The sequence below is a fragment of the Pholis gunnellus genome, assembly GCF_910591455.1.
Source record: "Pholis gunnellus genome assembly, chromosome: 4".
NCBI lineage: Eukaryota > Metazoa > Chordata > Actinopteri > Perciformes > Pholidae > Pholis > Pholis gunnellus.
In genome coordinates this window covers 2,614,401-2,673,349 of record NC_136530.1, presented here as the reverse complement: position 1 = coordinate 2,673,349, position 58,949 = coordinate 2,614,401, and the positions used below count along the sequence as shown (strand labels likewise).

Below are 58,949 nucleotides of genomic sequence, written 5' to 3'. Positions count from 1 at the left end.
GACCCTCTCAGTCCTGGTTGTGGTTCTCCCGTGCCTCCCTTCCCTCCAGCGGGTCCAGCAATACGTCCTCGGTCTCCAGCAGCGTGGTGTCGGTGTGTTGGCTCCCAGAGAGGAGAAGCTCTGCTCCTGGATGAGGAGGAGGAGGAGGGGGAGACGACGCTGCTGCTGACGGGAGCTGAGCTCTCCTCCTCCCTCCGGAGCAAAGCCGGATCTGGGTCTGTCCACGGTGGACTGGTCTCTGCTGGAGTCTGGGCTGAAGGAGGTTCTGGTGAACCTGCATGAGTTCATCTGGTTTCACCAGAATCCGACCCGGTGGCTCCGATGACGAGCATCAAGAATAACTCTATAGAAACAGACCATCTTCTCTCTGATGGTCTTGTTTACTGATGGAGGTCTGATAGAGGATCAGGACTAAAATGAGACTGGTTCAGAGCCAGTTAAAAGTTCCTCACAGTAACTTTAAGTAAAATCAGTACTTAAGCTAAGTATTAATAATAATAAGTATTGATTGATCAGTAAAATGTCCATGTTTTATTATTATATCTGATGTTTCTGGATTTACATCACTGCTGCATTAATGTGCATGTTGCACTTTAACTAATGTATATACTGTTGGATAGTTTAATCTAAAGCATCATATGATCGTCATGTTTGTAGCGTTGCTGTCTTGTGAGAACCACGTGTCACTAAAAAACAAAGCTTTGTGACGATGCATATTCCAGTTGATCCAAGAGGCTTTTTAAAGAGTTTATTTAGTTTGAGGGTAAATTTGTTCATCTGAAGCATTAAAGATATGCAACAATTCTGTATCAGTATTTTGTAAAAGTGTGTGATTGTGTGAAACTTTAAGATGTGTATCATAAGAGAGAACTTTACAAACCAAGGACAGGACATTGACATGAATTAAAACGGGCCAAGAGTGGTTCCTTGCGGCACTCCTCGAAGAAGCTTGACCCTTTTTGACATGTGACCATCGATAACTACAAATTGTTCTCACGTCGTGTTAGAAACAGCACTGGCTGAACTGCCTCATAGGTTTCACTCCATTCAGTGTTTTCTGTACGCTTCAGATAACAGTGGTCCTTTAAGTTCCAGGATACAACTGTTTATCCAACAGATCGGACATCTCCATCCAGGACAGGTCCCACTGCACCTCGGTCACGTCCTGCTTGGTCGCAGGAAGCTCAGCTGCTGGAAGGTTCTCTTTGGCAAATGGCCAACACCTACGGGTGCAAAACGTCTGGTACTTTCACACAAATACAATAATCAGTCATGCATTTCCTCAACCGTCTGTATTGACGTGAGTCATGCCAGGAAGTAGAGAGTGACAGGGTGAAGTGGGCTGGAGGTTTCATTGATACTGACCTGTGGTGATGAAGCAGCCAAACAGTTAGAGGAATGAGGACCAGAGGAACAATTCCACATGAAACAATGATCCATTTCCAGGAGCCTGACGAAGAGAATAATATATGTTTGTTTTATTGTCACTTGAACCAGGAACTACATCACTACTTCACTCTTTCTTAGGATGAGGTGCTTATCTTATCGCCATCTTGTTTTTTTTTGCAACCAGTGAACGGATATGACCATATTTGGAGTGAGGAGGAGTGACGTAGTGACGCCGTATACGTCTCTGGTAGAGACCTGTCAATCACAGTAAGCCCCGCCCTAAAGCATCCCCTGCTTTATGGTCTGTTTGACTCTAAATGGACCATCATTTACTAAATGAACATCATGCTGTATTGAAGAAGACTTGAAACTAGAGATTGAGACCATAAACTCACGTTTACAATGTTTACTGAGGTAATAAATCAAGAGAGAAGTAGAGTCATCTTCTCATAGACTTCTATACAACCAAAGGAGTCGCCCCCTGGTGGACACTAGAGAGAATGCAGCTTTAAGACATGAAGCATTGACTTCACTTTTCAGAACCGGAGGTTGCCGCCTGGTTTTACCCTATAATCATTATCATCAAGTATTCTCTCTAAAACTAGTAAATTAATGTATAAACAAAACCAAATCATTTTACCACTGGTGGAGGCTGCTGTCCCATCTGTTGATGTGAAGTTTAAGCCTAAAAGACAAGAATTGACATCTTTCACTGATCCGCCTATTCTACAGAAAGCACAATGGTGAATATTAATAAAGCCAGACAGCTGACCTGGATCAGGCCTCACTGACAACCAGCTCTCTGGACTCTCCATCTTTCCGTCCCAGGACGCACACCTGTAGAAGCCTTCATCTTCTCGTGTCACATTCTCAAGAGTCATCTTTATTACTCTCTCTGAACTGGAGGAGCTGTAAGTGACGACTTCTGCTCCGTTTTTAAAGAAGGTTGTTCTACTGTGATTGCCTGTCCGACACTGACAATACAAGATCACTTTATCACCCTCAAATACGGGGAAGGCAGGAGTCTTCAAAATGATGCTCCCATCTGTGGGACAAAGACAGCAGACATTGTTAGCAGACAAACAACTTCACTACAACTCAATACTCCTTATTATTACAGTTGCTTGAAATGCAGTCACTCTCACAACACATTTAAACCCTCAGAGGCAAATTGTGCAGCTTTTGCAGCTGTTAAACTTGCACAAATATTAAAAAAAGATAAATATGCTGCCAAGCAAATAGCGTCTCGGTGCTTCTGTGTTTTTGTATTTAAATGTGGTAATATTCAGACATTTGGTGCAGAATTGGCCACCTTTTATTGCAAATGGTCGTTATTCAGTTGTGTCATGAAAAATGAATGAATAAATCTCCCCTACATGTAATTTTGGAAGATACACAAGAAAAAAAAGGGAGAAAGAAATGAATAAACAAATGATTTCTTTCCTCTCCCTCCACAAAAAAAGAACAAAATTGCTCTTAGCTGCAAAACTTTATGGCTGTATGTTTAAATTGTAGAATAATTGGCACATTATCTTCTCGAGGAACAAGGACCTTGAGACGGGGAAGACAGCAGTTGCAAGTGATCCGTCGCAGCTTCATTGTATTCGCTTTCTAAAAGCCACTTTAGGCGCCTTGCAGAATTGTAGTCTTATAATATTCTATGGCTTACAGAGGTCACCACCAGGTGGCAATATAAACTTCAATCTTCACGGGAAACAACTTAGTTCGGTTTAGGCAACAAAACTACTTTATTAGGTTTCGGAGAAGATCGTAGTTTGGGTTGAAATAACTACGGAAGTGGCGTTACTTAAGTACAGATGTGTGACAAATAAATCAATATTTACTTTCACACAAACCGTGTCTTTGGTAGTCTTTGTGGTTTTGTTGGTTTTAGATGTAGAATTACAGCACATTGATTTTCGTAGGTATAGCTCTATTTGTTGAAAAATATAATTTATATTTAAAATGTATAACCGTTTATAACTTTATATTGAAGTAAGAAGTGAAAATCATAAGATTAAACATTTGTGCACTATAATTATTTTTTTTATTGAATATGGACTGTGATGCACTGAGACCAAGACGTTGAAGGGAAAGTGAAAAGTGTGATACGATGCCCCGCTCTCCCGTATTGTTGTGACTATTTACACAAACCAAAAAACAAAACTGTCTCCAACAGCGTTCTTTGAGAATCTTCCCCTTTAGACTCACTGCTCACTGTGAGGTTGACGGCGTTGCTGCGGCCCTCGGGGCCCTCGCACCAGTACAGTCCACTGCTCCCGCCGATGGCGGTGAACGTGCACGCGTCTGACTTGTCTGCAGCGACAGCACCCCCTAATGGTGAACAGCGGTCAGTGACGATGACTCCTCCTGACTTCCTCACTGCACGCTGCTCATCACTCCACTGCCTCAGCATCCAGCCCGGGGGGCACCGCACAGTGAAACGCTCCCCTCTGAAAAGCTGCCTGCTGCTGGGAGTCAGAGTCAGGAGAGAGGGAGGAGGCAGCTCTGAAGGAGACACGTGGACAGACGGAGAAGAAGCAGACAGTCAGTTGTTTCAAACAGTACGAGCTGACGCATGGTTCCAACTTGAAGTTTTACCCATTTGTTTGCTAAAGTAATAAACGTAGCAGCAGTTTGTCCCGCTGCAGACTAACAGGTCACATAGGACCACAAATCTCTGTAAAATATATTACAATTATCACACAACAACAGCAGTAAATGTTTTTATTATTGCAACACCTGTCTTGACTGCAGCAACGAGCAATAACGAGAGATGAAAAGCACCCAGAGCTCCGTCACTAACTCAGCAGCAGCAACACTGGAGAAGCAGAGATTGTCCACTGCAGGTATGTAAAATTCTGCTCAACATATTTCATTGCAAATGATGAAGTTTCACCTGAAACTCAATTTAATTTTCTTAATTTTTGGGGATGGCAGTTTAAATCTGTCGGTCGGTTGTCAACTTTGGTCCAGACTGAAATGTCTTGACAACGAATGGATGCATTGCCCTTATAGTTTCTACAGTCATTCATATTTAAAACCATACATGTGGTATGGTTTTAAAGGGGACACATGCTCACTTTCAGGTTCACACTATAATTTCAGTGTTTCTACCAGAACGTGTTTTCATGCTTTAATGTTAAAAAAACACATTATCTTTCTCATACTGTCTGAATACACAGTACCTGTATTCACCCCACCGTCTGAAACGCCTTGTTTTAGCGCCTGTCTCTTTAAGACCCGCTCCAGAAAAAGGTAAGCTTATGTTATGACAACGTGAACAAGCAACTTTGGTGAACTTTCAGGCAAATATCTCTTCGGGCGCATGTGTGACCCGTGCACTCTAAAGTTTTATATTTTGCGCCCTCATTTGAAATTGAAATAATGAATTCAAAACGCAACGCGGTAGACTCACGGACTGTGTGTGCGTCTTCATGCGCACTTTCTATTTTGGTTCATGCATGTGCAGCAGTGCAACGTGCAAACATCTGCGTGAAGGTGAATGTTGATCAGCCGGTGTGGCGATTAATACTCGAAGATATGAAGGTAAACACAGCGAACGGCCGTTACGACTGTGCACTTCTCAGGCTGCGGATTCATCAACATGTTGTGCCCTGCTGCCTTCAAATGCTGCAGGGATTTGAAGAACTGAAGGAGAAGCTTTTCATACAATATAAAGCAGCTGCAAGAATCAACCAACATTCATTCATAGATCAATGCAGGCTGATTAACCCACGTTACTGCTTTAATTACTTTTGATTCCAAGTAATACATAAAGTACTATTAATACTATTTAAAGAAGCAATAAGTAAAACGTTACTACACTTCCTGAGTAACTCAACAACTACTGGATGGTTTGCCATGAAAATGTGGCACATTCGTGTTCATGATGAATCTTAATAACTTTACAGATCACCTCAGTTTTGCAGCCAGCGCTATCAATTGAAAGTCGATCCTGGCCGACACAGACCTGTGTGTTGTTGTGTGCATGAGGAGGTCGTAGCTGCTGCTCACCAGACACGCTGAGCACGGCCGGCTGGCTGAGGAGCTCCACAGAGCTGGTGTTGCTCTCCCACCGCTTGGCTTGGCACCGGTACCCGCCCGCATCCTCCCCCGTCACCGCGGTGATGGAGTAGCTGTCACCCGAGACCCGGTGCCTGGGGTTCGGGGTCGGAGCGGGTTGGTGCTTAGACCAGCGGTAGCTCCATGCCGACCCGAGGCTCGACTCCACCGAGCACCGCAGCAACACGCACTCGCCGAGGTAGATGTTTGACCCCGGAGGCCACACGCTGATCTTCAGAGTCTCTGCGGGAAGACGGAGACTCCTTCATGGGCTTTTCTTTTTTAATGCTTGTGTGACAAATATACTGCAAGTGTGTGTGTGTGTGTGTGTGTGTGTGTGTGTGTGTGTGTGTGTGTGTGTGTGTGTGTGTGTGAGACAGGCTCTCTCTCTTTTTCAGTACCTTTAGTTGTAACGACTTGGAGAACAAATGCACCTGAAATACAGAGAAATGATTTCACACAAACACGTTCAAAACACACACACATCTACTTAAGTCCTCAAGTTTCCATCGGTCCAACAGCTGACTACAGCTTGTTCCTGACTACAGCTTGTTCTTGACCACAGCTTGTTCTTGACCACAGCTTGTTCCCGACCACAGCTTGTTCCTGACTACAGCTTGTTCCTGACTACAGCTTGTTCCCGACCACAGTTTGTTCCTGACTACAGCTTGTTCCCGACCACAGTTTGTTCCTGACTACAGCTTGTTCCTGACCACAGCTTGTTCCTGACTACAGCTTGTTCCTGACTACAGCTTGTTCCTGACTACAGCTTGTTCTTGACCACAGCTTGTTCCTGACCACAGCTTGTTCCTGACTACAGCTTGTTCTTGACCACAGCTTGTTCCTGACTACAGCTTGTTCCTGACCACAGTTTGTTCCTGACTACAGCTTGTTCCTGACTACAGCTTGTTCCTGACTACAGCTTGTTCTTGACCACAGCTTGTTCCTGACTACAGCTTGTTCCTGACTACAGCTTGTTCTTGACTACAGCTTGTTCTTGACTACAGCTTGTTCCTGACTACAGCTTGTTCCTGACCACAGTTTGTTCCTGACTACAGCTTGTTCCTGACTACAGCTTGTTCTTGACCACAGCTTGTTCCTGACTACAGCTTGTTCCTGACTACAGCTTGTTCCTGACCACAGTTTGTTCCTGACTACAGCTTGTTCCTGACCACAGTTTGTTCTTGACCACAGTTTGTTCCTGACCACAGCTTGTTCCTGACTACAGCTTGTTCTTGACCACAGCTTGTTCCTGACTACAGCTTGTTCCTGACTACAGCTTGTTCTTGACTACAGCTTGTTCTTGACTACAGCTTGTTCCTGACTACAGCTTGTTCCTGACCACAGCTTGTTCCTGACTACAGCTTGTTCCTGACTACAGCTTGTTCTTGACTACAGCTTGTTCCTGACTACAGCTAGTTCCTGACTACAGCTTGTTCCTGACCACAGTTTGTTCTTGACCACAGTTTGTTCCTGACTACAGCTTGTTGCTGACTACAGCTTGTTCCTGACTACAGCTAGTTCCTGACTACAGCTTGTTCCTGACCACAGCTTGTTCCTGACTACAGCTTGTTCCTGACCACAGCTTGTTGCTGACTACAGCTTGTTCCTGACTACAGCTTGTTCTTGACTACAGCTTGTTCCTGACTACAGCTAGTTCCTGACTACAGCTTGTTCCTGACCACAGCTTGTTCCTGACTACAGCTTGTTCCTGACTACAGCTAGTTCCTGACTACAGCTTGTTCCTGACCACAGTTTGTTCTTGACCACAGCTTGTTCCTGACCACAGCTTGTTCCTGACCACAGCTTGTTCCTGACTACAGCTTGTTCCTGACCACAGCTTGTTCCTGACTACAGCTTGTTCCTGACCACAGCTTGTTCCTGACCACAGCTTGTTCCTGACTACAGTTTGTTCCCGACCACAGTTAGTCACGCTCCACTGCTGAGAACTCTTTACTCGCAGTTGAATCCCTCAAAAGCTGTGTCCTTCAGAGAATCCCTCTCAATGTGTGGTTGAGGCCTAAAGTGTCTTATTTTGTTCATGGACTGTGTAATACGGGGGGGGGGGAGATCTCTAATTCTGCTGAGACGTTTGCTGCGAAGACACATTCCACACCGTCGCAGCGCTGCCACGCAGTGTGACAGAGAGGAGAGCTTCCTGTTCCTTAATGAGACTGTTTGTACTGTTAGTCATCCCCATGGGAACGGTAGGAATGTACACACACTTGCTGTATTTCCCTGTGAGACACACACACACACACACACACACACACACACACACACACACACGCACAGTAGTGGAACATAGTCGCTACTCGCACATTGACTCATGTATTCCTATTTGATGCTGCTGTTTCTACTCCACTACATTTATTTGACAGCTTTAGTTCCTTTTCAGATGAAAATATGAATCAACTTATAAATGATAATGTTGAACCTGTACTAGCTGCAGCATTAGTGATGCGTCCACATTAATGCATCATTAATTACAATCCAGTAATATAATATATATTATTTAAAAATTCTGCCAAATGAATGCTTTTACTTTTGGCGCTTTATTACATTTTGATTCTACTTCCACTTGAGTAAGATTGTGATTGTAGACTTTTACTTGGAACAGAGTATTTCTATATGGAATAGCCGACACAATGGTTTTGCAGCTCTGTCCATCTTTTTCGGATGCTGGCGTGTGTACATCATTATAATTTAGCTCTGTCTCAAACTCCCAGCTGCAGCCCAGTCAAATTTATAACCCTGCATAACTTCTGACATACTGATATCTGCATCAAAGCTGTAAGTCAGCGCTGCTCTGAGAGCTGTTTGCTGCAGACGCTTCCTCCTGTTTTATCCACCACTCCAACACTGTTGTTCATTCAGTTAGCATTACATAATGCCTCATTTGCATATTTAATCATAACATTTCAGTAAATATGTAATACAATAACTCCTCCTCTTAATGTGAGTGATGAAGTGGTGAAGGTTCATGGTGATATCTATGAGTTCATGTGTTGACCCTCTTCACCTGTAGAGTCTCTAAATGTCTGTAATGAACTAAACGTCTCTTTAAAGGACGTTTTCTCTAAATGAGTTTGTTCTCAGACTCTGATGATAAATCTCCACTTCAGCAGCTCTTACACACACCAAACTCTACACGTTCATTCCTCTCTGTGTGCTGAAGGTGAACACAGAGGGGTTTGTTTTAATGTGCACAATATTTTGTGATTTATGGAGTGATAAAAAGAGATATGAATCCCCTCTGTAGAAACCTTTGACTCTAATTTGTCAACAAAATGAAGAAAGGATTTTGAACTTGGCTTCAATGCAAAAGAAAATTGTCTTAATGTCAGTACTCAACTGGGGAAGTTTCATGGCGATAGTTAAATATTTTACCCCATTCACCTATATATTCACACGTTTCTTGTTAGTCTTCCCAGTAGATTCTAGTCTGAATGAACCCGTTTAATCGGTGATACTCACCCAGTAGTGAGGAGACGAGGATGATGTTCATTCTGTCAAACGTCCACAATCAGATGTGCACCTCCGCTGTGACACAAAAAAAGAGAGAAAGTGACAATAACTGCGATTTCAAGATTCAACAGTACGTGAAACAGAAAAACGGTCTCTCTGAGGAGGAGTTTCAACCGACTATCACAGCAAACCACAGACAGAGATGGTCATCTTGGTGGAGACGTTTCCTTCCTCTGTCAAGCAGTCAACAGGCGGAGCCTTCAGACAGAGTCCAGGGACACAAGTCACCGTCAACAAGCCGCTTTACAGTGAAATCTCTGACGTCACGTCATAATCAACGCAGCATCATATATGTGACTCACCGCACCTGCTATTTATTTGTATTTATCATATTTTCTCAGTTGTCATGCTGCTGGTGTTTTGTTTATTCTGCCGATGCTGAAATCTATTTCTGCTTTATATCTTCTTATTGAGGCTTTGTTTTTGTTTTTGTCATCCTTGTTTAATCTTATCTCCTGCTTTTATTTCCCGTTATTTGACGTTGATGCTTATTTTCTCTTCGGGCAGCATTTCGTTTTATTCGGTTTAATCCAATCAGTTCCAATCAGATACGTTTTGTTAAATTAAATGAGGGAATAATAATAACCTCCAGTCAATGGAAAACATGTTTTTTTGTACATAGCCACGATAGCAGCATGTTTTTATGATCACAATATCTGTCGTTTTGTCCTCCACTTTCTAAAATATCTCAACAACTTTTTAATAGATTGCCATGACATTTTTTAGACATTCGTGGTCTCCAGAGGATGAATCCTAATGACTCTGGTGACCCCTTTGACCTTTTGTCTAGCGCCACCAGCAGGTCAAAGTTTTCACTTATCCTGTGAATTAAATCAACATATACTGGATGGACTGGGACAAAAAAACAAAAAAACAACAAAACATTCATGTTCCCATATGATGCATCACATCACTTTTACAGATTTTCTGAAAATGAGTTTGACATATTGTGGTTTTGAGTGAGGCTACAAACATATTGGATGGATCGTAATGACATGTCACACATTAATTCATCCCTTTGCAATAACTCTGAGTGGAAAGAAAAAAAAAGAAGACTAGAGGAAGAAGCGAGACGAGGGGGCTCAAGATCAACATAGAAAAGATGAAGGATTCAAAGTATTACGATGGACGGAAAATACATTGAAGAAGTTAAAGAGTTCACTTCCTTGCCACAGTTTGTAAAGAAGGAAGTGGAATGACGGACCTGAAGAACAGACTGGGGTGCATTCGTCCGACTAAAGGAGAGCTGAAGCTCCAACAATATCTCAAGAGGAACAACGCTGAGGCTGCATAGGAACACTAAACGAGTGTGAGACTTGGGCTATCGGCCAATACCGAGTACCGATCCGATATCTGGGCTTTAGGTATCGGCCAATACCGAGTACCGATCCCACATAACTGTGTGGAAATCACTATCTCTAGTTTTCAGAGCTACTTTAGTCTTTTTTTTATTTTATGAAGAACAATACAATCCCCTGGATCACTGCTAGACAGCAATTATTGTGTATTATAATCTTAAATATATATATATATATATATATATATATATATATATATATATATATAATAGTGTAGTCTAATAAAATAGCATCAGTTGCTGCTTCTTGAACTGTTTGCAGCCAAACCTCTTTGAGATTTTGCCATATTTTAAAGTGTGCAAAATAAATGAAATTCATTCCTGAAAATGATTAAACCACAGTGCAATTCCTATAAATGTCTACCTTTCGTGTGCTCTGTGCTTTTCCCCCAGGTAACTACAGCTCACTCGTTATCCCTCAGTGATCCCCGCCCTCTCCTCGTCATCACTCCCTCCACCCTCCCGTCGCTCCCACATCCAGCCTCCCATCATCATCATCATCCACAGGGTTTCTTCCAGGAAGCGCGTTGGGCAGTCGGATGCTCTTCTGCTGGAATGCCTGGGAGAGAGAGCATCCTTTTTGTCCATTTCTGAGGGAGGGAGAGAGAGAGAGAGCGAGAGAGACAGTGGGGAGGAGGTGGAGGAGAGGAGGAGGAGGGGTGGCGATAGGAGAGAGGATCAGACATGGCTTCTAAGGAGATCACTGCCTCTGGTTTCGTGGGTGCGAGCAAGGATATCACAGGTGGGTAAAGACAGTTTTGGTTTAATTGCTCCGTGTTGTGGGTTAGACCCGCGGTTGCCTCCCCCCTCCCCCCGTGTCCGCGTCCAGGCTCGGGATGCTTTTTTTTCCCAGACTGGCGACCGAACCGACGCATTGGACGGCGGGGTCCTGAGCTACACCTTTCACATCTCGTCCCGGAGCTCTCCGGGCTCGGCTTTGTCCTCCTCGGCGTGCATGTGAATCAGTTGATGTGCATGATGAATTATTTACAGAGCAGGGAAATATACCTTTTGCTCTAAATCTGTCCCTTCGGGGAGGATCAGGCAATTAAAAAAACAATAAGAAAAACACAGCCTTTAGGCCGGAGAGGAAAAAGGGGCGTTGTGGAGATAATGCTGTGCGCTCGTGGGTCTGAGAGCGTGTTGTTCTGCACGTTTTCATTATTTTGTTGTACCAAAAACCTTGATCCCTCTCTGAACCTGAACCCTGGAGCGTTTTATCTTTGTTTTCCCTGCAGCCTAAAACCAGCTGGAGCGCTATATAGTGATTGCATGCGTGCGTGTGCGCGTGCGTGCCAAAGTGAAAGCGAGGGGGACTGGTGAAGGCACATGTTCACTGTGCATCTTGCCAACAAACGCGCATAAGCTATGGACAAACCCCCGCGCGCAAATATGTCGATTCCTTTTATATATATATATATTTTCTCAAACAACAACAAAGTCACAGCGCAGCCTGTGAAGCGAATGCACGCGCAAAGACGCACGCGCGCTCCTACTCATGCTCGGGGTCTGCCGCTGCGTTGATTACTCCTAATGGCTCTATTAGCCCCACTGTGATGATTAATCCAGCGGAGTCCCTGCCTCCTCATTCAGTCACCTGCCTCCTCCTGCACTGGCTGACTGACAGGAGGAGGCACCGGGGGTGGGGGCCCTGGGGGGGGGGGGCACTGAAGGGGGGGCCACCGAGGCCCCATACAGCTCACCTGACAGACTTCAGGCCAGATCTATTCTCAGTGTTGTATCTGACTGAAAGATCAGCAGACTGGTGCCAGTATGAAAAGCATTCATGTATTTGTAGAAGGCTTGGAAAGTACATGGAACCTTTCTTTAAACATACCGATATACAATTCAGTAGAGGAAGAAGTACTATCTTTACTTTAGTAAAAGTACGGTGTACAAATATTGAAGGTGAGACACCACAGGCAACAATATTGGTTGTCATGCTCTGGCCAATGTTGAGATTTTAGTCTATTTTTCTTCCATAACACGTCTTCTTTCAGACTAGAGGAAATAAAACATTTATTTTATTACTTTGTCTGTTTACGTCTGTAGATTTCTACTAAATTCACCAAATGTTACCATTACATAATGCCTCATTTACATATTTAAACATAACATATCAGAAAACTTGTAAACTTGTAATACAATAAATAATCCTCTTAATGTGAGTGATGAAGTGGTGAAGCTTCATGGTGATATCTTTGTTTGTTCTCAGACTCTGATGATAAATCTCCACTTCATCAGCTCTTACACACACCAAACGTTACACGTTCATTCCTCTCTATGTGCTGAAGGTTCACACATCACTCACACACTCATTTATACTACATTCTAGTAATAAAAACATGGAGAAAATGGATTTTTTTTTTTAATGTCTGTTAACAGTATTCTCAGATTTATGGAGTGGTATAAAGAGGTATAATAAATCCCCTCTATAAAAACCTTTGACTCTAACATGTCAACAAAATGAAACAAGAATTTTGAACCTGGCTTTATTCAGTGTTCATATTTATGCTCCGAAAATGTATGAAAAATAGCACATGTTGGATAAGACAATGCCTCATTTGCATATTCAAACATTTCAGAAAACTTATAATGCAAAAAGTTTGTTCTTAATGTAAGTAACTAACTGAGAAAGTTGCATCTATATTAGTTAAATACTTTACCCGTTTCACCTGGTGGCTAACCATTAAAGCTAAAATCTATAGAAAAGCACAAGTCAAGTCAATTAATCAATTAGTTGATCAAAAGAAAGATAATTCACCAGCTACTTTGATAACTGATTCATCGTTTTGCATCATCATATTAAGCTGAATATCTTTGGCTTTTTGGACAAAACAAAACATTAAAAGACATCTTGGGCTTGGAGAAAGACGGACATTTTTCATTATTTTCTGACATTTTATCGACCAAACTCGATAATGAAAACAATCTTTAGCGCTAGTTATCAGCGAAATGTACTTAAACCGTCACAAAAAAACACATTTTGAACACAGAGTGTCATAATATTACATGATAAGATTATTATTGCTCCTTATTTTTTATTAACTGATCATATGTTTCGTACAATCGTCTTCTGTGAAGTAACGAATGGAGTGAAAAGTACTACAAGTACACCTTAAGATACAGATAAACACGGAAGAGAAGAACCTTTCTCTCCGGTGTGACTGTGATCACCTCCAAGCAGCGTATATTGGTATATTAGCGAGCATCCGTATGGATTTTGTCCGTAAAGCCGTTGGTCGGGATGCTGTGCAGCTGTGACGGAGAGGCTGAAATCATGACTGGATGTTTCTGCGATGGCGTGTCGTTCGCCCGTGTGTCCCCACCCCCCCAACCCGGATGCGAGTGAGACACTTCCCTTTTGGCAGCATGCACGGGTCAAAGGTCACAGAAGTGACGGTGATGCTGCTCGACAGGAACAGGTCTCGGTGCATCATAAACACCGATGCTCGAATGTGTCATGTTGCTCTCGTAAGAGAGAAAATGACACTGAAGCATATTGCACCATGTTGATGATGAGTGGGCTGAACTCACTGGGGCGATGCAGAAGGATTTCTGTGATTAATCCTTTCGGTGCAGACTTTACTTCCCACTAAATGTCAGCCTCTTTTTTGCTTCGGTGTCACATGCAGATTTAATCGCTTTTTTTTTTTGGTTTGTAACTTATTTAAAATCCTCAGGATGCGTACAGACTCGGAGTTCATTGGATTATTTCACCATCTGAAATGCCACAACAGGTCTGTTCAAATGACAAGTCTGACGTATTCCTCAGTTATTAGATGAAGACGTGAGTACAGGCCTGTCCGCCCAAAGGTCAAAGTGAATCAGCGTATGGTTTGATTTGGACTAATTTCATTTGATCTCGTCCTAAATGGCCATTCGTATGTTTCTGATGTTTTGAAAGATACTAATATCAGGCCGATTTTGACTCAAATAGGTAACAATGGAGCTGTTCCTTACAGGCGGCAGCCTCCGGTTCTGTCGAGTGGAGCCGATGTGAAAGTGTCTTCAAACCTGCATTCTCTCTACTGACCACCAGGGGGCGACTCCTCTGGTTGTATAGAAGTCTATGAGAAAATGAACAATGGAGCCAATCTGTTCCTTACAGACTAGTAGGCTGCAAAAAAAACAAGATGGCGACGGCCAAAATGCTGAATTCAAGGCTTCAAAACGGCGGTCCACGCACAAATGCGTATAAACAGTATATGGCACAAAAGTTTAGGAACCTCTGTTTGTGCTTATTTCTCTAACATGTTGATGTGTTTTCCATCCACAGAAAGCATCAGGAAGATTATCGATAAATCATCCATTAAGTTCCTTCATGGAATTAAGCTCGACGCCAAAAGTGGCAAAACAGAGGACAGAATACTGGTGAGTTGCTGTTTCCTCTCTCTGATATAGAAGAACATCTCAATCCTGCAACATAAGCAGCCTGATGCATTGCTCCACGTATGTGCAGTATCTTTGATGTTAACCTCCCCACTGCAGCCTTAACGGATCTCTGCCACATCCGTGACAGCAGAGGTGGAGGCTCTCCGTGATTTAACGGTGAGGGTGAACGCCGTTTACTGACCGCCGCCCCTCTTCTGTGGCTGCTGTTTGGCAGCTTGGCGGGATGAATATTGGATAGATGGTATCTGCGGAGGCAGTGTCGGGTGGGGGGGGGCTGAGCTGCTCGCAGCCTTTGATTCTGGGGCGCTTTCATCACAGAATATGGGACAGAGATGTGAAATCTCGATGTGAGTGAATGAAGCTCCGCCAGCTATCTGGGTAAAAATCTGGGCCAATCAGCACTTCTATTATGGACCAGAACGTAGACTGGACCCTGGAAGGATGCTCGTACCCCACATGTGCATGTAAACACACACACACACACACACACACACACACACACACACACACACACACACACACACACACACACACACACACACACAGACAGAGGTAACATACAGTAAGTACCGAGCAGCAATTATTGATTAAGTGCTCCTTTAAATGCAGCAACTAAACCACGTGATCTTATACAATTTCCCGGCCAACTGTAATGAAGTAAGTGTAGTTTTTACACAGTTTAACCTCTGAACCCCAAGCAGTGTTTTGCTTCTGTCACATTTTACTCTCTGTGGCCTTGATTTTCACTACAATATATAAGTTCTGCACCTCTATGGAAACAGAACAATCATAGCTAGAGGTAGAGAGAACTCAAACATGTCTATTGTGCAGAATAAAGACATTAAAGTCATAAAAAAGAAAAAAACGCAATTTGACTTTGATGAGTTTTTCTTACAAAAATGGAAAACAGTGGAATCTATATACAGTTTTTCCAACTGCCCACAAGTGTTACCAATGTTGGGAATAAAAGTGGAGGCTCCACATGCCTATATTCATTGAACTATTTATACAACCTCTACTTACAGCCTCCCCTCTCTGCTCTGTGTTCAGCCTGTAGTTCAGTCCAAGTGTCACTGATTTTTTGTCACATGACTGTTGGTCTCAGTCGAGTCAATCACGGCTTCCTAGTTGCGCTGAGGAGCTCAGAATGTAATGATTTTTACAGTATCTGTTTAAAGCAAAAGGTTTATTTGGGGCAATATTTTAAATGAGACATGTAGAAATGTTTTTGATGAAATATCACAATTCTAGGCTTTTTTTTTGGCTGCTTTTACTGACTTTTTGTTTTATAGCTTTTGGCTACGATAAACAGTGTAGTTTTCACAATTGTTTAAAGAAAACATGCTTTTGAATCCCGTCTGTGTTTTTTGGGGTTCAGAGGGTTAAAAGACCCGTTTCTTCTCCTGTAATCTAAACTTCACCTCTGCAGAGCTCCCACTCAATAGATGCTGTAATTAATCGCTGTGTGGCGAGCGCGGGCGGTTAGGAGAGTTTCTGCATGTAGCAAACACTCTTTGATGCTCAGACACTCTGATGTGACTGTGTGCCAGAAACATCTTTCCAATCCATGTCTCACTTCCTCTTTAAAAGCTGAACTGGAAAGAGTTCTCGCTCCTGCTGGGTGCACAGAGTTTGATCAAACGCTCTGGGTTTGCTTCTTTGGGGGGGGTGGAGAGCGGAGCTTAAAAGTGTTATGTTAAGTCAAAGCTTTTTTAATGTTGAGATAGTTACATAGTTACATGAATTTATCTTGATTTTCTAACTGGTCTCCTCACACAAACACACAAACACCCACTATCATCTAGCTTTTGTCTTTAGTGGGAAATGTTACAATCAGCATTCATTCGAGGGTACGCACGTTTAAGTGAATATACAATTATGAAGAAGCAATATGCATAATTATTTGATGTATTAACTCACAAAAACACAATTAATATGCTCTCCTCAAAGCCACCAGATTCCAGTCAGACGACAGTCTCATTACCTCGCCGATCAGCAAAACACAACTTCATTCAAGGCTGACAGAAGCAAAGTAAATCTCATCAGCACCGTACTGGTTAATCTCTCCACTGTTCCAACAAACACCAACTCTGGTTTGGTCAAAATAAACCATTAATTCACAAAGTTAGATGTGAAAGGAAACTACCAGACTCCATTGATAGAAACGGTCATTTTACAGCGCTGATCAAACAACAGACGCGGTGTAGCTTGTTTATAACGTTAGCTTTTCACTTCTGCTGGTTGTGTTCACGCTTCAACAATCATACCAGTGGTTTTCACTTCTGAAGATTATCTCGTGAAACCAAACATGTATCACGTATCATCGTGTTTGTTTGCCACAGAGATTATTTAACAAACCAATGGCAACACATCTCAATGGCTTTTTGTCGAGGGAACCAGTGCGACGTCTACTTCCTGTTGAGCCTATACGTCACCCCCTTCAGGACTCTATGTTAAAGGATTCTATCGGATATTTTTAGCGGATTTTCCTGCATATACGCACTTATTTTGAGGGGAAAAGGTATCAAACAAGAGAAGGTTAGAATATTTGTCCTGCAGCAGCATAATTACACAACGAGCATGAGGTGTGTGTCTCTCTCTCTCTTTGATGTGGAGTCTCTCTCTGTCCTGTGAGACATGCTGGTCTTCTTAATGCACTCCTTCAGACGGCCTCCTCTCTCTCGGTCCTGCTGCATCAGCACCATTTACTCCCGTTTACTTTTAACTCCCACTTGTAACCCCCGACTCACTCATAATGTGATACACACTGGTCTTTTTAATCAACTCCTTCAGACGATTTCCTCATCTCATTTTTTGAGGGACCACATTTTCGACACCTCACTTGTCGTGTGGGCGTACGAGGCTGTCGGTGTGCGGTTCTGACAGGCCCGTGTCAAGCTGCTCTCTCTGAGAACCCCCCCCCCCCCCCCATGGCAGTGGAGTGGGAGAACTGTGTAATTACTGCTTTTCATTGGGGGAGAGGAAATGAAGGGGGGGGGGGGGGGCTTTGTCCCAAGGGAGCGTTTTATCCAGGCCGTCGTAGAGGATGGAGTAAATGATTGAGAGTGACGGAGCAGAAGAGGAGAAGAAAAAAAGGAGCAGAGGGCAGTGCTGGTGCCGAGCAGTGAAATGCCAAAGAATCACTGCTCTTTGTTTGCCTTGATACAGAGAGACAATTACTTCATTTTGTTAGGGTGTGCTTGCAACAAAACCCCCCCAAAAAATAAGGAAATTGCCGCTTATGAACTGGAGCTGAACCAGCTTCATCCAACAGCCGCACGACACAAATGTTTCGAGAGCAAGCGGCTGCAGAAATGCTGCGTGCGGCCCATTCAGATGGAGACGCACAAACGAGCTCTCCGTTAGCTTTCGGCACCGCCGGTCACGTCCAACAACTCCCATGCAACTTTGCATTGGACTTAAAAAATGATCACGCACTTCAGAACCTTAGCGGAGGGTAGCGTAGCAGAAACAAATGCTAATTTTGTCATCGTGACACATCACTTGAAATGTGGAGGGAAAAAACATGCAGGAAAAAACCGGGCGGTTCTTTCCTTTAAATTGCGATATAAAAGATCTGGGGGGATGACTGGAAACGACACACATGCACGTCTCAAATTTAATGCACGAGCCGCTTTTGTGTTTGCCCTCCGCAGAAGTGATGTGATGCTGATGAAATTACGTCTCGCGATTTTGCGACATGCCGTCATTTCTCAGCCTGTTTGTCAGTTTATTAATGTGAGACAACTTGTCTCTGACACAGAAAGCTTTTAGCTGGATCAATACATGAATATGGAAAGCACTCCTCACTTCCCTCTCATCATTACCACGGAAACTCCCGGGACTATTTCCTCCCCACGGGGGAGTTTGACAGTGCAGTGAACTTTTCCTTAACCTTGATTCAGTTTGCTATATTCTCTCCCTTTTCTTTTTAGGTTCTCACAACATGGCGTCTCTACTTCTTGGCGCCAAAGATTCCCGCTAAGGTACTTGTTAACAGCTCTGTGTCTCCAGCTACAGTATGAATCTCTCTTCTCTCTCATAGTGCCTACTGAAATATTAACTTTGTCGACTGTTTCTGTAACAACAGATAGAAACCACATTCAACTTCTTGGAGATTCGAGCTTTGAATTCCCACCCAGAGCACCAAGTGAGTTTTGACATAAATACCGACCTCTGCCGAGGGTTTCAAGTGTCTGTACGGTTGCACGATGGTGGTTACATCACTTTGGCCTTCAGGGAATGACAAAAAGCATTCATCCAAACAGCTGCACAGACAGTCGATGCGCTCTTATTAACTTGTTCTCTACTATTGTCGACGGTGACAGCAACAAGAAAAGTGGTTTAGGGACTGTAGAAAACGATCAGAGTGGGAGGCGAGGTCAGATTGTGTCGTATTGTTCTCTCGCATCTGAATTCTTCTTTGGGAGAGCATGGGAAGGTCTTTTTATTCTTACTCGTCCTGATTTTTATATTTCAGCATTCGCTTTAGAGATTAATTACAGAACAAAAGAAGAGATCAAGTAGTCACAAATGATGCTTTAGTGTTTACCACAATGTCATAAAGGTGCACTTTGACGTAATGCAGCGGACAACAATCTTTAATCTCACTGTTTTAGGGCTCAATGTTCCCATCACACTCAATACAACCAATATGTCTGCATGAGGATTATACAAACAAATATAATCTCTATAATCAAGTTAAAGTCACCACAGCTGCAACGATTAGTCGACTCATCAGGAAAAGAATCCCCAACTATTTTGATTATAGATTAATCGTTTAGAAAATGGCAGAAAATGCTGTTTTCAGCCTCTGAAATACCCAGATTTCCTGCTTTTCTCTTTATTATATTACACAAAACAGAATATCTTTGGGTTATGGACAAAACAAGACATTTAGAGACATCGCCGTGGATTTTAAGAGACTGAGATAAACACTTTTCACAATTTTCTGACGTTTCATAGACCAAGCAATTAATCGGATAATCTGGTAATTAATAAACAACAAGATTAATGGATACATTGTTGCAGCCATGAAGGTAATTAATTTAGCCTTTTATTTCGTATCACTTTATTCTGAAATAGAGTTGCCGAAATAATCATAATTTTAATTCCATTATAATTGTCGTCTTTTTTTTTACTTTCTCTTTTAGTTATTAACGGTGTAACGAAACAAACACAGTACTATATTTTAAGATACTAGAATATTCGTAAATCTGGGGAGGGTCTTGCTCTTTCATGAAGTTAATTATAGGATTTCAACCCCCCCCTCCTCGCCATAATAATTTGCCCACAGTCCCTTACTGCTCCACTTTCTCTCCAGGTTATCATCGACACCGACAAGTCCAGCTACTCGCTGAGGTTCGAGTCACGTGAACATCTCAATCATGTGGTCGGCCATATCAATTTCGCTTTGTCTCGAATATTCAACAACTCCATCTTTGCGTAAGTTCTTTAATAAATCACCTTTTTTTTTTAAATACCTTTTATTTCTTCAATTATCTAAAGATGAACGATTCCTTATCTTTGCAGCCCTTCCATCTGTCATTCAGACAGCGACCTCTCTGAGGGCAGCAGGAAGTATTCGCCCAGCTCGGAGACGTCGGTGGAGACCCAGAGGGCCTGTGGTAAAAGAGACATTATCATCAAATATGGGGATTAGCACACATGCATGCACGGAGGGGGGGGGGCACATGCACGCCACTTGGCGGCCTCGAGGGGAAGTTGGCTCGCACGCTTCACACATGCGTCTCCCAGATGTTCATTGAAAAAAAAATAAAAAGATGGATCACTCGCACAAATGTTTTCCTGCCTTTTTCTCTCCCGTTGTCGCTGCAGGAAGCAGCTGTTCACATCGTCTCATTTAGTTTTTTCTCTCTCTTTGTTTTTTTTTTCTTCCTCTCTCAGGAGGCTTCTCAGAGACGTACGCCGCTCTGTGCGACTATAATGGCATCAGCTGCAAGGAGGAAGTGCAGTGGGTAAGAGCTGTGGGACTGTGCCTGTGTCGCTGTGAGTGCTTTTGAGTGTTACGTACAGCACTGTGCACAAAATTGAGGGAGCGGGGGGGCGGGGGGGTCATTTAATGCAGCATAACAGGCTCATGGGTTATGTTGCTCCTGTAGGACGTGGACACCATCTACCACTCCCAGGACAGCCGAGAGTTTAACCTGCTGGACTTCAGCCACCTGGAGAGCAGGTGAGGGACGGAGAGCGCTCGAAACGTTATTACCTCCGATAAATGTACGGAGCCTCATTCACCTCGGTTTCATCTTTTCCAGGGATTTGGCGGTGATCGTTGCGTCGATGGCGTACAACACCTGGTTCACTAAACTGTACTGCAAAGATCTGCGGATAGTAAGTATAAGTTCTGCTGTGTTACTGTTGAGTTATTAAAAGAAGCTTTAAGCTAAAACAGAGACCGCAGGATGAGCGCCGGGCTTTTGTTGCAAATTTTACATACTGGCCAAACAGTTACATCTTCCGGGTCCATCACATGATGCAGTTGCGCCCAAACACACTTTTTTTAATAGACTTGGGAAAGACATGTCTTGAACAGCTCTTATTTAAAGCTACTACAAGGAACTTTCAGTTTGTGTTGATTTTGGCGGTCCCTGTGAACAAAAGTGGAAGTGTTTCTGAGCACCAGAGTCCCATGATTTAGTGTTTTGGGAGGCGAGGTTACAGGAAACGCTGGTCGCTTGCTCTATGGGCCCATCAATGCGGAAGATCTGGGTGATTTCATCTGAATTTATGAGCAACCTTCATAGGAATAAACGGGGTGCCGCTTCCAGTTCTCTTCATAGGTCCACGGCAGAAACAGGTGAAACGTTTAGTGTGAATGTTTCCTTTTTCCTTCAGGGGTCAGAGGTCACTGAGCAGGTCCTGCACACGGTCAGCAAATCCTCCAGCCTGGAGGAGATCACTCTGGAGAACGCCGGGTTAAAATCGTGAGTTTTGATCCGTCTGGGACCTTCCTTTTGCTTTTCATACAATCAATCTTCTATAAACGCACACAAGTTCTACTCAGTCGGTGAAAACAGATGCGTGATGTCTTCTGCTGGCCAATAGCGTTGAAGTGATCAGACAAGCTTATTAAAGTCTTACGACAGCCTCAGATTTATTGATCGCTGTCGGGAGAAGAACAACAAGAGAACAAACACAACACAAATGTTTCTAAAAATACATTACCCACCCTGGCTTTGGAGAAAGTGCAAAGTTAATTCGCTCCCTTTAGATGTTTGTGTGTATTCACAACATATTGTTTGTCTGTAATAAACTATGGACCCACTTCACAGAGACTTTCCACAGAAGATGTCAGCTGCTCTTTCAGAGAACCCTGCGTCTGTCATCCATTCGCTCAACTTGGCCCACAACTCACTGGACAACCAGGGTATAATAACACAACAGCTACTCTTTGGTTGTCTAAGTTACTAATTTAGTTTGATGGTAATGAGGGGACTACATTTTTACAACTCTTGTATCTACGCTGCAGGTGTGTCCAACCTAATTCAGCAGGTGTGTCGCCTCAGCAAGGGACTTCGTCTCCTCAACCTCTCCAAGACTTCACTCACATCCAAAGGTTTGGGCCCGTCCCTCTTTATTTCCTCTAAATAAACCATAATATGCCAAATGAACATCATGCTGTATTGAAGAAGACTTGAAACTAGAGTTTGAGACCATTAACCCATGTTTACAATGTTTACTGAGGTAATAAATCAAGATAGAAGTAGAGTCATTTTCTCATAGACTTCTATAGAAGGGCAGTCGCCCCCTGCTGGTCAGTAAATAAAATGCAAGTTTTAAGAGGCGTGCGCATTGGCGCCACTCATCAGAACCGGAGGTTGCCACCTTGGTTGGAACCTGGTCCGAGCTACGCTATGATTGGCCAGGCGTTCGAGGGGGGCGGGACTTTGCGAAGGGTCAATTCCACAATTCACCAAAATCCGGTAGAAATTGGTGAGATAATAGACCCAAAGGAGTTTTTACAAATCTGCAGCTTATTGAGCAGCTCTCTTAGCTCAGGTTGGATTATTATTTAAGGAGTATTAAGCCTCCAAAGCTCCGGAGGATTCTCCCTCCTGAGGAGCTTTGTTTCATGTTTTGCCCCCCCCCCCCCTCCCCGTCTTGACTTTTGATGTCTTGTGCTGCCCTGCGGGCAGCATGCCTCCTGTAACCGTCTCATCTTACCGTGTACCCAGTGGAGAATTTTAATATTACATTGAAGCTTTCCATTTACATCTGCTGATACCTGCTGCTGCAGACGTGTATGAATAATGTAAGGGCACAAAATGTTTTGAGAGTGTTCTCCGTCTTTTACTAATGTGCAACATCCTCCTCCTCTTGTCTCTCTCTCTCTCTCTCTCTCTCTCTCTCTCTCTTTCCTTTCATCCATCCCTCTCAGGAGTGGTGTCTCTCTCTCAGGCTCTGTGCTCCAGCGACGAGTACTCCAACTCTCTGCTGCACCTGGACCTGAGCAAGAACCCCGGGGTCCTCTCAGGGGAGGACGCCTCGGTCAGAAAGCACAACCCCAAAAAAAAACAAAAAAAACAGCTCCATTTATCCGCCACTTTTCCATCGAAATGTGACGTCTTCTTCTCTGTCTCTTTCCAGAACTTGTATCTGTTCTTGTCTCAGCCCAACTGCCTGGTCCATTTGGATCTGTCAGGCACAGATTGCTCTGTGGACTCAGTAAGTATTTAATGTCTGGGCGCGATTTGAATGTTTAAAAGAAATGCATATCTCTCTCTGTGCAATGCTCAGCCCAGATTAACTGTTTCAAACCCCTGTGTCTCATGCAGCTATTTGGGGCTCTTCTGAGGGGGTGTTGCGCTGATCTTTCCTTTCTGAATCTTTCCAAAAATTCCTTCTCCCACAGGTTAGTCATATCTTAAAGATTACCTAAACAATAAAGGCAGCTGCAAATCCAAATCTGGGAATATATCATGCTTATTTCACCGTGAAGGCCTCCTCTCTCATCATCCATTATTTTATTTTTTTATTTTTTTTGGTCATAATCTCCATCTCTTGCTTCATCGGAGCTTTGTGGGAGTCACTGGTACATTGTGCCCCATCTCTGTGGGTTTGTCTACCGCCGTTTAAAAAACAGAACTCCCAGAGCTGTCTGCATAGATAAGACTCATGCATATTTAAGCAGAAGCTATCTATCATTTGACCCCACTCCCCCTCTTCCCCTTCTCTCTTACACCAAAGCAATATTCACTCTATTTCTCATTCTGTCAGCGCTCAGCTCTGCACTCATATTTACCCGCCATGTCAACAATGTGATTTAAATCCGTTCTGTGTGGCCGGTCTCATCCCTTTCCACTCTGTCCATCATCTCCTGTCTTTCATCTCTCGTTTCGTTTTTTTATTTATCCAACAGGAAAGGGAAGGACACGCTGCCGCTGTTCCGCCAGTTCTTCAGCTCGGCCTTCAGCCTCACTTATGTCAGTCTGGCCTCTATGAAGTTGCCCCCCGACGTTCTGAGGTAGTCGCCGTGTCGTCCTTGTGTTCTCTATCCGAATCGGCTCCCGTCAGTCCAAACTCACTTCTTCTATCCTTCTGTCTCCACAGGGCTCTCCTCACAGGGTTGATCTCCAATCCTCATATCAATGACCTTCATCTGGACATCAGTGGCTGCGAGGTAAGAGTTCATCTCCACATCTGCAGTGGATTCTAAGCTCAAGTTAAAGGGATAGGTCAGTATCTTCCTCTCATACAGTGTCAGGGATTTTCTTTACATCTCTACATGCAGTTTAAACGTACTAGTGCAGTTTTGTTTGGCGCGTGTGCCCGTCGAGAACGGGCGACCAGAACTGCGGTATGGCTGCTTGCACCCGCCAAGTGTGAAGTTGATAGGATGGAGGTTTCCCGAGATATATGAAGGGCAGACATACATACATACACAGACAGATAGACAACCCTTCCTTTACAGTTGGACTGTGCCGTGCTCATTCGCCAATTGCTGGCTCCGAATTCCAATTGCAGGGAAGTTAAGAAGAGTTTGGTGGTAGCGTTGGTATATCCAGCGGCAAGACGTGAACTGCAGTCAATGAGTAGTGGCCTGTAAAGCTCCACCCCCGCTGCTACACAGAGCGTTGCGTATGCTAATTTATTCCAAGTCTATTAATATTGAATGTGTCCAAATTGCACCAAATGCGACAAAGACACTCCATGGGGACCCCGGTAAAACACCCAGCAAATGTGAAGTAGATCAGAGCGGGTCTCGAGATTTGCAACGCAGACAGACAGAGATTCGTTGCTTTTGAATAAGAAGTAGTAGAAGTCCATCTATAGGTCAAGTGGCATCATATTTTTCATGGTTACTCAGACATCATGTTTACACAGGTCCACCAAATGTGGTGTTAATAGCCCAAAGTGTTAAGGAGATATGACAATTTTTGTTATATAAGTCCAGCCCATCAAATATTTGCAAACTTTGAGGGCAAGGTACAAAAGAATTGTGTGGAACATCAAAAATACATAAAAAGTTACTTTTTCCAGAGTGGTCCAGAGATGTTCGGTACAAAATTGGGTGAGGATTGCTTACATTTGTAGGAGATTGTATGTACAATGAGAGCGGAGTGGAAACCGGAGACAAATTCTGAGACAAATTCCATGTATGCGTACGTATCAGAAGCTGATTCTGAGAGGTTGCAAAAGAGTCAGATTTAGACTAAATTCTAAATGGCAGAAAATCACTCTAGATGTAAATGGCTTGTATGGATATATACATCTGGAGCAGGCGGCAATGTCCGGTTCTGAAGCCAATGCTTCATGTGTTAAAGCTGCATTCTCTCTAGTGGCCACCAGGGGGCGACTCCTCTGGTTGTATAGAAGTCTATGAGAAAATGACTACTTCTCTCTTGATTTATTACCTCAGTAAACATTGTAAACATGAGTTTATGGTCTCAATCTCTAGTTTCAAGTCTTCTTCAATACAGCATATTGTTCATTTAGTAAATGATGGTCTATTTAGAGTCAAACAGACCATAAAGCAGGGGATGCTTTAGGGGCGGGGCTACCTTGTGATTGATAGGTGGCACACCACAGCATTTGTGTTGTCTGTGTGTATTTTCATCTTACAAATTTGAAAGTTAATTGCAACATTTTGGTTGCCTAAAAATGTTTTATTCAGCGTTCGGTTGTGCTTAGCTCCACCCTGTCATGTCCCTTGGGGTTGCGAAAACAAAGATTGCAACGGCCAAAATAGCAAACTCGAGGCTTCAAAATGTTAGTCTCCACAAACCAATGGGTGACGTTACGATGACTACGTCCACTTTTTACAGTCGATGGTTTGGACCCACAAGATCAAGGGAGAACATTTTTTTATGTTGCCTACGGTTCAAAAGTGCCCAAAACGTAAAGTTCATTGTTATGGTGCTGCAACCTGTCCAAATTTCACCACATTGGACACGGCCCATCCTTGGGTCCTGAGTAAATCACAAGCAAAGTATGAAGAAGATCGAATGAATGGTTCTCGAGATATACGAAGGACACAGACATACAGACAGACTGCTTTATACTGTCGTTAGCTTACAGTATCCTGTGAGCTCAAATAAGAGTCAGTAAGATTGCAAGCTTGTGGAATGATGAGAAATCATTTCAAAGAGAAAGTTTGTGAATGTGTGGGGAAGACATTCAGTAAAATGTCTGAATGAAATTGTGAGGTTACGCAATAAAGACTCTGCTGCTTCTGTGCACGTCTCAACTAGAAGCAGAGAAAACTACGCCTGAAACACAAAGTCACTAAAGTCACACATAAACAGACACATTCAAGTCACAAGTACAACTCTTGGCCCTGCTTTTACAGCTGAAGTCAAGGCCAAACCAAAAAACCCTCACAGTTGATATCATTTGTACAATTTGTTTCATTCGCTCTAAAACATTTCAAAACATTGTTTTGAATATTTTCACAGGTTTTACAAAGTGTGATTTACAGACTTGAAATTAATTAATAGACCCTATTGATCCCATATCACCGCAGTTAGAAGCCCTTTTTTGATCATTTCCGAAAGTAAAAGTAGCAATACACCAAAGCAAAAATACTGAAGTAAAACTACTGCATTGTTTTCGGGTTGTTCTCGTGAACCTGATATCTTAGGAACGCCTTGAAGGAAGTTCTTCAGATTTGTCGTAAGCATCCATCGAGCCTCAAGGCCACTTTGACCTCACAAAACACTGTCTTTGCCATAACTCAATAATTGATATGCTAATTATGACAATTTGACACAAATGTCTCATAGAATTCTAGTTTGCATATTTACAAAGTTGGTAATGCGGGTCGATTCAAATATATCAAACTTCCAATCGGTTCCTGTGCACCCAGAGCTTTGACGACGGAAAGCAGCTCTTCCAGGTTTTGAGGACATCTATATATTTACTTGTTTAAGAGAAAAAGTGATAAGCTAACAAGTAGCCGAAGATGTTTCCTTACCACTGAGCAGAAGTGCTGCAGATCACAATGCAGAGCTCAACAAAACCTTCAGACAGGCATTCATAAATCTACCTCACTGTGGAAAAATAGAACAATTCCCCAAAGACTAAACCTGAAAATGACTGGGATTCATCATGCCTGTGCATATGTTGGTTTTCCCTACTCTCTCTTTCTCTACAGCTGCGGTCCGCAGGAGCTGCTGTAATGCAGGAACTCTTCCCCAGAGTCTCCTCCATTGGCACTCTGGATATGTCGGACAACGGTACGGTGGCACGCTGCACCACATCCCTCTGGGACCTTGACTCCTTGTCCTCGGGCAGGAGAGGTCTGAGTGCGCTGTTCATGAATCAAGACATGAGCTCTACTGTATATATATATATATACATATATATATATGTGTGTTGACAGGTCTCGATGCAGACTTGCTCACGGTTCTGCCGGCCCTCTCCAGACACTCCTCCCTCAAACACCTCTATCTGGGCAAGAACTTCAACATCAAAAGCAGGTGCTGCCGGTGCTCAACGCTGCGCTTTACTGCAGTTATTTGTGCATGCGTGTGAAACACGAGGGCACGTGTGCGCTACACATGCCAGCTCGAATATACGTGTCTGTGATTTAACTTTCCGTTTTTCATAAGCGGCTGCCGGACAGCTCGCCGGCAGCAGGAAATGACGGACGCGAGCTCATCCCAGCCTCGCCTCTGTGTTTATGTCGGCAGGGTTCTGGATGAAGTCCTGCAGAAGCTGGTTCATCTCATACAGGAGGAGGAATGTGTGAGTGATAACACAGGAAATAGCCCTCATGCTTGAAGACATATTGCATGATGCAAATTTACCAGTCTGCTGCCACTAGTTTTGCTTTATCATCCAAGTCAAAAAAATGGATCAGCTGCAAAGATGCAGAAAAATCACATATTCTCTTTTCACTTTAAAAAAAAAAAAGATAATAAAATTGACTTAAAGGGGACACATCATGCTCATTTTCAGGTTCATACTTGTATTTTGGGTTTCTACAAGAACATGTTTACATGCTTTGATGTTCAAAAATATTTTTTTCTCATACTGTCTGTCTGAATATACTTGTATTCACCCCCCGAAACGCTTCGTTTTAGCGCCTGTCTCTTTAAGACCTCCTCCCGGAAAAGCCCAGTCTGCTCTGATTGGCTTGAAAGGAAAATATGGCGCACCTTTCCAGAGACAGTTCTCAGATGGGGGCCTGAATATTCCAATGAGCGTGCACATAGAGATGTTCCGATACCGAGTACCAATCCGACACGCTAAAAACAAAAAAGTAAAATAGGTCAATTCTCTCTCTAATATCTAATATATTGCTGTGAAAAAAAAAATCTCTTTCAAACAACTGTAATTAGTAATGTTTCTCGCCAAAAACAAAATTTTACACAATTGCATTTGAACACATAATCATGTTTTAATTTACTTGCGACCTGATTTTTACCAAATGGATCTTGAAAGCATGATAATATTATTCCAACCTCCGTTAACGTAACGTTGTGCTGCCCACCGGCTGCGAACAGCTAACAGCTAACGTTAACCAGCTCTCCTCCTGACTATTTGTCGTTCACAATGTAGCATTATCAAGGAACAAATAGAGTGCATAAGAGTGTTTACCCACAGGTCAGTAGTACTAGTTTGCACATGTGCAGTAGCGATCGGGCATGATGTACGGGTGGTGTAGCGAGAGAAACGTGTTGTTGTTGTTCCTGTGTAGTGTGAATACGCTGATAAATGATGTGACAACTTGGAATCTGATCAGTGCATAGACTCACGTACTCGCCGATAGCAGATCCAGCATTTTCGGCTGTATCAGAGGCATTACTGATACTGGTATCGGAGCAACTCTACTTGCATGTGACATAGGAAGGGGGAGCCAAATCTGATTGGCTCATTGAATGTCATGTTTTCTGATCTAGATTACCCACAAAAAAACTGACTGGGTCCTCTTATTTCACAGTTTGTGGGTTGGTAGACACTCCAGATACCCAAATGTATCTGAAAGAACTGAAAGAAGTGAGTTTTTCATGGCATGTCCCCTTTAAGGTTCCTGGACACATCATTTTTGCATTATGTTTCTCTGCAGAAGTGTCACTGTATCATTAATTTTTACTGTCTCTTTTGGGCACAGTGTCTATATCAGTACACACACATATTGTAAATAATTCATACAGACAGCATGTTAAGTCATGTGCGGCGAGCAGTCGCATCACTCCGCAGTAAATTTAACCACTGCACTTCATCCTCACGGCTCCCCGGTCACTTCCTCTCTTCCCACCGCTCAGTTTTTGATTTATTCCTAAATAACACACTCACTTTAACACACATGTGCCTCTCCAGGCCCTGCAGTCTCTGTCCCTGGCCGACTCGCGCCTGCGCTCTCGGGGCACCGTGCTGGTCAACGCTCTGGGCAGCAACACCTGCCTGAGAAAAGTGGACCTGAGCGGCAACAACATGGACGACATCGGAGCCAAGATGCTGAGCAAAGCCCTACAGATCAACACCTCGCTCAGGTGAGGGAAAAATAAATGTATAGAGAAAAATATATATATATGTATACTTTTTTTTTTGACTTGCGCTCTTTATGGAGGTTTTTATTCAATGCAACTCACCATTTTTGCCCTGCAGGAGTGTGACATGGGATCGCAACAACACCTCCGCATCAGGGTTTCTAGATGTGGCCCGAGCACTCGAACAGTAAGGGCATTTATGTGCACGCTACAGCGTCGGCAAATAAGAGGATACCTTGTATATCTTATGCAAAAACAGTGTTATACATGTGATACCTTATATTATATGTTTACATTTGCAACGTGAGCTGAGCAAATTGCTGCGTTCCTCTTTGCTATCTTAACTGGTTCAGACTTTTCTTTAGGCTAAGGATGACATGGTTGCAAAGATCAAAGTATTACTCACTGGTTGCATGGCGTAGGAGGGATATTTTGGGATGAACTCTGTCCATTGGGGACATTAACCTTAACTAACTTAAACCCACTTTATTTTCCCTCTCTAGTTCGTTACTGTCTCCTTCAATAACTCAATCCTTTCTCTGTTCCCTCCTTTTTCTCTCTCAGTAATTTCATCTTGCAGTACATGCCTCTACCCTTAAGTGACATCAGCCAGGCGTACCGCAGCGCCCCAGAGAGGACAGAGCAGGCGCTGACCAAGGTTGGCCTCTACTATCTCCTAAATGCGGCTAAATTCTCCACTTAGCTAGTCTACCTGTGTCCGACTGCTGTTTGGTGCTGAGCCGGTAGTGTACGGTGGGTTTATGGAGCGTTTGTTTCTAAAAACAACACAGAGAGCAGTGAAAGTGACCACTGACTGAAACATAGACTGTATATAAGAAGTGGACGTAGTCAATGTGACGTCACCTATTGGATTGTGGACTGCAGTTTTGACGCCTCGAGTTCTGCGATTTCGCTGTTGTTCGGAGATCTCGCGTTGCATCTACGTACATCGTCGAATATTCAGCCAACACATTGACCAGCTCTCCTCTCTCCAACTCTCACTCACGTTTTCCACCGTTGACCGTTCTCCCAGCAACAAGTCACATGACACAATAACAAACAAAAGGTAAAGAAAAAGGTTAACCCTAACCCTATGTTGTCAGACACTCATGATGACAATCTAATCCAAAACGAGCCGTTTTAGTGGCATTAACGGTGAGGAGTTGCGACTACATTGCAGCCCGTTTAGCAGCTGCCATCTGCAATTGTTCTCCATCAATAATGGACCAATTCCAAAGATTGTAGTCCCCCCATTAGTCACTTAGACACAACAGCATGGGAAAATAGAGTTGAGGTTGAAAAATATTGAATTACCCGTTAAGATGCAGTTTGAAAACAGGGCCCAAAAATGTGAAATCTAAAAACGAAAGAACAGCCACCTGTTCTCTGCATCCTTTCACTCTGCCTCGTTGCACTTTGGTTTCCTCAACAATCTACTCTATTGCATCATCAACGTGTCTCTGCTATCCGTCGACCTTGTGTTTTTTTCGCTGACAGTTTTTATTACACTCTACTAACTCACTCCCGCCTCTCCGCCCCGCACAGATCCAGCGCTCTCTGGTGAGGAACAACCAGACGCAGCGCTTCTCGCAGAGGCAGGCTCTGCGGCTGCACCAGGGCCTGGTCACGAGCACCGCCGAGCAGGTAGCACTCACCTTGGTGTACTGCATGTAACAAGAGTGTTTAATGTGTGATTCTGCTCTCGTAACCCCCCCACCCCGTCCTCCACCTGTCTGTTTCCAAGGTGATGGAGCGCCTCTGCGTGCGCGTCCAGCAGCAGGTGTGTGTGTTACGAGGCGCCGGCGAGATGGAGGAGATTCAAGCTGCTAAACAAGTGTTGAAAGAGGCCAGGAACTCCCGCGCTGTGAGTGATGCAAAAAAAAAAAGAAAAACGTGTGAGCATAGTATTTGCATTACATTAACACGGAAATTGGAATCCTTTTATTTCCCTTCGCAAGCTGTACCCGTCGCTGTGTGAGCTGGCTCATGTGCTGTCCGTGGACGGGCCGGTGCGGCAGCGGCTGGACTCTCTGGCCGGTGAACTCGCCAAAGCTGCGGACAAAGAGCTTCAGGTAGAGCTTCGGCCTCTTTCCACAAACGTGATTTCATGGCGAGTTACTGATTGCGGGGGCTTCCTTGCAGGTGATCGTGGACTCCATGGTGTCGCTCTGCCGCGAGCTCTGCCCTTTATCGTCCTCTGCGGCCGAGAGGTTGAGTCCTCCACTCTCATCCGTCTCCGAGCGCGTGTCCATCCCTCGCTCCGCCATCCGGACGGCTCTGATGGAAAGAGCAGCGCAGGACATCCACCGAGCTTTAGAGTAAGAGACGGGCGCAGGAACGGAAAAGCAGAGAGCAAACTGCAGTGAAGGAGTTGGAATTTGATAAGTAGGTTATTGATTTCCTCACTTTAACCTCTTCCCGTCCGTCTCTCCCTTTCTCACCCAATCGTCTGCAGAGAAGTGAAGCTGTCGGTGGTTTCCTATCTCACCAACTCCATCGTGGACCAGATCCTGCAGGAGCTCTACGCCACCCATAAGACCCTGGTAGATACACTGCTTGTTATATAGATATTGTGCGTCTGAGACAAAGTGATTGAGAGGGCGTCAAAGGGTTGACTGAAGAGCGTTGCTGTCTGTCTCAGACTCGACAGGTGTCTCATCTTAAATGCTGGGAGGGGACGTGTGACGACGGGACGGGCTGGAGGTTCAACAGACACAGAGACTCTCTGGACATCACAGATGAGGAGCTCAGCACCAGCATAGTGAGTGTGAAGTACAGACATCTTTCCATTTGTCCGCAAGTATCTCAGGTGATACAGAGTGTTGCCACGTTTTTCACATTACTGAATCTAATGCCTCATTTCTACTGCATGTTTTGGTACAAAGTGTTTTTCTCTGTTTCGTTTTCCACTGCGGAGAGTAACTCCTCAGTGTAGGCGGGGCTCTAAGCTAATTGCCGTAGCGACGACATCATCTTTTGGATCCTTTCATTGGCAACCAAAAATCTGGGTCTAGTGAATAAAAAAAACTTGCGGTTGCTATTGATAGTAGTTTGGCTATTTGGCTAGCTTGCCGTTTGTGCAGATGTCCCGTGTAGCACTAGTGACGATTCCCTTTGACCAATGACTGTATTGTTTTAACTCGACAGCAGTGGTACCATAAAAAGTACCAACTTTTGATAACGGAAAATCAAAAAAGAGCCAGCTGAGTTGAGTAGATGCCGTAGAAATGCGTTTGTATTTTGCCTGCAACCATCTCTGTGTGATGGCCAAAATAATTTGAAAGGATTTTGCCTTGTATAATATTATCTTCTCCCCCCTTCTATACATTTAAATATTGGAGTCACAAAATGTCACATCTTCCAACTCCTGCCAAAACCCCGAGGTAGCATTTGTGTGACTTTCTCAATTATTCTTATATAATCTTCCTCAGTTATCTCCATTCTGTCGCCCATTTCTGTCTGACTTGAACAGTTATATAGTTTATAGAGTTTTGCATTCCGTTGTATAATCGTGATACAAGATGTTTATTGTCTTGCAAATGTCGACAAAACTAGGGTCACTCTCCTCCGCTTCTTTACCATGGAAATAAACTTCTAACCAAAATACAGTGTTGGTTAGATGGAATGATGTATTTTCCTCTGGGTTCTGACATTTGAAACATTACATTGATTTTCTTGACAGAAGCACTGAAGGTACAAATTTGAAAAGCCCTAAAACTCCTCTGGAGATGTTTCAGCAATACTTGGATTGGCGGTGTATTGTCAGTTACATTGTGCTTTGGTCTTTGGAAGTGTCTCATTGAAGGTCTATAATTCCTACACTGTAAGTCCAACCGGCATTAAATCAGAATAAGGTTTATTGCCAAGTAGGTTTTTATCTCACAAGGAATTTGAAGAGTCAGTCGGGGTCCCAGGCCTAGAAACGTGAGGTTTTTGGTCCTGATGGACTGCAGTTTCCTGCCAGAGGGGAATGACTCAAAAAGCTGTGTCGGGCACAATCTTTGCCCATCCAGCCATTCAATCACCTTCTCTGCAGAGCGAATGATTCACTGCAGTCTGCCTTGTCCTTGGCAGTGGCAGCAGCATACCAGATGGTGGAAGAGGAGGTGAGGATGGACTCGATGATTACACCACCATTGACTTTGGAAGGTTGACATATTTTTCAGCTGCCGGAGGGAATCAAGTAATCTTTTTTTTTACACAGCGTGCAAAAGACCCGGTGACAATCAAGTGGTCCCCTTCTACCAAGTGCTCCAGTGTTGATGCTGAAGTCTTACACAGAATCAATACACGACAAGATTTCATGGATGCAAGCCAAGGCAATTGACTAGACTTATATCCAGAAATCAACTTTGCTATCTCTTTGACATATTTCCCCAATTTTGCTAACAGTGTTTGTATTTTTTATTTAGTGTGACAATGATGTAAAATGTAGGTGTTGTGTGCCTCCGCCCACCAGTTTACATACATTGCTGTCCAAAATGTCCTCAATTCATCATTTTATCCTCTTAGACATTTGTGAAATTGTTATGAGCAAATAAATTCTTGAGTTACGGATTAAAAAAGAAAAAGATTTCTGAGGTCAGTGATCTTTGACTACCAAATTCTAAACAATACCTCAAGTTGTTTTTCGAGAATGAATCAGACAGAATATACTGTCATATGTACGGACAGACAACCCCGAAACGTAATGCCTCCAGCCCCGTCTGTAAAAAGAGGATCACAAATGTCTGTGGAATCTATCCCGCGGGGACCATGAATACTGTTCAAAATGGCAAAGCAATCCATTCAATAGTTGATCAACCAACAGACTGGCAACTAGCATGGCTAAAAACAACCAGCTATCTGCCGCTGCCATGGTGCAATCGTTACTGACTTCAGCTCTCATGAGCAATCGTTTCGGTTGTTTGATCCAGTTTTTGAGAAGATTTTCTACAATCAAGTTATTCACATCATCGACCATTTGTACCATTATTCGTCTACCTTTTTATGTCCCAGTGTGTGTTTGGTGTTTTGTATCGGCTGTTTTTACATGTTCGACTCGTACAGCGCTCTGTTGCAGGGGTTGTTTTTAAAAGTGACTGGACAAAACTGCACTGGCAGAAGCACCAACTGGCCTAAAGGAGAGCTCGTATCATTTGTGTTACTTGACTCGTCTCTTCTTCTTGTGTCTTACTCTAATGCTATCCTTCAGCAACTCAGTATTTTTTCTTCTTCTTCTTTCTTTTTCCCTCCAAGGACACAATAGCCATTAAGAAGCACAGCTCGAGAACGAGACGAATACGACCCGTCTCCACCAGGCTGAGTGAGTACCGCTTTATATCCTCCTTTCCTGTCTTTTCCCGTCTCTCTTAGGGCTCCATTAGTGTTTTGTTTTTTCTGTCTCCCCTTCCCTGTCTCTCCATCTTAGAAGTCTGCTAATGGCTGTTTTAATCTGACCTGAGCCAAGTCTGAGTCAGTACATACATCTCGGTTGACACTTGTTTAAAAATTGTCGACTCTGAAACAGAAACGATCGTCTCGCCTTCTCAGTTTTCTCGCCCTCACATCTTCTATGATCTTTCCACCTGCCATCAGGCCTGTGTGACGACTCCAGCTCCTCCCCGCCCCCCTCCGTGCCATCGTACTCCTCGCCGCTGTCCCGCTCGGCATCCTGGGAGGGCCTGTCGGAGCTGCCAACGCAGGGCCTGCCGCTCCATCATGTGACGCGGGTTCGGCCGAGGCCTCCGCGGAGGCACAAAGGAGGCCACATTCCTGCTGAGACTGTAAGGCGGGTTTGATCTTGGCACCTTTTGACACATAGGGCCTATAAAGTAATTTGAACTGTGTGCATTATTCCAGTATACTATATAGTATACCAGTATCTATCTATACATCCATCTATCTAACATGTCTATATATCCATCTCCAACATATCCATCCATCTATCCAACGTATCTATCCATCTATCCAACGTATCCATCCATCTACCTGATGTATTTATCTATCTATCTATCTTTAATCCTCACATTTCCTAATGTTCATGCCTGCTGGCAGCAGCGACTGTCTTTTTCAGAGGTAATATATACAAAGTGGATGGCTGCAATTGGATTATGCAATCTCACTGAAGCCGGTGTAATCCATTTGTTTTATTGCAGAACATTTACAAATGAAACCCAGTGCGAGTAAACTGACCTCTATTAAAAAGAGTTTGTGTGTGTGTGTGTGTGTGTGTGTGTGTGTGTGTGTGTGTGTGTGTGTGTGTGTGTGTGTGTGTGTGTGTGTGTGTGTGTGTGTGTGTGTGTGTGTGTGTGTGTGTGTGTGTGTGTGCAGCATTGCAGTGAAAATGGAGGAATAAGTCCTCTTGATGACGGATTCCCAGATTTCTACACTAAGAGAGTGCTCCCTGACAGGTAAGAGTTTCTCTGCTCTTATCTCTTCGACAGAACATCCCCTCGATTTACATGTTTTAACTACCAATCACATGTACATTAACCCTCGTGCATCCCTTTAAAAAGGTTGCCGTAGAACTGCTATAAGAATACTATATTAATATTATTTTCCACTTTTAATTAACATCAGCCCTGATTATAACCACCAAATATTCATACATTTTCAGAATGTTAACCCTTCAAATGCTGGTTTCTTTAAATAATGCAACTGTTTTTCTTATGGGTTTTTTTAACAAAACATAAATATTAAATTGTTTTCTGTTAGTTTTTCACAGTCTGAGATATGTCAATGATTAGCAACAACATTGATTTTGTTGCATTCAAACACTGCAGTGCTCCATAATACAGCAGTGATGCCCCTAGTGGGAACGAGGAGAATAGCAACGTATTAGCCCCATTGGACAAACGTGAGAAAATGGCTTTATCTGATGGGAAAGAGTAAAAACTAAAATGTTGAAGATTGAGGTTTTAATGGGGATAAATGGGGATATTTTTGTCCTTAAGGGTCTGAGTGTCTGTATTTTGGCTACACCGTTTATTGTAGACAACATAGGAGCTGAAGTTACATACATTTTAAAAAGCTCAAACCCTTGCTAAGATGTATGTCACATGCATTAACACAGCCAAGAATGTCCCTATTGATGCTTAAAGGTTAAATTACTACTGCCCAGGTTTTTAGAATGAGTTCCTACTTTTCAAGCGATCATTAGTTTCCTTTCATTGTTTCCACACTTTTGAAAATCTACTTACAGAGTCCTAAAACTCGCTGGTGATCTTGTAGGTAATTCATCACAGTGAGCATTTTGTCACGTATTACAAAAAGATTAATGACTTTCTCGGTAGCAAACCAAGAAAGTCACAACAAAAGACACGAATATGAACAGACAAATTACACTATTGCAGTGAAAGCAAGTGACTGTGAAAAGCGTAGCTTCAATGGAAACGTAAAGATGTAACCTTGGTTGGTACCTAAAGTGGCATGCCAACCAAAAGGCTCTTACAAACGCAATAAATACCTAATATATAATATAAGTTATATGAGGCTCTTTAGATTTGTAGTATACTGTAAGTGAGATATTTTCACCAGAAACAAAAAGTTATTAAACACGACAGGAGCAAACATGAAAAGATTGCATTTCTACAATTTTCATATTCCATCTTGATGCAATGACATGTTTAATTAACGAGATACCTGTGATCACATCCACACAATCTAACAGCCCTGCTGGGGTTCTGACAGTTTCTCCAGCGAGGCTTCATTTTAATTGGCTCATGTTGAGGTTATTATAATTCAAGAAGGTTGTGTTTCTCTGACCAGTGTGTTGTCTGTCTTTGAAGTACTCTCGTGGCGATGTGCAGCTTGTTTAGCACATCCTGCAGGCGGTTCAGAGCCGATTGAATCTGCTGTCCGTCATCTTTGCTCCATCATAACATAAATTTCGCTCTTTGATGATTAGAGGAGCGGGAGCTGGCTGTTTGGAGCGTTTGGGGATGGGTTGCATGTTGTTGATCAAAGGGGTCTGAGATTCAGGAAGGAGAGGTGATTTTTTTTACACAGATCAAAAGGAGGATGTTGGTTTTTTTGTCGTGATGTGTGACTGGTCTGCTTTTGAAATGAAAAGGAAAAGTTTTTTAAAGTTTTTTCCGACATCAATCGTGCAAATGAAGCTAAATTGAAAATGAATGTGTTAAAACATGCAGAACCCCAGTGTGGCCCTTTGACGTATGAATGCAACAGATTGGTGAGCTTTTATTTTGGTGGAGCTTAAATTTTGATAAATCATTGTGGAGCAAGAGATGTAGCCTAGCAACGCTCAAACTGCCCGAGAAGCAAAGCAGACAAAACGGCGGCGGCGCGGACGACTGCGATGAGTTCAATGACCTCCTAACAGAGATGACCGGACTTTTATGTGTGACGTTCAACCTCTCTCACCTCTTTCAGCCAGCTCTCCTCTCTGCACAAAGCCCACTCGCTGCGGAGGAAGAAGAGGAGAAACATGCTGGCCATCTTCGGTTTCCGTAAGAACCGCAGCCAAACTCTGTCCAATCAGGAGCCGGAGTCTGAGGCGGAGGTTTACGGAGACGGGTGTCACTTTGTTGCTACGGCACCCTCGGGGTTCGTGCGTGCACAAACACAACACTGACACACTCCAATTTAGAAAAGGTACGGCCTTGAAAACACAACTCAGTGCCCACAGGGTGCATTAGATTACAGGTTCTCAAAGTGGGAGCTGAATGGGGGCGTGAGGGACGACAGCTGATGAGATTTGCGTGACAATTCAAACTCCTTCTCAAAAGATATAAATGAATATATAGAGGCATGATACACATATTTTTAGATTCAGTGTGACTCACACTTCCTGAGGATATCATCATCTCCCATCCCATTGTGCTGCACACCGCTTAGAAATCATAGGAAACAAAGACACTCCTTTTAACTTCAGAACTTGCCTGAAAAGTCATGTTTTTTAGATTTCTTCAGTATCAAAGTACTCCAGTGATAGCTGTCTATATATCCATGGTAACACTGCATCAAGTATCTGATAATAGCTGATTCGGCATACTTTTTAATGGTGCCAATTTGCTAAAAATGTTGGTGTGAACGACAGTAGATAGATAGATAACAATACACACATTTTCTTTCCATATTCTACTGTCAGCAGCACTGAACTTCATAAATACCACGACAAACATCGCTCCAAATCTCCTTCATGTCTTTGTTGATACGAGAAATGGCTGATAGCTGCCAAAGTGCAGGCGGGCCGATACCAGCGAGTGTACACAGATGTAGACGACAGCCGGCGGCTCAGATTCTGGATCCAGTCAGCCAAGTGACGACAGATGAACTGTCGCATGTCAAATACGGATTAGGAGAGCAAGATGGCTGATTTCTGCCAGCGAAAAAGATACTTCTTAATTACACCGTTCTCAGAGCTAACTTCATTCTGTATTTTGAATCTTTGGAAATATCAGCGTTTTTTTCCTGCAGCCCTAACATCTTCAGTGTCTCCTGACTTTTAGGACAGCCACAGAGAACGTTTACACTCTCCTTCAGCCTCCGAGGTCGCTCGCTGCCAGAGCTGGATCTCCCGGCGAAGGGGCTGATGGGAAAATGAATGACCACCAGGGGAAAAATACTCTCGTTTTGAGTCCGCCGCCAGTGCCGGTCCTCCCTCTCTCGGGCGCCGGAGGAAGCAAACACCCCTTTTATTCTCCCAGAGAGGTAAAAAAACTGCCCCCTAATTTATGTTTCATGGGACTTTTCATGGGATTTTGATACAGTTTAAAACACTTGGTTAACGCTATGTTTAGGCAACAAAAGTACGTTGTTAGGTTTAAGCAACAAAAGTACTACTTGGTTAGGTTTAGGCAACAAAACTACTTTATGTTAAGGCAACAAAACTACTTTTGTTTCACACGGGCCGCCCTGTGTATTTTGAGCCATCCACCACCCCGACCTCCTCCCTAAGCCGACTTCCTTCCTTCTTTTGTAACTTATTTGTAAAACTTCAAAAGCAAACGTGATCCAAGACAAAATATGTTTCCCGCAAAATGAAATTCATGATCATGTTTCATTGTATGGGATGTGATGTTTTAGGACACAGGTCTGGATCCGCCACAAGTATTCACTGTTAGCAAAGGTTTTCCTCGGGGTGCGATCTTCTCCTTTGCCTCTTCTTGTTGTGTTTCAGCAGAAATCAGAAGTGGATGCTGTGTTTGAACATCCGTTAAAGGCGGACACGTACTGGGTGGACGACAAACAAAGGAGTACGGGGGTTCTGCATTCAGACAAGCCGTGGCTGGAAGCGAGGCCGACCGACCAAAACGCAGAGAAACTGCGGTTTGAAAGAACTGTCGGAGAGCCGAGGACGACGGAGAGACAGACAGACCGGCTCTGGACTGAGGGCAGACACCCGGACAGACACATGGACAGACAGTGGACTGTGGACAGACACACCCAACGGCAGATCGACAGAAAGATAGAAAGACAGTGGATGGGCGGCAGGCAGATAGACAGGTCGTGGTCGGAACACAGACCGACGGAGGAACAACAGGTGGACAATCAGTGGACGGAGAGCAGACAAGCGAGCCGGAAGACGGAGAGACAAGTGCAGGTGCTTCATTTGGCTCAAAGGCCGCTGCCGCCATACCCGTCGGACAGGACGCCCTCGCCCAAACAGGAAACGGATCCTCTGAAGAGCGCCGAGGCGGCGGCAGCGGCTGCAGACTGGCATCAGCCGGACGCGCAGGGGGATAGACAAATGTGTCCCGACGCCAGCGGAGGGTTTACGGAGGGATGGAGGAGCAGCGGTGGAGGAGGACGAGCTGCTCCCTGTGCATCTAAACCCGATCCCCCGCCGCAAAGCAGCAAACCCAGCATGTCCAAACTGAGGCAGAGACATCGTCTCGAGAGCTCAGACGCTCTACCAGGTACCTCGCTTTGGAAAGGACGTCTTAGCTTTTGTAAAAAAAAAAAGAGGTTTTGGCTGCCATGATTTGCCACATGCAGGTGACAGAGATTTCTTTTTGATCCGTAGGTACAGAAGAGGAAGGAGATGTAGAGAAGGACTCTGGAAAGATGGAAAAGAAAAGAAGAGACTCGGAGGGTCATCCTCCTCCGATCCCAGAAAAGGTGTGCATTTGGTTACTGTAAATCTACAGCAAATATGGCGTTTGCAATAATTGTCTTTTTGATTCGTTATTTTTTTGTTCTGGTCCACAAAAAACAGCCAAAGACGTCCTCGTATGGGATTTTTCCAAAAGAATCAGCCAATGAGAGGAGCTTACCTCCTCCTCCTGTGCCACCTCCAGTTCACAAGCCCGTGCACGGATTACCAGACAGAGCTGCAAGTCAAGGTAACTCTAATTATGAGAAGAAAACATGTTTTCAGCAACTGCCTGACTTTGACATCGCAGTACACACTGTGCTTTTTGTTCAAAGCACAGCTTTTATTTGGTTATAACAAGGTGCAGATAAACAGCTCAGCTTGCAGAAAACTCTAAATGGACCATAATTTAGGAAATAAACATCATGCTGTATTGAAGGAGACTTGAAACTGAGATGGAGACGGGCTGTTCTCATACAGCGTCCGTAGCTTTACCTACGAAAAATGAACGCGCTGTAGTTCGTAGAAGAAGTCAACGTTGATTTATTTAGTCAAGTAACTTCGGTACTTCAGTAACGGCTCTTTGGTCATTATTTCAAATCCAAACCACGATTGTTTGCCTAAACCTAACTAAGTTGTTTCATGTGAAGACAGAAGTTTATTTTGAAAAGACTGTTTGCTTGTAACAAATGGACATTGACACGTGTTGAATAACTTTTCGTACAACATCATAAGAACCTTAGTATGAGGATACGTTGATTGAGACCATAAACTCATGTTTACAATGTTTACTGAGGTAATAAATCAAGAGAGAAGTAGAGTCATTTTCTCATAGACTTCTATACAACCAGAGGAGTCGCCCCCTGGTGGACATTAGAGAGAATGCAGGTTAATGACACTTAAACTGTCATTGGCTTCACTTTTCAGAACCGGAGGGCCCGCCTTTAAAATATCTAATACTGGTGTTCCTCATTGCATGTAAACTAATTAGTCTTTCGTACCTGTTCAGGTGAAGAAGGACTGCGACCTCAGGCACCAGTGAAACCACAGAGAAACAGAAAGGCCATGTCTTGTGACGCAGGTGCAACTCGTCTTTTCTTCATCACAGTATACACAATTATTAATCAATTAACGACAAGTTTCTACACGGTGTTATATATTAATGTTGGGTATTTATGTATATACGTTTAGCTGTGTGTAAAGTGTCTGTATCTAACTGTTAATTTGTGTTTTTTGTCCTCACTGAACTCAGGCACTGACAGGGAAAGCCCTAATAACGTTGAGAAGCCCCCAAATCGCAAACCCCCCGTGAAAAAACCTAGACTACCCCAAAACAGAAATAAGTCACTGGAGTTGTCTGGTACACGTCTCTGTTTTTATTTAAATATATATATATATATGTGTGTGTCTGTGTGTGTGTGTGTGTGTCTGTGTGTGTGTGTGTGTGTGTAGCAGATGTTACTAAGTGTGAGTCAAGTGGTAATAAAACACCACAATATGTGTTGCTGTTAATTGGCAAAAAAAAACGATAATTCAGTGGATTCTTTACTGTTCATTTCTATATGTTGTGACCTGATACCTGTATTGATCAACCACAGATATATATATTCATATATACATATTTTTGGATAATAGTCCCTGCCAATGATCCGTTTCCTGTCCTCTTCTACCTTACAGACAGCCTCGACTCAGCCTCTGGTCACAGCGAGCTGTTGTGATGCGAGCTGTCGCGGCCGAAGCGTTGTCATGACTCCTGTCGAGCATTTCATTTCAACGAGGACACAAAGAAGAAGAAGAAGAAAAAAAAAAACATAGGAGGAGGGGAGAGCCAGACGGACATCATAAAGCATTAATAACTCGCTTCTGTTGAAACGCTCACTTTCCTTAAAGGAATAGTTAGAATGTGTGTGTGTTGGTGTGAGGTTCTCCTCCACAGTCAGGGTTCTACTGCAGTAGATGAGTTCACAGAAACAGACAGGAGAACCAGCACGGGAGCAAAGTAATGTTCTGCTGAAGTGAACGCTGTATTTAGAATGTGCTCACCTCTTCTTGCCGTCTTGCTGTCAGACAGACCTTTCTGAGGGAACTGAAGCTGTTCTCTATGATCTCTACAAAGACACCAGACTCATTGACTGAAACACTGATTCTACCTCTCACGACGTCAGAAAATCACTGTTCTAGTGACAGCTGCACTTCCCCTCAGAAAGGTCTGCCTGACAGCGAGGTAAAGAGGTGAACGCATTCTAAATATAGCGATCATTTAAACTGACAGACATTCTTTTAGGAGTCTAAAATACGTCCACGGCAAAACATTACTCTGTTTCTATGAACTCATCTACTGTAGTAGAACCCTGACTGTGGAGGAGAACCTCACACACACTACTACAGAACATCTGAACTATCCCTCTCGTGTCACGTTCCTCCCTCTTCACCCAGACTCTGTCTTTGCTTTCCCCTCACATGAAAACTCTTTTTGTGGCTTCAGTATTTTAACAGTATTTGCTACTTTAGAAAAACCCAAACGATCATCGTCTTTGTGTGTCTGTGGCCGGCGGGCCGAGTGTTGGAGCGTTGTGGCTTTGCTAGACAGAAAAGTAACGTCTTTATTAGAATGTGATTTCTTAAATCTGCGATGCATCTCTGACTGCTGATACAGCTGATTGCCTTTGGTTGACACTTGAAAATGAGTCGCTTCTTATCAGATGAAACTTGATGATTTATATCTAGTTTTGCTTTCAGGGAACTGAAAGGTAATATATTTTATAGAGAAAAATAAATATTATGTATGAGCACCCTCACTGTATGAATAAAACATGAATGGAAAACCACTATGACTCTTACTGTGTTATCGTTAGCTATCGTTAGCGTTAGTTAGCTCAACCCGGATGTGGTTTTTACTGTGCAGTTAGATGAATCATTAAATGTATTGTTTCATGTTAACAATCAGAGGATTTAGGAGATACCGCTTATATTAGATGAGGAGGAACGGGAGGACAGTCACTGAAGTAGCTTGAGATCACCAACAGTCCTGTGGACGGAGTTAAGTTAAGGTTCGTTGTTTTAAATGTACCTCGAGGCCGACTATGGGGATCATTTTAGGGTATTATTGTAAATTGCAGGTAAAATTATAAATATTTCTTGGTTGTAAAATGAACCCCTACATTAGAACATTGGACTAAGAGACTGACACAGATGTTAATGGGAGAAATGACGCCACAATCTTGAATGAAAAGAGATTTTGTGCAGAGATAGACACACATTTATGTAATTTCAGAGGGAAATATTGTACTTTTTACTGCACTACATTTATCTGACAGCTTTAGTTACTTGTTAATTTAGTAGTTAAGGTTTATGCAGAGAAAACATGAATGACCTTTTTTTTGATAATCGTTTTTCATGGTTCCAACTTCTCAAATGTGAAGATTTGTGGATTTTCCTTTTAATTATTTTAATCATTTTAATGTATTTTTTTAGTATAAAGTTTTGAGGTTTGGACTGTTAGTTGAACAAAACAAACATTGTGAAGGTTTCACTCTGGGCTCACGATCAATCAATCGATTCCTGAGCTAAATAATCAGCAGATTAACTGATAATTATAATAATTATTAGGTAATAGTTCAAAATTTAACAAAAGTAAAATCCTGCTGTTAAATTAATGCACGAGTATTAAAAAACGGAAATATTAAATATACAGTAGTACAACAGTCACAGGGGATATTTTAATACTTTAAGCACATTTCCCCGATTGTACTTTTTTTTTTAGTAACATTTCGATGCAGCACTTTAACTTGTAACAGAGTATTTTAAAGTGTAGTAGTCATACTTTCACTCAAGTTTAGGATCTGAATACTTCCTGCGTGCCTATAATTATTACTAATCAATGTGTAATAATATCACCCTAAAAATCAAACGAATGAAGGTTAACAGCTGAAGACATCCGGCCGACTGGTCTGGTGTCTACGATCACGTGTCGATGCTAAATTTACTTTCTGACTTCAGAAACGCACCTCAACGGTTGTTATGGCAACCTCATATATTCAGAAGTCAAAGAATGTGAGAAACAGCAGGGGGCGACTGATGCCTACAAATGAGACAGGGACACACACACACACACACACACAAATGATTTCGGTCTCGCAGGTTGTCATTAGCAACTGTGTCGTGACCTTTCTCTCCCAGAGATGCTGTAATATAATGAGTCAGATCGGAGTTACTGCAGAGTGAGGAAACCTTTACAGTTTGTTCAAATTTAGATTTCCTTTTTTTTTTTTTACCAAGTCAGTGTTTTTTAACGAGCAAACAGCCTCTGGGGAAATGTTAAGCAGCTTTTTTAAAGATGACTGAGAATAATTTATATGGCAATGTGAGGGGGAAAGAAATCCTGTAAGTCATTATGACGAGAACCTCTGCTCCAAATGTACTCCAAGTACTGAGGTAGTATCGCAAAGTAATGATTTAGTACATCAATAATGACTTAGTATCTCAAAATAATTAAAAACACTCAAAATAATGACTTAGTATCTCAGAATAATAAAAAACACTCAAAATAATGACTTGGTATCTCAGAATAATAACTTAGTACCTCAAAATAATCCCAGAGTATCTCAAAAAATGAGTAAGTAGGGACATAAGTAGTGACCTAGTAACTCAAAATAATTACATATATATAATATTTTGAGTCATTATTTTGAAATACTAAGTCATTATTTTGAGATACTAAGTCATTATTTTGAGATAGTAAGTCATTATTTTGAAATACTAAGTCATTATTTTGAGATGTTAAGCTATTATTTTGAAATACTAAGCCATTATTTTGAAATACTAAGCCATTATTTTGAAATACTAAGCCATTATTTTGAGATGTTAAGCCATTATTTTGAAATACTAAGCCATTATTTTGAAATACTAAGCCATTATTTTGAAATACTAAGCCATTATTTTGAAATACTGAGTCATTATTTTGAGATATTAAGTCATTATTTTGAAATACTAAGCCATTATTTTGAAATACTAAGCCATTATTTTGAAATACTAAGCCATTATTTAGAGACATTAAGTCGTTATTTCTAGATACTAAGCCATTATAATGACTTGCAGGATCTTACATTAGACAAAGTTTTAATTTAATTTGTTTGTTTTAATAGATGAAATGGGTTTCCGTAACTCCACGTGTGAACTTCAATTGATCTATTCAATCATTCAGCCTCGGTTTCCGCCTCGGTTTCCTTGTTAATTGATCACTGCAGTTTTCCAAATAAGATGATTTAATATCCCGTCTCTCAGCCGAGTGTGTGAGCGACGAGCAAGTCTCTCCTGAAACAATTCAACAACTCAAATCCTGATTTATGGTGAGATCACAGGTAGTGTATTGGCAGTCTCCGAAACAATGACTTCATAACAGTACAGTGAAATATATCCCTGGTGTTGGTTTGAACCGTTACTCCCACTCCACCTTGAATAATGTGGAATCCACGGTGGTGAGTCCTCTCATGTAATCATATTCCCCAAAATGAATGTGCCCACTGTTATTGATGAGTTGTCAATAAAAAAGAAGCTGCAGAAAGAGGAGCTTTGAGAACTTTAAGTAGACGGATTGTGCCGTGAAATTGGATAAATAATTGAATTTGATTTGTATTTCTCTCTTTTTTTCAGAACGCCTTTCAAGCTAAAGTTTTTAGATACTTTGCATCTCAACAAATGTTCTTAAAAATAATTAAAGATGATCATTATTTTTTAGCAAAAACACAATTTTCTTGTCGCTGTCAACGTCAACCAAAAAGTGGAGAAAGGAGAATTTCTTCTGCGTCCCCGCGCCTGAAATCTGAACTGAAATTTTCGACAGTAAGATTCCCTCGGCTGTCATTTGCGCCTTATTCTTTCACAGCTGATGTGAAATACACATCACATCACGCAGGAGGCACCCGAACACATCCTACCCCTCTCATCGTTCTGCTGCAGTTACCAGGCAACATGATCGCATAAAAGGCCGAGGGTAGAGAGGAGCCGGAGAGAGAGAGAACATGTGTGGGTAGAGGAGAAAGATGCGTGAAAATAAAAAAAAAGGATGCAGGCAGTCCACAGCCATGTGCATGAGTGTGCTCACACAATAACTCACAGAATACAGATCCTCTCCTCTTCCTTCCGGCTCGAAGGAGGATCCTCCGTGTGAGAGAAAAGGTCGTAAAGACTCGTGAGGCTCAGTTCTGTTAAGAAAATCACAGAATACAACTGTTCTACACACAGTACAGCTACTAAACTGACCTGATATAAGTATTTCATTTCCTTATTATCATTTGTATTATTATTGTATTATTATTATTATTGTAATAAAGTATTGTTTTCATTATTATTTATTTTACCTTATAATTAACATTATTATTTCCTTACTTTTTTCTTCTTCCTTATCAACATTATCATTACTATTTATTTATATATGTTATTATTATTTAGTATTATATTCACAATAATTTATTTTACCTTATAATTAACATTATTATTTACTCATTATTATTACTTATTTTGCCTTGTTATTGCTTTTGTTATAATTACTTGTATAATTATGTGTTGACTTAACTACTGCAATCAACATTATCATTATTTATTTACACATTTCTCTCTCCTACTCTTTCTCCTCAACCATACCTGCACATTCCTCTGGTCACAGTTAATTCTATATGAATATATGACACGCTTATAACACCACACACCTTCATACATACAATACTCCCTCTAACAAAAAGCAACTAAAGCTCTGCACCATATTAAAAGTCTGTTTGTACGTCGTTTTGTGTTATTGTCTGTATATTTTGTTACACCTTTGTCTGTCTAATTCTTAAACCTGTGTGCACTCACTGACTAAATTAAAATAAATAAAACAAGGATTCCGTCCTGAATGAGGTTTGTTAATTAAACATGAACAAGCTGTGAGAGTGTATTTGCATGTGGCTCCTCGCAGCGGAGCCTGCTGGATGGATCATATTCGTGCCACAGCAGCTACACTGGAAATGACTCATGCAGGCAGACGACGATAAGATGCAGCGCAATTAAATGTAATTACAACCGTGTCTACAAAAAAAAGGTCATGAGTGAGCTGTTCAGCTAGGTCGTCATGGAAACTGTCTCCCTAATGGCTGAGAAAGACGGCTGCCTCAGGACTCACCTTACAGCCTCAGCAGCCTCAAACAGAACCAGTCACCTTACGGCCTCGGCAGCCTCAAACAGAACCAGTCACCTTACGGCCTCAACAGCCTCAAAGACAACCGGTCACCTTACGGCCTCGGCAGCCTCAAACACAACCGGTCACCTTACGGCCTCGGCAGCCTCATACAGAACCGGTCACCTTACGGCCTCGGCAGCCTCAAACAGAACCGGTCACCTTACGGCCTCGGCAGCCTCAAACAGAACCGGTCACCTTACGGCCTCGGTAGCCTCAAACAGAACCGGTCACCTTACGGCCTCGGCAGCCTCAGACAGAACCGGTCACCTTACGGCCTCGGCAGCCTCAAACACAACCGGTCACCTTGCGGCCTCGGCAGCCTCAAACATAACCAGTCACCTCACGGCCTCGGCAGCCTCAAACACAACCGGTCACCTCACGGCCTCGGCAGCCTCAAACACAAGCAGTCACCTCACGGCCTCGGCGGCCTCAAACACAACCAGTTACAGACGTGAGGCTAGCAGGTAGCAGAGACCTGCAGCTAATCTGGATTATGTCATTATATCATTCTAATTACTGTCAGAAGGTAGTGGATCCTCATGCATTTAAATTTTACGATTCTAGTATTCTTTTCTGCCATAATAGTAATTCATTAAGTATAACATGTAACAATAGGAAAAGTAATCTACTAATTACACGTGATTTCACATATTATCTTGCATTAAAACTATGGACATTTTATTTTTCCAAAAAGAACTAATCAAATGTGCAAATTCAAGCTCATTTTATAAAAATGTATAATAATTAATTACAATAATACAATCTTATATAACAACAACACAATAAGAAGAACTGTTTAAAGGGACACTGCATGTGTACTGTTTTTATGTTCCACGTGAAATGGTAGTAATCTTAAATGCTATTAAATCAGTTAAACACACACTGACATAAATGCACACCTGAGCTCACACACACATGCATGCGTTTACATTTTACAGAATAATCAGTGAATCTAAAATGCTGCACCGTTCGTAATGTGCGTGCATAATAACAACTCAACATAACTGCAGGTGCACTGCGGAGGAGCTAAAGCCTCAATTTAATGCCTCCTCTTACTGAAGTTCATCATTCCTGTGAATAAATGGATTGTTACACAATTTATTTCAAGTTTCCTCCTCGTTAAATCATTGTAATCCTGCAGGAGGACAATAGAGGAGAGAATAATCAGTGTGTGAGGACAGAGGGAGGGCTGCAGAGGGGCAATGAATGAACAGATTTAATGTCATCTCTCAGTCTGGGAGAGGAGCCAACGTATCGACCACCTTAATCCCTTCATCCCTCTCTTCCTCCTCCTCATCCTCCCTAACCTCTCTGTCTGCTGCCACACCCTGATTTCCATCTCTGCTCATCTGCGTGTTTTTGTTTTGTTTTTAAGATTAAAGTCGTCTAATACTTCCTGTTTGGTTGTATTGTTCAGTGTTGATGTGAGCTTGGACATTTTTAAGCCGCCTCTTTAGATTCAGATTTTACTGTTGTACATTAATTACACAAAAAAAGATGATTGCAGGTCACAGTGATTTATGAGCAACGTTTTCACATTGATGAAGGCAAATAAAGATTTATTCATGGTTACTTCCCAAATATGCTGTGAGTGAAATTTCCTGTGTGATAACAAAACACATGACAAACAGTGAAGCAGCAGTGTGTGAACAACAAAATAATTGCGATATTATCCCGATAATCATCAAGGTATACTTCAAAATCTTAAAATGGCAACAACACATACAGCAATCACTTTACCTTACCTTTAATTAAGAAACAAATATTTGTCTTGCATGGGACACACATCTTTTGTCAGTGAAAATACTTTTTTAGTAAAAAAAATCTTAAATATGGTAATTTCAAGTGTCCATGTATAAATATAAGGATAATTATTACTCTGCTGCTTTTTCCTAAAAAACTATGTATAGACAAATATAATCCCTCTGCATATGACCCATAACAAGGGTGTGGCGGAGTATTTTTCAAGACACTCGTGGCTATATACATTATCCCGATAATGGAAATTCACCAAGATCAACTTATAGTTTTTTATCGTGATTCGCAGCGACCTGTCAATCACAGTAGCCCCGCCCCTAAAGCATACCCTCCTTTATGGTCTATTTGACTCTAAATGGATCATAATTTACTAAATGAACATCATGCTGTATTGAAGAAGACTTCAAACTAGAGATTGAGACCATAAACTCATGTTTACAATGTTTACTGAGGTAATAAATCAAGAGAGAAGTAGAGTCATTTTCTCATAGACTTCTATACAACCAGAGGAGTCGCCCCCTGGTGGACACTAGAGAGAATGCAGCTTTAAGACACTTCCGCAAAGGCATCACTCGGCAGAACCGGTGGTTGCCGCCTGTTTTTTTGCAACATTGTTAAGGCAGTTGTTCATTTACGGTAGTTACGTTATGCTGTTACAGTTATTTTAGCCGTAACCGTAACATGTTTTTGTTGCCGAAACCTAACCGATCGTTTCATAACTTCATTGTACGTTTCTGAAAGCATCACACGAAGATGAAAACGTATTTTCGGTTTAGACATATTGAGCGGTTTGCAGAAACACACCATAATCCATTTAGTGGCAAACTTCAGCAACGGATTAAACACCTGAATGAGCGAATTAACCTTCAGCAGCACTCACAGACCTGTCATTGACCAAATGGCAGGTACATGATCACGATTAAGTGCATTCAGTGATCTGAGGTGGGGATAGACATGAGGATGGGTGAGGTAATAGCAGGGGTGCGGACAGCTTATGTCTACATTACAGATGGTTTATGAACACACGGGTATCTGTTAATCTGACACTAGTTTCTGGGGGAGAATCAGCGCTAATCCTATGACTAGCCCGATTAGTCTACTCACAATGACACCACACGAGTATACAAACTTAACGCACACAGACACAAACACAAACAACACAGATGGACTGTCTTGAAAAATCGATAAAAGACAGTAAATAGTTTAAGAGGTATGACATGCGTAACCTTGTAGCTACACAAGCTCAAAGTCAGACTTCAATGGGCCGTTTAAAGCTTAACAGTTGAAGTGATGGATTAGGTGTTACAAAAACACTGAGATTAGAAGCAGCCAGGAGAAGGGGGAGCGACGGAAGGTCGATGATAAAGAAAGGCTTTACTTCGGAGATGAAGACAATGTAACAGAATGTGTCTGGGTGTATGAAAACATCACAGCATGTTTGTTTACTTCATAAATGATATCTTAAAATCAATTAGAAGAGTCATTTGTGAGTTTTTATGGACACATTAGAACAACTAACAGAAATATTTACAGTATGTGTGCTAAACATACAGTGTACTGTGTACCATAAGCATACGGGAGGTTGATGGACGCCGCTAATGCCTCGTTTCACAGAAGACATTTTGCCAAAAATGACAGAAATGGATGATGGCTGGATTTCATTTAGCTGGTTCAGTTTAAAGTCAGGGTTGGTAATCTTAAAACCGGTAAGAGTACCCTAGATATTTAAAAATGATCAAACTGAAAAACTCAGGCCTCCTTCCAAAGTTACTCCCCCAAAATTATAAATTTGAACGTAAACAATGAACATGGATATTGTTGGTACTCACAGCTGTTAAGCTAGCAGGCAGCCAATCATAACATTCAGCCCAAATGAAGGGATTACTTATTGCAGTCCTGTGACAGCCACAGACACCAGATTTTATTTCATTTTTTCCCGTCAGAGCATTTGATTCATTGATTGCCGTCAGGATGTAGCGAAAACTTTAACAAATATAGAAGAAGATGAAGAAGAAGACCAACCCTACCTTTAAGGGTCCTGGTTTTGTACATATGCTAACTCACTGTCACACTGTCGTGGCTTAGTGGGACACTTGAGCCATTGTTGATGTTATTAGAACCACAAGTGCTTTTATACTATAAGTCAAAATGTCTGCTGTGTAAAATGCAAACTAATATGACGTCTCTTTGTATCTGTTCTTGGTAAAGGGTTGGTTCAACCCCCAGACTGTATATAACACGTGGATGTAGTCATCGTGACGTCACCCATTGGTTTGGACATTTTGAAGACTTGAGTTAGGGGATTATGGCGTGGTCATATTGGGGTTTTTTTGCAGCCAATGAACAGAAGTTACCATATTTGGAATGCGGAGGAGTGACGTAGAGATGCCCTATACGTCTCTGGTAGAGACCTGTCAATCACTGTGTAGCCCCGCCCTAAAGCATCCCCTGCTTTATGGTCTGTTTGACTCTAAATGGACCATCATTTACTAAATGAACATCATGCTGTATTGAAGAAGACTTGAAACTAGAGATTGAGACCATAAACTCATGTTTACAATGTTTACTGAGGTAATAAATCAAGAGAGAAGTAGAGTCATTTTCTCATAGACTTCTATACAACCAGAGGAGTCGCCCCCTGCTGGACATTAGAGAGAATGCAGCTTTAAGGCAGTTCCGCATCGACTTCACTTGGCAGAACCAGAGGTTACCGCCTGGTGTAGCCACACACACACACACCTAAACCATTCCCCTAGTTCCTCAATGGACACTGATTGGTCTGAACCGCTGGACATAAACACATTACTTGAAACCTGACAAGATGGATTTTCTATCGGGGTCACACTAGCACCAACAGACAAAAAAAACGGAATATCAAGACTCAGGACACAGGGCAGATAGAATAAAAGGTCTTACTTGTAAGCAGGGGGTTGGTACACAAGAGATCAGTCCACAGTAGGCAAAATTATCCAAAAATGCTTAAGTGGAGTCGAAATACACTGAAAAAACTTCTAAATAACACTGACATGAGGTCTATAACACTGGGAATAAACGAGGAATAGTCGGAACGCTAAACTATGAAAAGTTAAGACCAACTACTCAGGGGAGGAAGGGAAATGAGGGACAGGTGAAACTAATCAGGGCAGAATAGGTGATCAAACAGGCAGGAAACACACAAGGGCAGGAAGTGAAGCACGTGAATCGAGAGACAAGGTGAGTATTTCAAAATAAAACAGGAAACACTAAACTCTACTAATGTAGGAGCTGAGCAGATAACGACAGACTCCAGCTGCCGTGTGAGGGAACAGATATCTCAAAACTTGAACAAATATAACTTAAACTGGATGGATAGAGTTAAAGAATATATATGATCCAGGATTAGATAAATCAAACTATCAAAATATATTTTTTGTCCTAAGGCTTTTACACACTGTTTTCTTCTTTTTGTCATAAATACTTTCACACGGAGCACGAATCCTACTTAAAAGCAACGTACTTTATTTCTCGGAACAAGGTCGATTTTTATGAGCTTCCGCACTGCTAATAAACAAATCAACCAATCACGTTGTGCAGAACGAGTTGAGTTACACCTTTAATAAAAACATGGAGGCTTCGTAGTCCAAACCAAGACGGCAAACTTTATTACTCCTTTAAACATTGACAACCAGACCAGAATCACTGTGTCCGTTCTTACTTTTCACAATAAAAGCCCTAAACATTTGATATTTATAGAATTTAGCATTTTTGTGCATTTTATCCATTATTCGTCAATATTTGTCGTGTGTGTGTGTGCGTGTAGAGAGTGAAGGAGACGGATCCTCAGAGCGAGGGAGGGAGCGGAGATAGGGAGGGGGTCTTGAGGTGAGACGTGTAATCCTGTTGCTTGTAGCAGAGTTAGTGGGGATTAGGACATGTATCTGTGGGATAAGGCCGAGGTAGTGGGACAACTACAGGCCTCCACCTCACACCATCTGTCCTAACAGTCCAGGCCTGTCCTCGACTCTGTCACTCTCTCACCCTCTGTCCTGTCCCTTAAAATCTGCTTCAGTGTCCTCCTGAGTTTCTCCCGTTTCGTGACCCCACGTTGCCCTTAGAGCCTCTCAGAGGGTAAAAGCTGGAGGATATGAAACCGGGTTTACAAGGTGGCGGGTGTTTGGGCAATGATATGAGATGCTCCAGCTTCAAGGATCAAATTCACCCAAATCACCAAGTCGTGTTTTTCACGTGCAGATAGTTTCGGTTTTATCAGTTGAGGATTTGAGATATCTGCCTTTGACGTTTCTGCTGTGACGTGAATATAACGGTGGAGGACGTGATCTAGTTTATGGTGCTCACAGCATTGAAACACAGTTTATCATTCTCATGTCAGAACAATATAAAACCTGGATAATTCACAGGCCACTTATATCTCTCTACCTCCACATAAATATCTTTAGATTTTGTTTGCTTTCCTGCAGGGAAAGTCAGATGAGAAGATTGATACCACTCTGGTTAGCTTAGCTTAGCATGAAGACAGGAAGCAAGGGGGAATAGCTAGCTAGGCTTTCTCCAAGTAAAAATATTACAATAAAAAAAGTAACCAATCAAAAACTGAATTGCGAGCTTTAGAGGTGCTGGTGTAAAAACATCACGATGGACTATTTCTTGGACGGGGACATCAACTTCCTGGAGTCTCCGCTGGTTGCCTGTGACGACATGACACCTTGAAGAAAAACATTACACACTTCCCAAAACTATTCCCTTTAAAATCTAGCTGACGGCCAGCGCTAAAAGGGCCGAGAATCGTCCTCATATAGTCGTGTTTTCATTCAATTGTGAAGCGAATTTTAAGCAAACTTTCGAAAATGTCGTAAATAGGAAATGCGAATTCCGAGCGGTGACGTAAAACAGTAGATTCCATTTGGATTTTCCGAACTAGGATTTATTCCGAATATAGCATTTTGCAATGAAGACATTTGGGATATGTCGATATTATTCTGGTTTTAGGAGCATTCTTTGTATTTAGAATTCTCAATTTGGGTTTTTACTGCAGTCTGCAGCCGATCTGTGCGTTGCACACAAACCAACTATAGCCAACAGTTTGCAAGGCTGGAGTGGAGATGCACCTCATACTTCACCTCAAAAATATGAAAGACTTGAACAGCAACAGGTTTTTGGATCGGCGCAAAAACATCGAAACGCCGACCACCAGTGGTGAAAAACTTTTCAAAAGTAACACATTTTAATTGTTAGATTTACGGCTGCTACTATTCATTTTCATGAGACATGTAAATAGCTTAGTTGGAATATTACTTTTTTTCGAATTAGGCCAACAACTGCAATATTTTGTGCATATAAACATATTCAGTGTGTATTTTTCTTTGCTGGACGCAGTAACTTCCTATCTATCTTTAACATGTAATATCCCACCAACAACCACTGCCCAAAGGTACAAAAGTGCTTCCAGAAACATGAGCACGGGGAATGCTTGTAAAGTTAAATGAAAACAAAGGAAATACACAACCTGCAATCAGAATACAACCACTACAGCATGTACTCACTATACTGCTACCTCTACACCATTACGATAATCACAGTGCGGGATCCTAACGGACTAATTACTTAAATACGCCTCTGGAAATGAGACTGCAGTAGAGCTTTGAACGGTAGAATGTCATCCTCACCTGAACGTGAGGCGCACTGAGAAGCATCTAAGGGGCTATGGAGGATGGATCCCTGTGTGTGTGTGTGTGTGTGTGTGTGTGTGTGTGTGTGTGTGTGTGTGTGTGTGTGTGTGTGTGTGTGTGTGTGTGTGTGTGTGTGCACGGCTGCAGATGCAGGAGGGCTGGTGGTGCGTTTGGCATGAAGCATGAGGTAAGTTCCTCTGTGTCTCTCCCCTCTCTTTGTCCCTCACCCTCATGGGAGGCCCTGTTGGTTTAGCGGCTAAGCTTCCCCCGGAAACACAAATGATGGACAGATAGAGAGGTAAAAAAGGAAAAGAAAGAGCGGACGGGAACCTGAAAGAAGAGAGTAGAAACCGTAATAATAGTTGTCATATTTTCCTCATCCTTTCATATATTCTCTACTCATCATAGATCCTAATTTGATTTGTTGTCAGACTGCAGTAGAATCCTGCCGATGAGCCGTTTCCATGAGTCAGCGTTGTCTGGTTGCCTTAAAAAGGTTTTGTTTACTGTCCAAATCAGATTTGTGTCAGCGATATTAACTCACTGATTCCTTAATGAGACGCTATTAAGACACAGAGAGACTCCGGATTAACAAAGTTTAGCTTTTAAGGAGCATCGAAGAAACGCTTGTTGTGCGTTCCTCTGCTCGTCCACAGACTTAAAAAAAAAAAAAAACTGAGTTAATTCACAGTTTTTGAGCCTAACTGCAAGAGACATGCAGCGTTGAGACACAGGGGGCTAATTTGTGAGAACAAAAACAAACCCCTATGGTGGAAATATTGACAGCTGCAGTGTTTGGGTTGTTTTTCCGCCACAACGTCGGGAATTTAGCTGAAAAAGTTCAGTTATTAACAGTTATTTAGACTGCTGTTTACTGACGCATCTGTAAGTTCGAGATACAACAATGTTGTCAGTGAATGATACTTTTGATTGATATTTCACAACTACATCCCAGATAGATGAGAATAAATACAGTGAAAGCAGTTATTTTGTGTTACTGCTTTAAAGGAGAGAAACGTGTGAACGTATGACAGCAAACTACTGGTTTATTAGATAAAAACCCCCAAAAAGTGTCTCATAGACTCAATGATGACACTTTTTTCAAATAATTAAATACAGTCATCGACATGAGACACGCCGTTCAAAAGTAGAAACCTGTGTTGTTTGCTTTTGTGGGATCCTTTTCTCGTGATGGACGCAGAAATTAAATGTAACCATGACTTAAGCAACAGTGACGTAGTATTTAATATTCAAAGAGACCTCTTATGTTTGGGGGGGGGGGGGGGGGGGGGAGTGGTAAATGGTAAATGGATGTCGGGCTTGTACTCGTGTAGAGCTTTTTCCAGTCTTTCGTCCACTCAAAGCGCTTTTACACGACACATCGTTCACCCGTTCACGAGGATTCATCCTCCGATCGAGGGACGAGCCGCTCTGCCACCGAGCCACAGTCTTGTCAAGACTTTCCACCACGACCACCAGCGCCGTGGTTTTTATGGTTTTGTTGCCTAAACATAACTTTCGTTTTTTGATATAATGTCGTCCTGTAACAGATGTGTCCCTGTCTACAAAACCGATTGCATTTTGAGACTATTTTTGACTGTTGAAATACCTCACTCAATCATCAACAACTGTAACCAGTTAGGTCGAAAACCAGAGATTGAACACCGTGAATAGGATGCAGGTTTGTTGCAGCTCTTTGGTGGGCACAGCGATGGAGGCCATCTGTGGAGATAGTTAGAGTGGTAATCGATGGAGAGCAGAGCTTCAAGCCGACACCACGCTGCTGGAGACGCGGGACCGTATCGCTGGACCCGCTGGAGGGAAGGGAGTCACGGGAGAACCAGAACCAGGACTGAGAGGGGCAGACTGTCAGACCCTGCTGCAGTAACATGAGAGGTTTTCTAAAGGGAGTCTGGTGCTCAGAAACGCTTCCACTTTAGTCCACAGGGACCAACAGAATCAACACTAAATGAAAGTTCCTCTAGTAGCTTTAATTAAAAACAGAAATACTATATAGTCTAAAAATACTAAGTTAAATATCCTGCATTCAAAATATCATTAAGAGAAAAGTACTATGAGCAAAATGTACTGCGAGTGTTATATTATTTATATTAAGTTGCATTACTGGATATAATCACTTCATGCAGGTTGTCACTGTATAGTCATTTGATTGGTTTAATGGTCAAGTATTGTATTTAAAATGCTCATCATATGCAGTACAGTAGATCAAATTAAAATACTCAAGTAAAAGCACCTCACCATTGTACTTAAACAGTAAGTAGAGTAAATGTATTTAGTTACATTCAACCACTGCTAGATATAAACTCAATCAAGGAGATAAGCCTTTATGTCCTGCTTTTATTCTGGTGTCCCGGCCTGTATATTTTGTGGACGTCACTTTGTTCAGTAGCCGTTAGCGTCCACTGAGAGGCAGCACGGAGTCTACAGTCCAACGTCTGTCAACTCAAGTGTCAAGAATAACTTTAGTTTTCCTCTCTGTGACTCTCATGATGACAAACTGAATCTGAGCGGACCTCGTGACGCGTTGTTGTGAGCAGACGAGTGTGTAAAAACTGTGCATGTGTTACAATTTAGATGATTTAGCATTTGATGAAATACCTGTTCTATTAAAAAGAGTTTGTGTGTGTGTACGTGTGTGTGATTCCATAACCGAGAGCAAATGGTTGTTGTTCTTGTGAGATATTTTTGCTTAATGTCTTGAGCAGTAACAGGCTGTTAGAAGGTAACACGGTAAGAATAGGAGCAATAAAAAAACTATAAATTAGCAGCTATGAGAGATTATTTAATTTAATACTGCACCAAAACATTAATAAAATATATGATTTCATATTTTTTAAAGTCTCAGTCATTTCCTGAGTTCTGTAGTTTTCATCAACAAACAGGAGGAAATGGAGCATCTTTTGGGGACTATTTTCAGCGGCGGATGAATCCACATTTGGTGCTCTAGTGAGTGTTTGTATGAGGGATTGGATCAGAATAAACTACAGTGTGATGATGATGGTGATGAAGGAACAACAGTGAGGTGGTGAGTTTTAACCTCAGCTTCAATAATAAGTCTATAATAAACTGTGTATCCAAAATATACAGACACTCTGCTCCTTAAAGAGCAAAATGTCCTCATTGGGACCCATTATACATTCTTTTATCTCCGGCTACTTTCCACCATATTAAAATAGTTTCTCATGTGAGGCAAATATGTGCTATTTTCCTGGTTTCCACTCGGGGCATTGCTGCTGTATTATGGAGCTCTGCAGGCCTCTGTGTGTGTGTGTGTGTGTGTGTGTGTGTGTGTGTGTGTGTGTGTGTGTGTGTGTGTGTGTGTGTGTGTGTGTGTGTAGGTGTGTGTGTGTGTGTGTGTGTGTGTGTGTGTGAAACTTGGCGCAACAAGTGTTCATTATTTTCACGTTTTCTACAAGAAATAATATGAGGCATAGAAACTACAAACTACATAATTACACACATCTACTGGCTCTCATAATCACACACACACACACACACACACACACACACACACACACACACACACACACACACACACACACACACACACACACACAGA

General features: G+C 42.4%; 1 protein-coding gene across 1 annotated transcript; it reads left to right on the top strand.

Moving 5' to 3' along the window:
* Positions 1-11,000: 11,000 nt before the first annotated feature.
* Positions 11,001-42,447, top strand: LOC306695341 (capping protein, Arp2/3 and myosin-I linker protein 3-like; the record flags this gene model as incomplete). The annotated part of the gene is made up of 40 exons (XM_079158567.1): positions 11,001-11,081; positions 14,619-14,713; positions 18,670-18,720; positions 18,825-18,884; positions 20,058-20,179; positions 20,267-20,361; positions 20,642-20,712; positions 20,857-20,930; positions 21,013-21,088; positions 21,593-21,681; positions 22,030-22,124; positions 22,227-22,313; positions 23,136-23,245; positions 23,345-23,422; positions 23,533-23,609; positions 24,117-24,221; positions 24,308-24,377; positions 27,351-27,432; positions 27,579-27,675; positions 27,889-27,943; positions 29,522-29,694; positions 29,810-29,878; positions 30,256-30,349; positions 31,237-31,335; positions 31,436-31,555; positions 31,650-31,763; positions 31,834-32,009; positions 32,147-32,234; positions 32,333-32,452; positions 34,930-34,996; positions 35,269-35,456; positions 36,004-36,083; positions 38,065-38,238; positions 39,144-39,345; positions 39,818-40,553; positions 40,661-40,755; positions 40,853-40,979; positions 41,739-41,810; positions 41,982-42,089; positions 42,407-42,447. Exons 1-40 carry the CDS (start codon positions 11,024-11,026, stop codon positions 42,445-42,447), a joined length of 4,590 nt encoding a protein of 1,529 aa, XP_079014693.1. The 5' UTR covers positions 11,001-11,023.
* Positions 42,448-58,949: the final 16,502 nt, after the last annotated feature.